The sequence below is a fragment of the Apium graveolens genome, chromosome 10 (genome assembly GCF_009905375.1).
Source record: "Apium graveolens cultivar Ventura chromosome 10, ASM990537v1, whole genome shotgun sequence".
NCBI classification, from domain to species: domain Eukaryota; kingdom Viridiplantae; phylum Streptophyta; class Magnoliopsida; order Apiales; family Apiaceae; genus Apium; species Apium graveolens.
Window position 1 is genome coordinate 230,460,215 of NC_133656.1, and position 72,089 is coordinate 230,532,303.

Genomic DNA, 72,089 nt, shown 5'->3' on the forward strand with positions numbered 1-72,089 from the left:
GGACTTGTCCTGATTTTAAAAATATTCAAAATTTGATATGAGATCTCACGAGATTTGTTAAAACTATGACGGTATATTAAAACGACTAATTTTTCATTTTTCAATTTTTAAAAAACTGGCTTTTTAAAAATAATTCTTTCAAATAAGCAATATTCATTAACGAAGATAATATTATTTGATCAAAAACATCATACAAATATCATGAATTATTTTAGTATTTTGAATTGTTTAAATAAAGTTAAATATATAATATACTTTAACATTTGATTCAATCCATTTTACGATTATTATTTAAAGATTTTTTAAGAAAAATATTGAAAATAAAATCACATATGTATAAATAATTTATATGTGCACTACATATTAGTTTATTTCAAATTTGAAATTAGATTTTGACTATTGTTAAAAAATACTCGAAATTTGACTGCATCATCCGGCCGAAAATACATCATCACATTCTAAGTTTAGTAAATTTAAATTATAAGCTCGGCGAGAATATCTTACTTATAATGTTAAAAAATTTAATATTTTAAATTAATAAAAAATAATGTGTTTGAGTTTTTTTATAGGATAAAGTCTATTGATGATAGGTATAAAATTACTAACTTGACCGTTAATGCATTATTATTTTTGAGACTTGACCCAATTTTAGAAATATCCGGAATTTGATACGAGCTTTCACAAGATTTGTTAAAATTAAGATGTGTATTAAATCGATTTATTTTTTATTTTCACTTAAAAAACTAGCTTTTTAAAAATAATTTCTTTAGGATAAGAAACATTAATTGATGAATATAATATTATTTTTTTGAAGACATTGTACAAATATTTTAAATTTTTTTAATATTTTGAATTATTCAAATATTATATATATATGTGTATATATATATATACTATACTATACTGTAGCATTTGATTCAATGCATTTTATGCCATTTAAAGAAAAAAAATATATTGTTTAATAATTTGAAGAAATTAACCGGTTCAACTTATATTTATAAAACTTTGTCGAATTGAAAAATATTTTATTTTAGGAGAATAATATACAATGTTATTAAATTATTATATGAAGAAATATTAGAGTCGTACTGAAAGAAACTTAAAAACAGTTTAAATAACGATATAATTACAACTTTTCTTTCGAATTCTTCAAAAAAATCATGAATATCAATAATAAGTCTTTACAATATATAATTTATTTTTATGTTACAACCATGATTGATATTCGGTTACGTAAAAATAGATATGGATTATTTGTCAGTGATAATGTGAATACCGTATATGAATTATTGCAATTAATTTATTACATATTTTTAATATCGAATAATTAAAAATGCATGTTATTTAAGTAATCAATTGTCTCACTAGATATTAATAATGATTATACATGTACATAAATATGATATTTAGCATATAAATAAATGAAACCATCGTAATTTACTAAAAATGTAACATACGATAATTTACATACTGACACATGCACATATAACTTAATTTTACTCTGTTAACAGTATTGTAAATAAAAAATTAACATTTTTCCATGCATGCATGCATTATATTTCAAAAACTAACATTTTTTATTAAAATAAACTTTTATATTAATAGTAATGTGAATTTTATATTATTGTATATTATGATTGCAAGTCATTCTGAATCAGTTATGTATTTTATTTTTTTTAATCGTAGGTAACAGTTATGTATTTTTTATTTTATTAAATTGAGTAAGTTAATTGTAAGTTAGTAGTAAACTCAGTAATAAAATAGCTCAGTACATATAGTTTATTTAAAATAAAATATAAATTTTTGGTCAACTCTGTATTCAACATATATATTAATTTTTAGCTTTTTGTTTGTAAACATACTCATGACATTCTACAGATTAAGTTTAGTCGTTTCGTTTTAAGCGTACACTGACTAATCTGCCTATATTCATTCATTAAATACAAATTATACGACACAGAAAAAAATATAGATAATTTACTTAATGAGCTATATTAGAAACGATAACAATACACATTGATAAACAATCAACTTGTATTTGATATACGTTAGACATTGTACAATATTTACGAATAAGAAAACTACTATGAACATTATAATTGCATGATGTATAAAAAATTTTTAGAAAATGACCCGTGCGAGGCACGGGTTATTATGCTAGTTTGGTAAATAATCCTTAACGATACATAAAGCAATAGCAGTTGATGATTTTTATTGTAGCTAAGGTTGTAACTTGTGGTGATTATTTAGGCTAAGGCAGGAGATTTATACTGTTTTGGTATTAGTTGAGTTCAATAAATTTAATATTTAGCAGGTGTATCTAGTTTAGTTGTAGCCTAGATCGGTGAGTTGGTATTATGGGGCAATGTTGTTGTTTCTCTAATCAAAATAAGTTAGTAGTTTGTAACGTTTTGATTGAAATTAGTATATTTTGTGAAAATATTGTTATCTTCAATTTTCAGTGAATTTTGTATGCATATAAAAGTGGACAAATACTTGAGCATTTTATTATATAATTTTGGTGTATGTGTGAATTTAGAGAGTATTTTTTTTGTCAAAATTTAAAGAGTAATGTTGCCTGTACTATTTTATAGATTTTATTAAAAAGAGTTTTTTATTACTAGTCAATATATTAGCAAAGAAACTGAGAAGCTGTTTTTTATCGGCAAGCGTGTAAATTGACATAGGTTTAGTGTTAAAAAAGGCAAATTACTTTAGAGAAATTATTAACTATATTAGGTTAAGGTAACGTCGTACAATAATATATATGGTTACACATGAAACAAAGTTTATGAATAATTGAACTATTATAGCAGTTTTAAAGCCTCAGCACAAGTTTTACTTGAAATTCTTCTTCATTTTTCCTTTGATATGAAATGCATAATAGGTGAACTTATTACAAATCGTAAGTAGATAATATTAACATATCTTCCACTTAAAAAAGTATATTTTCTAACTGAAGGTCATGCATGATGTCACCATAAATTTAGAAAATAAGACTTCAATGATTAAGAAGATAATACCCAATGACGCAGTCATCTCCATTAGAAAGCTTCCTCACACCCCAACAATCTGATAAACATCTTTAAAACTAATTAAGTTTTTGACGAGTCTACACAATAAAATATTAAATTATAAGAAAAAAATGTCTTAAAGATAACATTAATAGCAAAAAGAGACTTATCTGATTCACGAGAGTAAAGCTTCACAAGAGTAAAGAAGATATCCATTAACATGCCTCTATGGTTGTGTTTCCAACTCAAAAGTCACATAAAGTGACACAAAAATGTCATCAACAACATATAACACCAACATAAATGGTCAAAACACCATCACATATGGCACCCCTCGTAGAGGTACAAAAGTCACTATTTGTGACACATATACAATTTTTTTTGAATGTTAACATATCTTTGTGTGAAGAGAATCTCTTAAACTGATATTCTGTCGCATTTTTTTAACGAGCCTATTATAATCCGCATAATAAAATTTTTTATGATATCCATCTTCTCCATGCGTGAACAATATTTTTTTTACTATTAATAACTATTTCTCGCTTGCCACACGTCTACTCATTATCATCCACAACCACTTCATTAGATGGGGTCATTGATGCTCATGTCCACATGTTCACCTAGACTCTTTCATCACTATCTCGAGTTCCACTATTTCTTATTTTTTGAAGCGATCATGGACCGTTATTAATTAGCGCATCACCAGTGCATTTGTACTATCTACCATCCTCGATAAGTTTTATAAAATTATACGATCTTGTTAGGCTTGTTAAGCAGACCTAACTCCACATTAGTATAATATTGTCCTCTTTGGGCCGAGTTCGTACGAGTTTATTTTTGTATCGCTCCTAAAAGACCTCATATTAATGGAGTTATCCAGTTGCTTATATTCAAGCAATCTAACCTCACACAAACGATGTGAGAAAAATCCTAACAATCCCCCCCTTCACACATCGGGCTCAACACTTGTCGGATGTGGGACAAATCCTAACAATCTTCCCCTTTACACATCAGGCTCAAATCCTAACAGGTTTATCACATTTGGGTCTTGAAGTTTAATTTTGCACACACAATTACGAACTTTAATGTCTATATCATAAATATATATTTGACATTTTGTTTATTCAACTTTTATTGATTTTAAGCTACCATGTCTATATATGTTCATACATTGTTGTATATAGAATTTGGTTCACTACCAATATTAATGGAGTTATCTATATTCACAATTATAGAAGTGAAAAAGCATAAAATTATATATTTTTAAACACGGTTTGAACTCGGGTCCTTTCTCCGGGTTGTTTAAAAACATTTAAATAGGATGAGGTTGCTTACTTTGAAAAAATAGGCACCCATTTTGTGACATTTTTGTTGTGCTCTTTCTTCCTCATTATTACCTTGCAGTATTGACTTATTGTTGTTGGTGGAACATGTGAGTTAGATTCCGGAGGAGACAAAAACTGATTTCATAGGTGTAATTTGGTACACAAGTGGGGATTTCACCGCCGTACATTTCTTTGCTGCAATACGTGACATCCATTGGAGTTTATCACTGACTTTTATTAGGGTTATGTGTGGCATCCATTGAAGCACTACTACATTCCTTGTAATCAACTTAAATAGTCATGGAATGGACTTAAATATTAGCAATCACTAAATTTTAATATCTTCTGTAACATTCAAATACTTAAATCTAAGTTAAACTGTATGAATGATGCAAGTGATATGACTCATAAAATGTTTTATTTGTGGTGATAATAATATTATATATTTTTTTGAGAAAAAATTTTGATACTTGATTTCGAATTTCGTATAAGATATAAGATTTCTGTTTCGAACTATATAAGAATAAGATTCAAGAATTTTTAGAATAGCAGTCTCTACATTTTCGAACCCATTCGTAATTTACATTATAGTTCCAGAACTAGTCTTAGATACCCTTATTAGTAGCACAAGTGTGCAACTTTAGATACCTATTAAGGGCGCATAATTATTGAACTTTAGATGCCGACCACTGGCAAAGTGTATAAAGAATAAGAATAAGAATAAGATGTTGGCTACTGGAAAAGTGTGGCCGTAGATCAAATTTGTGGTATTTAAAAGAATTATCATTTCGTTCTGTTTTACTATGTTCTACTCTGTTTTAAATTTTGATCTGTTCTGCTTTAAATTTTAAATTTTAAAATATAAAACTTTTGGTAGGATTTAGTTTAGAAAATGTTTTACAAAGTTATTATTGTTTTAGGAAAAGTCATTTTATTAAAATACCTATTATTTTTATGTTAAAAAGTTGGTCAATTTGTACTTACTGAGTTTTGTAGCTCACCCCTTTTAAAATTTCAGATTCGAAATATTTGGAGCACATTAAAAATAAGGAATGAGAACATTGTGGAGATCTGTGCTGATTAGTTTCCTGCTATTTGATTAGAATAAAGACTTTCATGCCATAAGAATAAATTTGATATCCGTTTCGACAATTATTATCGAATTTGTGGAGTTGTGTCTCCGTTTTATGGTTTTTGGATTTAATAAAGTTTGACCGCTGTTTTGCATTCGTGATATATTTGAATTATCGAATAAGAATCTATTTTATTTAAGTTTTTATATTTAGATTTAATATTATGAAAAGTCGGGCTGTTACAGTTGGTATCAAGAGCAGGCTGTCTTTAGAAGTGTATTATGTATGGGACTAGTACATTCCCTAAGATGCGTTCTGTTGTAAAAGACATGCATGTACTTTAAAAAGACTAAGACAACTTGTCAACCCTAAGTAAGTTGTATTGTTATCTAAATTTGTATTCTGTACTTGTAACACTTAAAGTCTGTAAAAAATGCAAAGGAGCAGACTAGAGTCTTTTTCCTAAAACAGTATCAAGCCTAATGATTCTATCTGGAAGAAGATCAAGAAGATCATGCCTCATAAGAATTTTGAAGAAGCTTGGAGTTGAATAAATCTGTTTGGAGAAAAATATTCTAAGTCAAGATCTCTACTAGTCACAGATTTAATATTATAGAGAAGTCATTCGAGAACTCCATAATTGCTTATCGAGAAGTCATTCAAACTCCAGAGAGTACCGACGAATAAGCAATATCCACTCGACGGATGGGCTATATATATATCCACTCGATGGATGGATAACATCTACTCGACGGATGAGTAATATCTACTTGACGGATCAGCTATACATCTACTCGACGAATTAGCAATATCTACTCAACGGATAAGCAACAGCCACCAGGAGTAGATAAGTTAGGAAAGTTACTCGAGAACTCAAAAAGATATCGACAAGTCATTCTTTCACAAGAGAACTCATAGTTATCGACAAGTCTATATCCATTCGAGAACTTAGCGAAATCTACAAGTCAAGTGAAGTTATGAAGACTAGAGATCTCGATGAGCTGAAGACCTCTACAAGCCAAACTCATTATGGAGTACCAGACATCTCGATAAGCCTGTATACTTATCGAGATATCAAGTGTTCAAATGAATCAAACTGGAGATCTCGAAGTACAGTCTCAAAGTACAGAATTACAGATCAGTTTAATATCCAAGATAAATAATCAACAAATAATCCAACAGCTGGATTGACAAGTCTACAAAAAGCAGCTTGAAGAGTGTGCAAGATCAATGACAAAGATTAACTGACAGAGGAAGATTAAAGTAAATACGGGATGCTAAAGATATGCTAAGCCAGAAATGGAAGATTTGATTTTCTTTAAATAGAAATGACAAGTGACAGTTTAGAAAAGCTAATAGCATGTCTATTATCCACTGTGTAAACCAGCAGTTAACTGAGCTATAAAGTTAACACTGGTCCTCTAGTTAGAAGTAACAATTTAGATCAAAAAAATCTTGTAACACTCTCGAGAAGAAGCTGAGCTCTTTAACTTAGAAGAGCTTATAAGTTTTGTAGCAAAGCATCTTAATTTTTAATACAAAAATTAAGTGAGTTTTGAAGATCCGTGTTCTTTATTTTATGCAAACTTAATTTCTGCATGAACATTTTTCTATACAAGATTTGATTTACTTTGTTCAACCATTATCTTTCAAGAAAAGCCTAAAATCAGAAAACACATTCACCCCCCCCCCACTGTGTGTGATTCATTACCTAACAAGTGGTATAAGAGCAAAATCTAAAAGCAAACAGATTCAAGATCTTGGAAGAATAAATATACATAAAATCAGTAGCATCAAAATTCCTACCTTTGACAAAGCTAACTATATTCTTTGGAAAAAGAAAATGATGTTGTTCATCAGGATGGCAAATCCATTCTACATTCAGATCCTCAAGAATGGACCCTTTATTCCTATGGTAAGAGTTGAGGAATCTACAGATGGAGACATTGTCATACCAGCTCATTATGCTCCCAAAGATCCTGCTGAATATACAGATCCTGAAAATGAGAAAGTTTCCCTGGATAGCAGCTTGCAAATGATATTGATTGAGTCACTTGACAATGTGATGTACAACAATATTATCAACTGTGATACTTCCAAGCAGATATGGGAAAAGATTGAGATACTGTGTGAAGGAACTGAGGAGGTTAGATCAAATCAAAGAAGAATACTGATTTCACAATATGAGGGTTTCATGGCTAAGTCTAAGGAAAGCATTACTGATGTGTTTGAAAGATTCAACAAGCTGATAAATGACTTGCAGCTTCATGACAAATACTATGAAACTGAAGAAGTGAATCTAAAGTTCTTGCTTACTCTTCCTGATCATTTGGAACAGAAAATCTCAGCAATCAGGGAAGGAAGAGACTTGGCCAGAATAACTCTGGAAGTTCTTTATGGGATTCTTAAAACATATGAACTAGAGATGATTCAAAGGCAATCGCTGAAGTCTGGTCAAGGACATGTGGTGGATGGCTCAAGTGCTTTAATTGTTAATGAAAGCCACTCATTCAATAATGAACTAAGACACCAAACTTTAAATGCCTTATCAAGTGAGAAGAGAACAAATGATTCACAAGAGCAAGTCATCTTAGAGTTGGAAAAGGATGAGTTTTACACTCTTGAAGAACTGGATGAGCTAGATCAGTCTATGGCTTATCTAGCTAGAAAATTCTCTAATATTAGAGTAAAGAAGCCAAGGTACTTCATAAATAAAGGATAATCCTTCAACAAAGACAACAACTGGAAAGAGAAAGGGAAGTACAATTCTGACAGCAAGAGTGGTTACAAAACTGGATCTGTTAACAGATCTAATATAAGGTGCTTCAATTGTGATGAACTAGGCCACTTTGCTACAGAATGCAGGAAACTCAAAATGGAAAAGAAAGACAAAGCTTATCTTGAACTGGAAGCAAAGTATGAAACTCTTCTGAAAAAGCAACAGAGCAAAGCTTACATTACAGAGGGAAAGAGTTGGGATGACTCAGATAATGATGAAGATGAGGAAGTTGGAAACTATGCTCTAATGGCCTTGGAGCAAGGTGAATCATCCTCATCAAAAGGAAAAACACCAATTCTTACCACTATTGATTTAAATGTAAATCAATACAAGGAAACTGTTGAAAAGATGAGCACAGAAATGTTTCACATTCACACAAGCATGGTTGCTGCTAATGAAGAAGTTAGCAGATTAACAAAGATAAATAAGAAGCTTGAGAGTGAGAAGCAAGAAACTTAATTGTTGATGGTTGAGCTTGAAGCTTTAAAACAAGAAAATGCCTATCTAAAGAATAAGCTCAAGTGTGCAAATGAAATTGAAGTAGTGTTAAGGGAGAAACTAGAAAAGAATGAAGTAAAGATGAAATCTTTCAGAAATGCATCTGAACTGGTTGAACAGTATCATGAGAAGAATAAGCCATGTGCAAACATTGCTATTGGCCTCGACTATGAAGACATGAGTGACAAAAAGATGATTGTAGGTGATAAAGGGAAATCCAAGAAGACTGAGAATGCTCCAACCTTTTTGAAAGAGGTTAATGCACCTACATTCAAAGCATGTGTAGTCAACTTCAGTGAAGATGAATTGATAATCAAGCAAGAAATTGCTGATATAGATAAAGAAAAGAAAACTGAAGAATCAGTTCAGACTTTAAAAACTGAAGAGAAGCTCATGAACAAACACAGTCCCAAGACTCCTGTTCAAGAAACCAAAGCTGTAGATGCAAGAAAGAAAAAGAGAAATAAAAATGGAAAAATAGGGATAAACAAAAGCAATAATTTTGCCTATTTTGCAAATGCTACTAGAAAGAAGTGTGAAAAATGTGGCTCTTCAAATCATCTAACTCACCTTTGTAAAAAGGTTGTTAGCAAGTCAACTGAAGAAGCTTGCAAATACAATGAAGCTAATGCTAATGATCCTTATTCATTCTGTGACAAGTTTGACTACATTCCTTGCAACATGAAGGTAATGAAGAGTTGTCATAAACTGGGAGTAGATCTTAAAGAATCAAGAAATGAGTCTACATCATAAGGAAAACATGCACAACAATCACTGAATTCTGTTTCTTCTAAAATTACTCATTATACTTATCCTGAAAAAGTTCCCAAGAAGAAACTACCCAACACTGCTTGGGTTTCCAAACACACTTAAGACTCATTGTGTGCAGGGCAAGTGAAGAAAGTCATCTGGATTATAGACAGTAGATGTTCCAGGCATATGAATGGTGATAAAGCCCTGCTATCACAATTTGAGGAGAAAGTTGACCCATTTGTGACCTTTGAAGACAACAACAAAGGATTCAAAATGGGATATGACAAGAATGTTTTGAAAATGTTGTCTTTGATTAATGTAGCACTGGTAGCTGATCTTGAAGTGAGTCTTTTCATAATTAGCATATTATAGACAATGGTCTCAAGTCTTATTCTACAAGGAGAATGCACTGTTATCAGCAAGAAAACTAGTGAAGTTGCTCTTAAGGGAGCAAGAAAAGGAAGCTTGTTGTTGAAGATTTTGACTCAACAAATAAGAATGGTATTTGTTGCTTCTATACCAAGGTATCAGGAGAAAGAAACAAGCTTGCTCAAGTTGAAGTGTGTAAAGTTTGTCAGACTAAGGAAATGAAGAAACTACCCAACAAGAGAATCATAGCAAATGGAAGCTCATCTCATACACCTGAGTTTGATTGCACAACCTCAGGGGGAGAAAGAGGATCTTCAGATACTGCAAGGAAGCTCAACTTGGAATCATGACATTCCAAGGGAATCATTTATGAAGCTGTTGGTTTCACAGATAAAAATTCTGTCTTTGTAAGACCTGTATCCTGGTTTAGCATTAAAACTTCTTGCACCAACAGAAATACAACTAGATGACATTTTTACTAAACCTTTGGATGAAGAAACTTTCACTAGACTTGTAAGTGAAATTGGTTTGCTCAATTCTTCATCCTAAGGCAATAACTCAGCTAATGTTGTGCAGCAGATTAATCTCCAGTAAATCAAAATTAATTTGATTAAAATTGGAAATTAACTGAAATATGAATTATAAATATTTCATAAATCTCTGTATATTTATCTTTAAAATTCATTTAACTTGGAATTTTTCAAATTCTGAGTAAACTGCTTAGATGTTAATTTACATCCTTAATATATAAAATTAACTCAAGGCAGAATTACAATAACCAAAAGTATCTAGCAAACTGAGTTCTCGATAAGTTTAAATTGACTTCTCGACAAGTCATTTTAGGAATTCTCGAGTGAGTCCTCGATAAGTCAACTTACTGATTTCTCGAGTGACTTCTCGATAGGTTTAAAATGACTTATCGACAAGTCCTTGTAGAGTTCTCTAATAATGTTCATTCACAGAGTTCTCTACAAGTACAATTCTTGACTTATCAATAACTCAGAACTGAAATAATTTAAACTGATAAATTATTTTGGTAAATTACTTTTGGAATATTTATTCTAATTTTATTTTAAATTTATTCAAGTAAAAGTTAGAATTAATTCAGTCCACTTTTTGGACAAACTTGGTATTTATTTGACATTTTGACAAGTCAAAGTTGAGTTCTCTATAAGAGTAATTTAAAATGACTTCTCGACATGTACTTCACTTCTTTAAATGACTTCTCGATAGACAACTCTAAATGTTTTTTTGAGTTCTCGACAAGTCATCTTCTTTTACTATAAATACCAAGACTTCTCGATACATACATACTTACAGCTTTCGAGATCTAAAGTGACCTAGCTTTCAATCTATAACTGCTTTCTCTCTCATTTTTCACTCTTTCTGAGAAATCTTTCCTACCCATTAATTCTCATCAATCAACTATGGCTCAAAATGTTGATAGGGCATCTATCCCGAAGAAAGGAACTAATTATCTTGCTTTCACTAATGCAAACCAAGCTCCTGATAGTTTCAAGGGGTTTGTAAAACTGTTATCAGAATCCTATCTTGCAGGCGCCTTGACTGCAAATCCAGTACTATATCTAGATGTGCTGCATGATTTCTGGACTACAGCTGTTGTGAGGATTGATGTTAACAACAATTCTCTCTCTCTGGTGGTGACATGCACAATTGGAGGCCAAAAAATAGAATTCAATGATCAAGATATGAATAGAGCTTTGGGGCTGCCAACTGAGAATCTGGTGGAGGTGCCAACTCCTGATGAGCTGACTGAGTTTATGGACTTCATCAATTATAGTGCGAGAATCAACCTGTCACGCTTAAACAGAACCAATCTAAGGAAGGAGTGGTCATTCATCTTTGACTCTATAGTAAGGGCCTTTACTTGCAGAAAAACTGGATATGACAATATCTCAAGTGTTGTGCAAAAGCTGGTGTATTCAATTGCCCACAACAGACACCTGAATGTTGGTCTACTGATCCTGGAAGAACTTGCAACCAGGCTGATTATGCCCCTAATAGCTAGAGGTAAGGAAATATTCTTTCCTAGATTTATTATGTCCACTTTAAATAATAAAGTAGCTGGCATACATCTGTTGAATGGTATAGATAGTACTAAGATAGGCAATTGTAAGCAAGTGTCCAAGATAATATTTGGCTCACTTACTACAAAAAATAAGGTCAGTGTAAGCCTGAAAATCACTCCATTTATGTTGGAAAGATTTGGGACTTATCCTTATTCTATGCCTGACATGAGATCAAATGCACAATCTAGTATAGTTATGATTCCTGAACTTGTGGAAGTACAAACACAGGATCACCAACAGGGATCTTCCCAAGCTGCAACCATTCTTTCACAACCTTTAGAAGTTAGGAAACCAACTACCTCATCTTCTCAAAAAGGTGAGGTCAGTAAAAAGAAGAGAAAGGAGATAAACCTAGCAGTGTTAAATGAGAGTGGTGAGGAGAAAGCTGAAAGAGTACCACCTCTGGTCAAAACATCCAAAAGAAGTAAATAAACTGAGCTGACCACTCTATCTTCCTCTACATCATCTCAAAAGGGTGCAGTTGTAAAAACAATCAGGAGTGAGTCTGCACAGCCTGCACAAGGAGCAATTCAAGTGTCTGGTAGGAGAAACAAGGAAGGCACTCACTGTGAGAACACATCTCTTGAAGCTCCCTCATCTATTCAGGGGGAGCTGCCAACATTCACAGCTGAGCAATAATTTCTTCTATCTAATATTTCTTCTATTCCAATTCCACTTGACTTCATTTCTCAAGTGCATCAAAAATCAAGTGACTTAGCTCAAGAAGTTTTGCTCACCACCCAGACACTTCATTCAGATGGTGATAGGCTACATGCTGGGGTAAACCTTGATGACACCATCACAAATATGAGGGGTTCATCAGTATTTACTGAAGACCCCGTGGATATCTCTAATGCACCTTCATGTGCAAAACAGTCCTCACAGACTGAAAGGTTTGAGGGTAGAACTCATGAGGGGGAGCTATCTAAATCCTCTCCAATTCAATTGGAGGTTCTTTATGAAGGAACAACTCCCCTCACAATCCTAGCAGAAATTGCCTTTGCAGTTGAAGCTGGGAGTATAATTGTCCATGATCCTGTTATAGGGGAGGCAAGCTTAACACATTCAAGTGCCAGTGTGTTGCAAGTCACACAAGGGTTTGAGGCTGGTGCACATGGCAGTAACCCAGTCAAATCCCCTTCAATTCAATTAGAGGTTCCCACTACAAGTGGAGGACAACACACTGTCATAACCACAGAGAAATCTATGAGTCAAACTGTGATCTCAGTCACAGGAGTTTCTGATGAACCATCAAGATCTCAACCTCAACAACCTCATATACTTTCTCAGTGGCTACAAGCATCTGCCTCTCAACCAACTCCTGTAGATGATCTACTAATAGAGCAGATCTTTGGACTGACTAACATCTCACAACATCTTTTAACTTCCAACATGAGCAACCAAGATTATCAAGCCATCATGCTTGCTTACAATGAAGAAGTTGAGGAGCAAAAGGAGAAAATTGTCAATGATGCGGAGCCGGATGGGAATGCGGATGCATGGCTGTCTGAGGACTTTGCCTTGGAGATGAATCAAGTTTTGGCCAGATTCAGAGAAGAGTATGTTACTATTCAGGGCATCAATGCAAAAGACTTGAGTCCAGAAGCTGTCTATGATGCCATTACAGATGTATACAAAGCTCAGCTCAAAGCATTTCATCTGTTTGGTAAGGCTCTTGAAATCAAGCTCACTGGTCATGAAAACAGAATCACAAAACTGGTGAATGAGAAAATGGACATGATCATACCATCTCAAGAGCATATCTCTTCGAAATTCAAGCATTTTTCTGAGCAAATGGCTAGGATGGATCTTGCCTCTATTGAGAAGGAAGTCAAAAATCTCAAACTATCCTTCACAAATCTCCATACAGTGATCCAACAACAAATTACTCACTCAAATGAGACCAAGGTCTAGCTGGATCAACTTCACCAGAGCAGATATAAACCTTCGGCATTGCTGATGGAAGGGATCAAAGAGGCTGTAGGAGAACACTTTGGCACATCTAGCAACTCTTATCAGTCTGGATCCACCTCAACAAATCTGCAAATTTAGTCTCTACAGGATCAAGTCACAGCATTGCAAGACTCCAACTCCTCTCTCACTGCACAAGTTCAGGCTTTGACATCTCTTGTCAAGAGCCAACAAACAGACATCCAAACTCTGGTGGACTCCCATAAGCATCTTCAAATTCAAAATTCCATAGCCTTAGGAGCCATCATGGGTAAACTCAACATACCATGACCTTCTTTGCCTGAACAAGTAAGACCTGAAATCCCTACTCCCCTTCTCATGCCTGTCAACAAGACTAAGGGGGAGATAGAGGCTAGGTTGGCACACTCAAGGTCATATCAACAAGTCCAAAGTGATGAAGAGAGTTTAAATCGAAAAATTGATATTGGAATTGAGAGAATTTTTAAGGCATCTGAGGGTCCCAGTCAAAGCAGAGAATTTGATGAACTGCTTAAGGCACTCAGAGTTTCTCTCAATAACAATTTCTTCACCTACAAGAAAGCATTAGACAGGACAATAAATTCAATAAGAGTGATCTTGGATAAAGACAATTTTAAGGAAAGAAGAATAGTGGTCAACATTAATGACTCAGGGGTAGACAAATGTATGCAGGTGTCCTGTAACTATCTTATCTCTAGGAGGGCATCTGAATTAGATGTTTTGATAAGCAAAGTCAAAATTGTGATTCATGAAGATACTCTATTGCTAACAGAATTGAAGAATGCACAAGTAGCTGCTTTCCCAGAAGCTTATCTACAGCCTAGCAAGGGAGTGGCATACATTTGTTCTACTACCAAACATTTCAAACATTTTCAAGTTACTAAACAGTGTGTCATGGCAAACAAAAGGCTCATCACGACTCTTGAAACTAAGCTGAAAGTAAAAAGGAACAAGATTGTTGAAGATGATGAGATGATAAAATTGTTGAGAAGATATCTGGATAATGCAGAAGCAAACTTGCCCAAAACAAAAATCAACAAAGATGATTTGGATGATGATGAGCAGAAGAAAGATGATCAAAATTCTTCTGGCTTAAATTCAAGTCAGTCTACTAAGACATCTGGAAGCAGGGGTGAAGAAAAGAAGGACGATGACAAGAAAGATGAAGACATGAGGAGAAAATGGGAAAAGAAGAGCAGAAAACCTCATGATAACTCAAAAACTCAAACAACCCTAAATATCCAAACACAACCACCTCACACATCAGCTCAACTCACAACATCAACTGTCTCTAACATCAAATCTTCCCAAATGCCTAAGCCAAAATTTGTTTACAGACAAACTGCCAACTCCTTCCTAAAAATTCCAATCACCTCAAGCCTCACAAACTTCAAGAAAATAACAACCCTGCCTTTCGCCAAACCTTCACTAAAATTAAATCTCAAATATGTGGGAAGAAAGCCTAAGAAAGTCAAGTCTGTAAAGGAAGTGGAAGTCACTGAAAGGGCCATCTGTAATTGCTTCAAAGAATCTGACTTTCTACCTATAAATTGGTGCATCACAGATGAAGATCATTTCCTAAATTCAGCTGAGGAAATTGTCAAAGTATGGGTTGTATCACTGAGAGAAGTCAGAGTCTATTTTAAGGATGGTGCATTCACTCTTCTAAACAAAAACTTAATGGATTCTTTGACTCCTGCAGAAATTAAGAGAGTGCTAAGTTTGATAAAAGGCAAGGACACTATTACAAGGACTTGGAGATCATCTTTGGCTGAATGGTTGATTGAAAGGGAGGAAACAAAGAGAAGAAATAAGGCTGAAGCTGAAGAAAGAAGAAGGAAATATGATGAAGAAATAGATATGTTTATAAAAAGATCATAAGAGTTGAAAGCAAAAGGATTGAGCAGAATTTCTAAAGATGGTAGATTTCTAAACATTAAAGTTGGTGAGTTCTCAAGATTCAGATTAGAGTATCTGAACCAAGGGTACTCTAAGGTAGCAAGGCAAAAACTTGTAGAAGCTCTAAGTGGAACTCTCATCATAGAAGAACTTGAAATTCTTGATCACTTGAAGGATAAATTTAGAGAGGAAGCAGATGTAAAAATCGTCTTTACCTGATTCCTATAATCCTGGAACTTGGTGAATCTTATGTTGTTCAAGTTGTAATTTTATCAAGCATTATGTTTTAATATTATCTTCCATCAGTTTTAAAATTGGGGTTAGTCTTGTTAACATGCATGAATATGTGTGAAGCAATCTTCTCACAAATTGGAGGAGATTGTTGTAAAAGGCATTCATGTACTTTAACAAGACTAAGACAACTTGTCAACCCTAAGTAAGTTGTATTGTTATCTAAATTTGTATTCCGTACTTGTAACAATTAAAGTCTGTAAAAAATGCAAAAGAGCAGACTGGAGTCTTTTTCCTAAAACAGTATCAAGCCTAAGGATTCTATCTGGAAGAAGATCAAGAAGATCATGCCTCAGAAGAATTTTGAAGAAGCTTGGAGTTGAATAAATCTGTTTGGAGAAAAATGTTCTAAGTCAAGATCTCTACTAGTCACAGATTTAATGTTATAGAGAAGTCATTCGAGAACTCCAGAATGTCTTATAGAGAAGTCATTCAAACTCTAGAGAGTACCGACGGATAAGCAATATCCACTCGATGGATGAGCTATATATATATATATCCACTCGATGGATGGATAACATCTACTCGACGGATGAGTAATATCTACTTGACGGATCAGCTATACATCTACTCGACGGATTAGCAATATCTACTCAACGGATAAGCAACAGCCACCAGGAGTAGATAAGTTAGGAAAGTTACTCGAGAACTCAAAAAGATATCGACAAGTCATTCTTTCACAAGAGAACTCATAGTTATCGACAAGTCTATATCCATTCGAGAACTTAGCGAAATCTACAAGTCAAGTGAAGTTATGAAGACTAGAGATCTCGATGAGCTGAAGACCTCTACAAGCCAAACTCATTATGGAGTACCAGACATCTCGATAAGCCTGTATACTTATCGAGATATCAAGTGTTCAAATGAATCAAACTGGAGATCTCGAAGTACAGTCTCAAAGTACAGAATTACAGATCAGTTTAATATCCAAGATAAATAATCAACAAACAATCCAATTGCTGGATTGACAAGTCTACAAAAAGCAGCTTGAAGAGTGTGCAAGATCAATGGCAAAGATTAATTGACAGAGGAAGATTAAAGTAAACACGGGATGCTAAAGATATGTTAAGCCAGAAATGGAAGATTTGTTTTTCTATACATAGAAATGACAAGAGACAGTTTAGAAAAGCTAATAGCATGTCTATTATCCACTGTGTAAACCAGCAATTAACTGAGCTGACACAATACAATGTCTCACTCTTATAGGTGCTCCTTGTGTTCATTTGCTTTTAACATTGGTCCTCTAGTTAGAAGTAACAATTTATATAAAAAAAATCTTGTAACACTCTCGAGAAGAAGCTGAGCTCTTTAACTTAGAAGAGCTTAGAAATTTTGTAGCAAAGCATCTTAATTTTTAATACCAAAATTAAGTGAGTTTTGAAGATAGTGTGATTCATTACCTAACACATTCCTGTGGACCATAGTTTAAGTTTGACCTATAAGAGATTGGCAGACGTAGATGTATAGGTTTGTTGTGAATTTGGGGACTGAGTTCTTTTTAAGGAGGTTTATATGTAATATTCTATAATTTTTAGAGTTAGATTAAAAATAGGAATAATAGAGAAAAAATGATTAAAATTTGATTAACATTAGAATTTAAAATTGGTATACACTAATGGACCTAAAATCTGAATCAGATTTTAATATGGATAACTTATAGGTTAAGAAAAAGGGTTTTGTATAGTTATAAATACATTCTGTAAGTCTTCCTCATTTTTAATATTAAATTCATAGGGTAAAAAGCCATAAAAATCAGCAATCTTATAAAATTCGTATAAAATTCATCGTAAGTCGGAATTCGTTGATTCTGGACTTTACGGAAAGGTCTTTTCGTTCTTTTCAACTTTTGTGATTCGAGTTTTTCAAGAAAAAATTGTTTAGATGGTCAAAAAGAGTAAATTTAGGTCTTGTCAGAACTTGGGGTAAGTTTTCGATCGATCTTACTAGCGTTTTTTTAAAGTTGTGTGTCTAATCAAAACTTGGGCTAGGTGATGATATATTTGATAGTATTATGTGATATAAAATATGTATCAATGTTTATATGTGATGTCTAGACAATAATTAGAGATCTCTGATTTATTTCATGATTTGTGAAAATATCGAATAAGAACTGAGGATCGTACTCACCGGTTTGTAATGACAGTTTTCTGAAAATTTAGGGATGTTATCACAGGTTCGTAGTGGAATTAACATGGATTATTAGTTTTGAATTACTATTATTTATGTGGTATGTGTATTATGTGTATGGAATAATAACAAGAATATGTATAGAAAGTATTTATTTCGTATATCGTATTATATAGATCATCGTATTTTGTTATATGTGTCTTGCTGGGCCGTAAAGATCTTCAGATACAAATATCCTAAGACACAAAAAAATTGAAAAATTGTATTTTATAAAATTAAATTGTGAAAAACTATATTTTTGCAAAATTTTTTAAAAAAATGTATTTGTGAAAAACCCGGTGGGATATACCGAATTAGATTAGAATTAAAATTGCAATTCTTATTTTTTTTAAAGTAACATATTCGAATTGAAGTATAATTCGTAATTGTCTTAAAATAAAAATTATATATATGAACACACGTGCGGGATATACCGAATGAGATTAGAACTAAAATTGGATTGTTTAATTTTTTTTAAAGTAACGTATTCGAATTGAAGTATAATTCGGAATTGTCATAAACTAAAAACTATATATATAAACACATGCACGGGATATACCGAATCAGATTAGAACTAGAATTGTAATCCTTAATTTTTTTTTGAAAGTACGGTATTTGAATTGAAGTATAATTCAGAATTGTCCTAAAATAAAAACTATATTTATATACACATGCATGAGATGAAATAAATTGTATTTATTTTAAAAATTAATAAAAAGGGGGTATTAGTAAGTCATAGAAAATAAATATATTTATCTTATAATCCCTCTATATTAGTATTTTAGTTATTTTTTTAGTGATTAAATGGTATAGTTCATTTGTTGATAGACAGGGGGATTAAAAGCATGACTCTTACTTTTTAACTAGTAAACGAAGCCGCGTTTCGCGACGACGTTCAAACTTTTTATAAGTTTTGATATTAATTAATATTATAATTTAGATTAAAATTAATTTGAGTCGTACTCCCATCAAATATAATACTGATCAAAAATTGTATATTTCGAATATATTGTCTACTTTAAATATCATTGTCCAGTATAAAATTGCAAATCTAATTTTTTAAATTAGCCTAACACCTGCGCGATGCACGGATTATATTTAACATTACATAATATTTTTAAATTTAATTTGAAGTAAAAAATTTAAGTCATGAAACTAATTTATTTGAAATTATAATAATATTATTTGATAATACTTATTAATATACACATAGGTGTATAAGTCAGTGATACTACAATATTAAAAAATAATGTAATGATTAAAATATATAATTTTTATTGATGCTTAATATATTTAATTAAAAGATAAATTTTGGTTGAGATCAATAGTAAACGAGTTGTCATTAGTCTATTAATCGACCAAATCTAATTAACTATATTCGGATTTATGTTAGTTTAATATGTTTAAACCCGAATCAAATGTAAAATTTTATGAGTCAGTGACAAAAAGTTTATATTAGCTTGATACATATTATATAAGCCAAATCTGACTAATTATCCTTACGATTTTGTTTGATTTTGTTTTATCCTCGGGTGATTATTATTTTATTAAAAACCGAATGAATAACATGTATTGCTTTGTTTTAGTTTGATGACATTATATCGACTCAACGAATTTCCTTTCAAAATTTTATTTTCTTATAATCCGGTCCAATAATATAATATTTTTAGCTGGAATATTTATTATTTTATTTTAGCCCGATTCTTCAAATCCAACTGATTATATGTAATTTTTTTATTTTTTTATTTAAAATCAGATCAATAGTATAATTTTGTTTAGCCCGACCGGGTGAATTATATATATATATATATATATATATATATAACGAAAATTACTAGACATATTATAATCTGTTATGAATATTAATTCGTTTATGAGAGTGTTTTATTTTAAATATTATTATAATTACGGTGACCAAACCGACTATCAACCAAAATTTCATTGTTTCGTCTTTAATATAATAGTATAGATAGATAGATATGTGAATATGTTGTCTAGTTTTATAGGATGTTAATATGTTACATAATTTCTCACATCTCATCCTTGTTAAATAATACTCCCTCCGTCTTATTTTTTCGTCCATCAATTTAAATTCAAATTTTATTCAATCAAATTAAATAGAATGATAGCCGCCATAATGTAAAACTACAACAACAATTTTTACCTTTTATTTCTCTTTTACACACCTTTTATTCACCACTTATTTATCATATTAATCAAATTGGATAATTATTTTGGGACAGAGAAAAATGATAATAGTAGACAACAAAAATGAGAGGGGGAGTAATACATTTTTTTTTTATAAACTTAAACTATTCTACTTTGATTTTACATGTATTTTTAGATTTATAATGTGATAAAATAATATGAACTCCTTTTTTTTAATAAATAATGATACATATTTTTTAAAATTTAAAATCCTTTCATTTATAAATTAGGAAACATGTGAATTTTAATTGAATACATGAATTTTATGAAAATAGTGACCCGTGACTTGCACATGGATTTCAGTTCGTGCATGGTATTTGTAAGTTCCTACATTGTATTTGTAAGCTACCAACAATAATCTATTCACCCGGCTTCAGCTCTGCACAGATCAAGATCTTTCATATCTCATGGTTTTTGTAAAAAAATTATGATATGAATTAATATTAAAATTAAAAAAAATTGTTTGAGCCGCCCTCCCGTCAAACACAATACTAATATTGTAATATACTGCAATTTATAATAATAATAATAATAATAATAATAATAATAATAATAAGATTTGAATTAAAATAAGATTTAGTGAAATAACACCTCGTTATAAAAGAAGAAGAAACAAAAATGATTAGTGACACTTATATAATTAGTGAGATTAAAAAGTCTTATTAAAAAAATTAAATTACCCCTATTTTTAATTTTTATATAAAAGATATGATTCGTGGGAATCGAACTCGATATATTTCATTCGCTTATACAAACTCATACTACTACACCATAATGTCACACATGCTTTTTATCACACACATAATATGTAAGTGTGCTAACTGAATAATTTATTAAACTTTAAAGATAGTTACTTGAATCCGTAAAAAAGGATAGTTACTTGAAAATTTGTACAGTTAATTTTAAAGAATTAAATTTCGAATACAAAATTAGACATAATACATAAATGAATTATTATCTTATTTATTAATCTTTTTTTAGTTTGAAAATGTATCTCATATATTTTTAACATATTTTATTATTATAACAAGTAATTAAAATACTCGAAATTTGACTACATGACCCAGCCAAAAAAACATATTCACATTCTACGTTTAGTAAATTTAAATTACAAGTTTGGCGATAATATCTTACCAATAATGTGATTTTTTTAATATCTTATGTTAATATAAATTAAGGTGTTTGAGGTGTTAATAAGATCAAGTCAATTGCTTATTTATTTTTGGGACTTGTCCCGATTTTAAAAATATTCGAAATTTGATATGAGATCTCACGAGATTTTTTTGAAACTACGATGATATATTAAATCGATTTTTTTTTCATTTTTCACTTTAAAAAAACTAGCTTTTTAAAAAAAAATCTTCTATATAAATAATATTCATTGATCAAGACAATATTGTACAAATATTTTGAATTATTTTTATATTTTGAATAATTCAAATAAAAGTTATATCTATTCTATTTTATATCATTGGATTCAATGCATTTTATACTATATAATAGAAAAAAATATTGTTCAATAATCTGAATGAATAAACCAGTCCAACTGTATTTATAAAACTTTATCAAATTAAAAAATATTCAATTTTAGAAGAATAGTATACACTGTTATCAAATTATTATATGAAAAAATATTAGAGTAGTAATGAAATGAACTTAAAACGGTTTAAATAACGATATAATTATAATTTTTCCTTCGAATTCTTGAAAAAAATCATAAATATCAATAATAACTCTTTATAATATATAATTTATTTTTATGTTACAACCATGATTGATACTCAGTTGCGTAAAAACTAGATGTAGACTGTTTGGCAGTGATAATATGAATATCATATTTAAATTATTGCAATGTATTTATTACATAATTTTAATTTTTGAATAATTACAAATACATGTTATTTAAGTAATCATTTGTCTCACTAGATATTAATAGCGATTATAATGTACATAAATCAGATATTTAGCATATAAATAATTGAAACCATCGTAATTTACTAAGAAATGTAACATACGATAATTTACATGTTGATACACACACATAACTTAATGTTACTTTGGTAACCGTAGTGTAAATAAAAAAACTAACATTTTTCCATGCATACATACATTAAATTTCAAAAACTAACATTTTTCATTAAAATCAACTTTTATATTAATAATAGTGTAAATTTTACATTATTGTATATTATGATTGCAAGTCATCCTGACTTCAATTATGCATTTTTTTATCTTTTTAAATTGAATAAGTTAATTGTAAGTTAGTAGTGAACTCAGTAATAATATAGACCGGTACATAGTACATATAATTTATTTTAAAAAAATTCAAAATTTTTGGTTAACTATGTATTCAACATAAATGTTATTTTCTAACTTTTTATTTGTAAACATACTAATGGCATTCTACAGATTAAGTATAATCGTTTCGTTTTAAACATACACTAACTACCCTATATATATTCATTCATTAAATATAAATTATACAACACAAACAAGAATATAAATATATTTTTTGTTGAATGAATTATATTTGAAACGTTGTGTAATTTGATATTGTCTTTTATTAAAATAATACACATTGATTAAAAATCAATTTGTATTTCATATACGTTAGACATTGTACAACATTTATAAATAAGAAAATACTTAAAAATATTATAATTACATGATGCATAAAAAATTATAGAAAATGACCGGCACGGGTTATTATGCTAGTTTTTTTATAATAATGGAACGTTCATAAAATATATAAAAACATAATAAACACACGAGTCAATAGGGGTGAGCGCGGTGCAGGCGGTGCAGTTTTTTTCCTCAAACCGTAAATCAAACCGCACATGCGGTTTGCTTAAATTCCAAACCGCAATCGCACCACGTACCCTCGAAAATCGCATAAACCGCACCACGAAAATGCGGTGCGGTGTGGTGCGGTTCATTGCGGTTTATACTTTACAAGTTCAAAAAAATTAAATAAATACAAAATTTAAATTTAATCAAATTTCCGAAAATAGTTTTAGTCAATCAGAATGCAACATCTTAGTTTACTAGTATAAATACTTGGATTTTGGTTTTCCTAGTGAAGAAATACAAACAAGAGATTGTGTAGTCTTTTTTCTATTTGTCAGAAGATCGTGTGGTCCATTTGAATTCCTTAATGAATTTAACATATAATTCTAACTCAAGAAGATCGTGTGGTCCATTTGAATTCCTTAATGAATTTAACATATAATTCTAACTCAAGAAGATCGTGTGTTCCATTTGAATTCCTTAATGAATTTAACATATAATTCTAAGTCAATAAGTATGCTATGACCATCTGGTGAAATTCAGTTTAACTAAGAATATAAAATGGTTCTTTATGTTACCTGATAGGAATATAAGTGTGTATATATATATTTATAATATATTAAATATTACGGTGTGGTGCGGTTTGAACCGCATTTCAGAAATTTAAAACCACAACCCGCACCGCACCGCGCAGTTTATTAAAAATTCAAACCGCAACCGCACCATGAAAATTAAAAACCGCATTTTGCGGTGTGGTTTGGTGCGGTGCAGGTGGTTTTTGCAGTTTTCTGTTCACCCCTACGAGTCAACAATATAAAACCCTAGACTAGGTCGCAGAGTAAGAGAAGCCGAGCATGAAAAAAACAGAGGAGGAATTACGGTCTTGGTTAATTTGTTAGGATGGGATTTTGGTTTTGAAGCAAGCAAAACAGGTACCCTTATTTGATATATTTTAATATATGTGCGTTGATGTGATTTACTAAATTGTAGTCACGTTGATTAATTGTTTAAAACTAGCGTAATAACTCGTGCCTCGCACGGGTTATTTTCTAGAGTTTTTTTATACATGTAATTATAATATTTTTAATTATATTCTTATTTATAAATATTGTATAATATCTAACGTATTTATTTGTGTATCATTTTAATACAAGATATTACTAAATTACATAACGTTTCTAATATAATTCATTAAGAAAAATATATGTATTCTTGAGCTAAATTAATAAATATGTCATCGGTTGGAAAGTGATATAAAATTAATAATTTAATCATGACGGGGTAATGACAAGTCTGTTAGCTAAATTACAAGTTTTGCATCTTCTTGAGTTATATTAGCTATTAGAGTACAAAACCAGTATACGCATGTGAGACTATTATTTAATTTGATTTCTTGATTTTAATTAAAAAAAATGAACAATCAATATTTGGTTTCCAAACGGGAGCATGCATAGATAGCCAAAATTATTAATGAAATAATAGGCTACTCCCTCTGTCCCAACCATTTCTTTACACTTTCCTTTTTGGAATGTCTCATCTAATTCTTTACATTTCAAAACTTACCAAAAATAGTAAATGGATCCCACCATTTTCCCATTTTTTTTCCCTTTTCACACTATTTTTATTACACTATCACCATTTTATACATTAAAAATCAATGGGTCCTATTACTCCACTTACTTTTCTTTCTCTTTTTCACTATTTTATACATATTTCCTAACCTTCGTGTCCAAACCAAATGTAAACTATTGGCCGGGACGGAGGGAGTATTTATTGTCAATCTCTTTCTTTAATTTTATATTAATATTTTTTTTCAGTCTAGTTAATAACAGATGTTCAGCATAATAACCGGTTTGTACAACCCCGACAACCATATATACATTAGTTAGTGTTAGTTAATGTTAGTGTTGATTTAAATATTTAATAGAAGAATAGTGGCCGCATATTATACTAGCGATGCACCAATAATTTTATTATAAGGTATTGATAATGAACAAACTAAATTGTACATGAATCTATTAAGCGAATGAGCAAATATACTTAGGGTACGTTTGGTTCATCTGGGGGAAACAAAATGAAATTGAGAAAGGCAAATGAGGAGAAATGAAAGTAATGACCCAAAACTGTTGTACGTGTTTGGTCCAGGTCTCGAAACGGAATGAAAATTTATACGATTATATTTATTTTTTATTTTTTTAATATTAAGCAATCTCAATATAGTCAAATATATTTATATTACAATAATATAATATATTAGCATTATAATAAACCAACATATTTAATTATTTAATAGAACCATTAGTTTTTTTAATAAATTAACATATAAATTTATATCAAATTTATTTTTAAGTTATAAAAACTAAATTATAAATTATTTTAAAATTTTAAAATTAATTTTCCATATTGATCTATTTTTTGGGTCCATGATTTAAATTATAATTGAAATAAGAAAACCAAAAGTGGGAAAGGGAGTTCAAATACCTAGTGGGAGGTGGGGAATGGAGTTTGAGGAATTTGGGGTAAATTTACCACTAAAAAGGGGGAAAGTGAATGATTGTTTTTACTAAACAAACATTAACAAAGAGAATGAGTCTAATTTTTTCCCTTTCCCTTTGTTGAATACCTCGTACCAAACGCCCCCTTAGTTAAATAATATTCCCTCCGTCCTTTTCAATTGTTTAAATTTTTTAGAGAGTGTCTGACAAACATTTTAAGGTGCATATAAAGTATAGTTTTGTAATTTTTTTTATAATTTTATTTTTCTGAATAAAAATTAAAACATTCAACTTTTATTTTTGAAAAAGAAAATTGTAAAAATAAGTTACATAACTATACTTTTATACACATTAAAATGCGTGCCGAACACTTACTCAGAAATGTAAACAATTGGAAGAGACTGAGGGAATATATGTTAATAACTATATTTTATAATTTAGATGGCGATTGGTATTTAGCGGACCTTTGTGAATTTTCGTGAAAGCTTGAGTTGCTATTCGAGCTACGGATTCTGTCCCCTTTTTATTCAGCGGTACTCCTCTTGTCCATTATATTTATTTGTTTCGTTATGTTCTACTTTCTGGTTCATTCTGTTAATGTTTGTTTTGACCGTTGTAACTTTCGAAAATTGTTTTAAAATTAATTTTGAAAATTTTAGATATTTGTTATGCGGTTTTCAAAAATTATTTATGACACCCCCTGTTTTAAAAATCTGAATTAATTGTCTCAGGTGATTATAAAATTTTGCAAAAATATTTTTATTTAACCCTTAGAGCGATATAGGGTATGCCGAGTTAACCAGCTGTAGGGGTACTACAGTCATGTCATTGCGGCACCAGTGACATGACACTTTCGTGACAGTGTGATTGGTCACGACGTATCCTTCTGTTAGCTATTGGGAGGAGTTTTTGCGCATTTGATATTTGTTTAGGATACATGAGTGCACCTAGAGTTTGATTTGTGATTTGATTTATGGTGACGTTGTATATGCTGTACACGTTATCCATTCTGTTGCACGCATTAGGTACCATATGATTTGTGTATCTGTACCTGTTCTGATCTCAGTATGAATATCCTAACCACTCGTTGCTTCAAACTTACTTACTTTTTTTAAAATTTGCAGATTATTTATTTCTGATCTCTTGTTTTATAAACGGTATTCCAAATCCGTACTGCGCATTTGGCTCATACCGTATTCTTTTTCTGGCAGGTGTTTAGGGGGATTTGGGTCTGTGCGATGAAGAGTTACCCCATTTCATTGCTAAGAATTCAGACTTCATCAATCATCTAAATTTAATTATATATTTAGAGGTTTCAGCATTTATATTATAGGTTTAGACAGTTTGGAGATTTGGTATCATTTTGGAGATTTTTAGACTGTTTACTTATTGTTAATAAATATATTAGTGTTATGTTTATAGGTTTTTTGGATTATTAGTAATATCTCTTTATATTTTAAGAAAAGGTGTTACAAAGATGGTATCAAAGCTTAGGTTCTCTCTTGTAGAAAATTTATTTAGGTTGACCTGCGAGTTTGGGTAGAACTTAGAATGATATTATGTTTAAAATTTCATTAAGTAACTTTAGTTTGATACGTATTCAACTCATGTCTAAACTACTTTTGGTCATCTTTTACTTGTGAACTCCATTCGTATTTGTATTTGATATTGTGGATCCAATTTAGGCGTGGGACTTTTATGTTACTTGATTACATTTGACCTCTCTCTATCTTTTCTCTTTCATTGATTTTGAATATTAGATTTTTTTTAATCATAATCAAATTCTTTTAGTTGTCTTCGTTTTCTTACCGAAAATCTGGTTATCGGTTATACGTTCCTTCAGTATCAATATATTTAACAGTTTTAAGATAATCTACCATATAGTTAAGTTAAGCTAATTGGATTAGATAATTTTATGTTTTCGGGAGTGTCATTCTTTTTAGCAGGTTAAGCTTCTTTTTTATATTAAAAAAAATATGTCATCAAATCCAATTTGTGTTTTATGTATTCGTTCTAAGGAGTAATATCATAGGTCATGCATATTTCATTTATATATATATATATATCAAGATGTATAAACTGTTTTAGTTTAAGAAGAATGAGTTGCAAGATGTATATAAATACATTCGGTATTGTATTGCCAGCACACAAAAAGATAATTAAAAGAAAAAAACCTGAGACTTGGGGAGTAGTATTATAATATTATGATGACTTGATATGTTATTTAGGGTTATAATTTTCATGACTTGTTATAAAAAAGAATTTATTGCATTTAGTAATATTAGCACTACTGTTATGATAATATTTTTTAAACCCAAAATATGTTTGGTGTTATTTATACTCAAAAGTTAAGCATTGATGTTCTATCGAGGTCAACCATGTGTTAAGCTTTAATGTATTTAAATAGCTAGATTTAGCACATCATATGTTTTTATTATTTTATAATATATATTTTGTTATAATTGATTGTAATTTTTAAGTCAATGGTAAAATAGTAAAGCTAGTCTTATGAGTAGAAATTTTGATAATGCATTTAATGTTTTTGTTCTTCAATTTGGCTATAAATACATGGCCTTGGTTAATGAAAATTGGCACCAAGCATCTTAAAAATATGCTATCTATCTCCCTCCGATTATCATTCTTTCCCTCCCAGATTTAGTAGCCCCTTCTAAAATTAAAGCTAGTATAATACAACACGTTATCAGCACGAAGCCCTGCCGAAACTGAGAAGGTATAATTTTAATTTAAATATACATATATATGAGTAGACGTGGTTACACCCTCTATATATAATTCAAATATATATAACCGGAGTAGACGTGGTTACACCCTCTACATATAATTCAAATATATATAACCAGAGTAGACGTGGTTACACCCTCTACTAATAATTTAAATATATATGGCCGGAGCACCGCCTATTAAAATTATTTTACGGTACCATCTAATTTTGGGTAATACCGAATTATAGTGGGAACCTTAATTTATAAATTGCATACTTATCGGATAATAATTTTTTTTGCCCCTAACTAACTTATGCAGGATTGTCCACTTTAATTTATTATTGGTCGGAGATAACCTGCATACGCAGACGTCCGTATGGCGGGTGAAAATCCATTTGTCATTTTATATATAGATTTGTTTATAATATCAATGATAATAATGATATATACATTGATTACTGCGTACTTGTTAACGCACCCGATTAACTAGAATTTATGTAATATTTACATTGATGAATTAAAAATTTAATAATTTTCATGTTAATTCAAATTTAGTATGACAAATATTACAAGCTTGTCGTTCGTTGCCTTGGACATTTCTGGCGATAATTATTTATCATGGGTACAAGATGTAAAGTTGCACTTGGGTTCAAAGAAATTAAGCGATACAATAAAGGCAGAAAATAAATCCACAGCCGAAGAAAACTTTACCTCTATAATTTTTCTCCGACACCACATGCATGAAGATTTAAAATCTGAGTACTTAGAAGTCGAGGATCCCTTTATTTTAAGGGAAAATCTAAAGGATAGGTTCGATCACCATAAACTAGTTTATCTACCTGCAGCTGAAAATGATTGGGCTAATTTAAGACTTCAGGATTTTAAGAGTGTCCGAGCATATAACTCTGCTTTGTTCAAAATAAGTTCCAGGCTTATTATGTGTGGTGAGAAAATTACGGAAAAAAGAAAAATCGATAAAACACTATCAACTTTTCACCCCAACAATATAACCTTAGCAGAGATATACAAGGAGCGAAAATTTACTAAGTTCGGGGATCTTCTATCAACTCTCCTCGTTGCTGAACAGAATCATGAATTGGTGATTAAGAATCATCAATCCCGTCCAACAGGATCTGCCCCATTACCTGAAGTAAATAATATGTCATTCCAGCAGAATGTACGTGGAAAAGGGTATAGAGGTGGACGGGGCCAAGGGCGGTACCGTGGACGAGGTCGGAGCCACGGGCATTTTCGTCCATATAACAACTCTGGTCACCGGAAGTGGCAATCTGAATCACAGAGTAAAAGAAAGGCACCACGAGGAGGAAAAACTGAAAATATTTGCTATAGGTGCGGTATGGATGGGCACTGGACACGTAATTGTCATGCCTCGGATCATCTTGTTAAGTTATACCAATTTTCACAAAAATCAAAAGAGAAAATGGTAGAAACAAATTTCGCCAACAATAACATAGATGATTTGCCGAGAATCACAACTGGAGGAATAAGCATTAATGGTCCGAATGAACCTAACGAAACTCCCATATGGGAGGCTGAAGATTAGTTTCATATAATTACTATAGTAGTGTGTATTGTGTGCTTTATTTTGTTTGAACTATGTACTGTGTTTTGTTCTTATCAAATAAATTATGTTTCTTATTTATATACAGAATGGATTCTGAAGATATATGCATTGCTGATTATGGTACAACTCATACGATTCTACAGAACCGAAAATATTTTACCCAAATAACCAAAACCGAAGCTCAAGTCGGAATGATTTCCGGCGTATCTAATATAATCGAAGGTTTTGGAAAAGCTAATTTTATCCTCCCTAATGGTACTCACATACACATTCCAAATGCATTATATTCTAGCAAGTCTACTAGAAATCTTCTTAGTTTTAAAGATATCCGACTCAATGATTTTCACATCGAAACTACCTCTGAGGCTGATAGAGAATATCTTCTTATTACTTCTGCTAATTCTACAAACAAGAAAATCTTAGAAAAGTTTCACTCACTTTCCTCAGGATTATATATGATGAAAATTAGAACTATTGAGTCACACAATGTCATTGCTTCCAAACTCATAGATCCAAAATCTTTTACACTTTGGCATGAAAGATTAGGCCATCCTGGCGTCTCTATGATGCGTCGTATTATAGAGAATTCTACTGGTCATCCTCTTAAAGATTTTAAAGTTCTTTCCAACAATGACCTTCCATGTTCAGCATGTTCTTTAGGAAAATTGATTACTCGACCATCCACTACTAAAGTTCAGCTTGAAAACCCAACTTTTCTAGAAAGGATCCAAGGCGACATATATGGATCTATACACCCATCATCTGGCCCATTTAGGTACTTCATGGTATTAATCGATGCCTCAACTAGATAGTCTCATGTCTATCTTCTCTCAACTCGTAATAATGCTTTTGCAAAATTACTTGCCCAAATAATCAAATTACGAGCTCAATTCCCAGATCATTGCATTAAGTCAATTCGTTTAGATAATGCCGGCGAATTCACATCTGCAACTTTTGTCGACTATTGCATGTCTGTAGGAATCTCAGTTGAACACCCAGTTCCTCATGTACATACACAAAATGGGTTAGTCGAGTCCTTTATCAAAAGACTCCAACTTATTGCAAGACCGCTGTTGTTGAAAGCAAAATTACCTACATCTATTTGGGGTCACGCGATACTTCATGCTGCTAATATTATTAGGATTAGACCAACTTCCTACAACCAACATTCTCCGCTACAACTGGTACTTGGTCAAGTTCCTAATATTTCTCACTTCAAAATTTTCGGAAGTGCTGTATATGTACCGATTGTTCCACCACAAAGATCGAAGATGGGAGCTCAAAGAAGAGTGGGTATCTACGTTGGTTTTGATTCCACATCTATAATTAGATATCTGGAGCCTCCAACCGGAGACTTATTTACCGCAAGATATGCAGATTGTCATTTTGACGAGTCTATGTTTCCTCCTTTAGGGGGAGATAAACATTCAAATAAAGTTAATCCTGACATAACATGAAATGCATCAGGATTATATTTTCTAGATCCACGTACCGGTCAATGCGAACTTGAAGTTAAAAGAATTATTCATATGTAAAATATCGCAAACCAAATGCCTGACGCATTTAACGATTCTAGAAATATAACTAAATCTCATATACCTGCAGTAAATACTCCATCTAGAATAGATATACCAATTCAAAAATCAGATACAAAATAATTGGTTACAGAATCAAAGCCACGCCTGAAGCGTGGTAGACCGGTCGGTGCAAAAGATGTTGCACCACGAAAAAGAAAAATAAAGAAAATTGTCCCTGAAGTGGCACATGCTCCAGAAGAAGCAAATACCCCTGAAGTGGTATTATCTCCTGAAGAGTTTCCAGTCCCTGAAGATACGGGGTTAAACAATCACGAAATTTCAATAAATTATGTGCATGATATGAAATTATGGGGTCGAAGTAAAGCCATAATTGATGATGTATTTGTGTATTCCGCAGCATTGGATGTAGACATAAATTCTGCACCTGAACCACAAAGTGTGGATGAATGTCGTTGAAGAAAAGACTGGCCAAAATGGAAAGACGCAATCCAAACAGAATTAAATTCATTACGTAAAAGAGAAGTATTTGGACCTGTTGTCCAAACACCAATCGGTGTGAACCCTGTTGGGAATAAATGGGTATTCATAAGAAAACGAAATGAAAAGAATGAAATTATGATATATAAAGCTCGACTTGTAGCACAGGGGTTTTCTCAAAGGCCTGGTATTGATTATCAAGAGACATACTCGCCAGTGATGGATGGAATTACTTTTCGTTTTATATTAGGTATGGCATCTAAAGAAAAATTGGAAACACGTCTTATGGACGTCGTTACTGCATACCTATATGGTTCACTTGATATTGAAATTTTTATGAAAATCCCAGAAGGGTTAAAAATGGATGAGTTCAAGAAACCTCGTCATATATACTCCATTAAACTTCAACGATCATTGTATGGGCTGAAACAATCTGGTCGTATGTGGTATAACAGACTAAGTCGTTATTTACAAAAGAATGGGTATATTAGTAACCAAATTTCTCCATGTGTTTTTATCAAAAAATCACAATCTGGTTTTGTGATTATTGCTGTATATGTGGATGATTTAAATCTTGTAGGAACAGCTACAGAGGTTAATAATGCTGTCATATACTTAAAAACAGAGTTTGAAATGAAAGATCTTGGAAGGACAAAATATTGTCTTGGGATACAAGTCGAGCACTTGTCAACAAGAATTTTCCTCCACCAATCCACATATACAGAAAAGGTTTTGAACAGATTTTACATGGATAAATCTCATCCATTAACTACTCCAATGGTGGTTAGATCTTTAGAGCATGATAAAGATCCATTTCGACCACGAGAAGACGATGAAAAGGTTCTTGGTCCTGAAATCCCATATCTAGGTGCAATTGGTGCACTTATGTATCTTGCAAATAATACAAGGTCAGATATTGCATTTTCTGTGAATTTATTGGCTAGATTTAGCTCTGCTCCGATGTACAGACATTGAAATGAGATCAAACATATATTTCATTATCTCCGTGGAACAACAGACTTTGGATTATTCTTCCCGAAATAATCAACATCTCAGTTGATTGGATATGCAGACGCTGGATATCTGTAAGATCCTCATTTTGGTAAATCACAAACTGGATATGTATTTACATATTGCGGTACAACCATTTCCTGGAAATCCACGAAGCAAACTACAGTGGCAACCTCAACAAATCACTCAGAACTCATTGCAATTCATGAAACCAGTAGAGAATGTGTTTGGTTGCGATCTATCATCAAGAATATTCAGGAATCATGTGGATTACCAGACATCACTAGAAGTCCTACCATTATGTTTGAGGATAACACTGCATGCATTGATCAACTCAAGGAAGGATATATCAAAGGAGACAGGACAAAACACATTTCACCAAAATTCTTCTACACTCATGAGCTTCAAAAGAATGGTGAAATTGATGTTCAACAAATTCGGTCATGTGATAACCTTGCTGATTTATTCACGAAATCATTACCAAATTCAACATTTGGGAAGTTACGACATAACATTGGAATGTGTCGACTCAAGAATTTGTTACAACAAAATTCAGAGAATGATTAGTTTTCCAGGGGAGATTGTACTTTTTTTCCTTCGTCAAAATTTTTATCCCACTGGATTTTTCTTTGAACAAGGTTTTAACGAGGCAATCTATGATCCATGTTAAATGACAATCAAAGGGGAATGTTATAATTGATTGTAATTTTTAAGTCAATGGTAAAATAGTAAAGCTAGTCTTAGGAGTAGAAATTTTGATAATGCATTTAATGTTTTTGTTCTTCAACTTGGCTATAAATACATGACCTTGGTTAATGAAAATTGGCGCCAAGCATCTTAAAAATATATTATCTATCTCCCTCCGATTATCATTCTTTCCCTCTCAGATTTAGTAGCCCCTTCTAAAATTAAAGCTAGTATAATACAACATATTTTTGATTTTGATTCGTTAAACTAGGTTTGTTTGATTCTGGTACACACGTGTAGTACTGTATGGTTCAAGAAATGAGGTCATAGTGTGCATACATGTATCTTACGTCATAATCAAATTAGTATTGTTGTAATAAGTTCATTATAATATTAATTAATATTGTACCAGTGTGTCACAACTCACAGTTAGTTATATAAGTTGAATATCATATTTATTAAATCAATTAATTATGTTATTTAGCATGAGTTGGTTTTGGATCATTAACATGGTGAATTTTATGTAGGTTATATTAATTTAATGTTATAAGGTAATCAAGTTAGGGTATTTACTCATGTTGTTAGAGATTGCTTATTTTAATAATATATTTTATAATAACTTTAATACCTTACAAATATAATTTTTTTTGAAAGTAATGTATTCGAAATGAAGTATAATTAGGAATGTTCTAGAATAAAAAACTATATATGTAATACGAATTAGATTAGAATTAAAATTGTAATTCTTAATTTATTTTTTTTTTGAAAAAACACATATTTGAATCAAGGTATAATTTGGAATGTACGGGTGCCGACCGAATCAGATTAGAACTAGAATTGAATTGCTGTATTTGAATCAAAGTATAATTTGGAATGTACGGGGTGCCGAATTGTTCAAAAATAAAGCCTATATATAAACACACGCACGTGAACATCCCATTGTGGTAAAGTGGTAAGAAGAATGAAGAGGTGCACAAAAAAAGATAAAAAGGAGAAGAAGAGCACTAGCAAAAGTATAAAGATGAAGCAGTGTTCAAAAAAATTGAAATCATGGGAAGATTTGGATTTGGATTTGGATTTGTTGGGAGAGATAAAAAAGAAGCTTTACTGGGGAGATGATGTTCGATTCGGTGGTGTTTGCAAGACTTGGCAAGCAGCTGAGCATGAAAAAAGAGCTGGTGATGTTTTACCTTGGTTGTTATTTCTTTCTCGAAACCCTAATGTTAATAAGGTCTCGTATGATTTGTATCAACCCAACAATCTTGATCCAGACCAACCACTTATTTCTGGAGGTATTCAACTCAATAAGTTTTTTGATTTATCTCGTATTCAACAATTAAGATCAACTATTTATCTTGATGGATATTTGCTTGTCTCTTGGTATTCTATTCATCGTACTTGCACACATTTTTTATTAGTCTCCATTTTAACTAATAAGGCCACTACACTCCCTCAGTTTAACCATCCCCCTTGTGCTCCTATCCAATCTGCTTTTAAAGTTTTCGAGGCTGTTTCCACCTGCCCTGCTTCCCCACATTGTGTGTTTTTAGCTCTCCATGTTTCCGATAATCATCGCCATTGGTCCATTGGGATTTTTCGCCACGGTGATACACAATGGACTGGTACTGATTTTCGTTTTGAAGAGTCTTTGGAGCCGTGCGAGGATAATGTTGTGTTCATTCAAGGGCGTTTCTATTTTCTCTGTTACGATCAACGACTTGCTTCCTATGACATTGCTTCCAAGGAATTAAAAGTTCACTCCTTTTTAACTCCTATTTATTATGCGGGCATTTACAGATTCTTCGACTTAGATGGGGAGCTCATGCTTATGTATTATGACATCAAAGTTCGCAAACATTTTCTTTCAAGCTATGATTGGTCACAAAAACTTTGGGTTCCTCTAAAAGACTTAGGTGATCGTTCTTTGTTCCTTGACAGTTATTCTGTTTATGTGGATACCATAAATTATTATCGAGTATCACCCAAAAAGATATATATCCTAAAAGATGACACCTGCTATGTTTATTCTTTTGAGAATGGTCAACTGTTGAAATCTTATTCATCCGGACTTAGAAACTGGGATGGTCTCGATTATACTTCAGAATGTTCCCTGTGGGTTGCACCTCCTGATTTTTTGCTGAAATAAGGTACCATCCAAGAGAAGATGACGACGGGAGGATACAATGGTCGTAGGCTAATTAAAGAAATTGTTCAATGAGAGATGCAAGTGATCCCGAGTTCGTCAAAGTATGTGTTCGTGATAGTTTACCGATTCATGTTTTATCGAAACACTGAAGGCCTTGTCTTTATTTTAAAGTGTACTTTGTACTATTGGTATGTCTCATGTAATTCAAAAAATCTGCAGTTAAATGCTACATGTGTTTTTGTGCCTTTGTTTTCCTAATAAATGAGCCACCTGTCCATCTCTATTCATAGTTTATAGGACTTGAGAAGTCTTCTCATTGCCTAGACGATAACAGGGTTTTAACTAGAAAAGTATACATTAGTAATAGTAACTGCTTAGCTTTGTTAATAGGGGGTTCATATATGCAAAGTTTAAAAATGCTTATGCTGTTCATCATTTTTAGTCATGGTCTTGAAATTATCCTTCATATTACTTTAGTAAGCATCTACCTCAGAGTTGTAGCTGTTAAAAATGCAGACTTTTAATATTTTTTACACAAGCTTTGTCTATCCTTGCTTGCAAGATGTGTACGTCCAAAACACATTAGGATACATTACTGCCTGTTATCAGTCTAAGCCTGTATTTCCCCATCGGCCATTACCTCTTAAGAAGCTAGATTCTGCGTGAATTTTGATATATGTTTGTGTGTGTGTGAAAAAGGCTAGGGTTGAGAGATGTTCCCTCGTTTTGGGTTCCAATCGTACAAGTACCTCTCTTCTACGGTTGAGAAACCCTAGCCGTTGTGATAGTTGCAGTATTCAATTACCCTAGCTCTATCCTCTCTTCTTTTTTGCTACATTTGTTCTAACTGTTAATCATATTAATCAGTTTTTTGCTCTAGTCTTGTTCCCAGCTTCCCTGCATCATTGAATAATCATTGTATTTAGATAATTAAAATTGATTGTATGAATGGATTGTTGTCTTCTTAGACACAGACTGTGTATATCAATTCTTTCTCCCTCAGTTCCATGTCCTAATCACTCTATATGCTGATACAGTGGCTCAAATTTGTCAGTTCACATGTATAATTCTTCTATTAAATGTTGGAAATAGATGTTGCAAGTTGCGACTAGAAAATTGTATTCTCCAACCAGTGGAACTTCCTATAGTAAAATTTAGGCTCTTCTGAAACCAACCATTGTTTAACAGATCCCAATTTTTTTTTTGGTGTCACTTTATAAATGTTTTGCTTGACAATTTCAGTGAAAAGGAGAGGCAGCAATCCGGCATATCTGACTCCTGTGGGTGCTTATGGATGCATTTGACTGATCTGCGAGAACCGGAAGGAAGTTCTCGCGATATGATGGTCCACCGTTTTTTGCCTAAGAAACTAGACTCCAAGATCTTTCTAATGGTATGTGATTCACTGCCCACAACTTTCTACATGAAAGCAGTTTATTCTGGGAAGCTATACATTCTGCTATATCCAGATTTTTGTTTATCGTGTCATGTTTGCTTCTTCCTTGATTGCTACGTATGCAACTACTCTTCATGCTATATTCTGGCATGAAGCAACAATTAAGCTTGCAAGGAGACTCTGAATTCAATCTTAAGTGCTCCTGGCCCTTCATAAGACTTTTATAGTACTTCCATATAGGTTTGCTCCATCTATGTAAGCGGTGAGGAGAACATGGGTTTAGATATCATGGATAGACAGCAGTGTACGCTTGGGACATATTCTCAGATAGCCAGGTGAGTTGTGACTGCATGACTAATTTATTTGCGAATAGTCTTGAAGATGTGACCCTATAAGGACAATCATTATGTCGATGCTTATTTCTACAGCCATTCAAAAATAATCGTTAAGCTTCCCATCTTTGATGAATTCCCTTGTAGCTTCAGGACAGTGAGTCATGTTGGGCTGATTGAGAGACTTAGACTACTTAAATTTAAACCAGTGGAGATAAACTGATCATGTCTCAGTTTCTTGAAGAGTTCACTACCCTCGGCCTCGGGCGTAGCAGCTTTTCATTTGTACATAAGTTGATATATTAAAGATGTTGTTTTCCTGGATGTCATAGAGTCCTCCAGCCTTTTTTGTAGGCAGTACCGCTACTCACCAGGCTCCTCCCCCCCCCCTTTTTCTTTTTACTGCTGCTGCTGCTAATTTTGTTGCAGTGCCTTCCATTTCTTTTTTCTATTTTTGTTCTTTCCTCCAGCACTAAACTCTCGGAGGCTCGCTGATTATTCATTTTGTCACTGTTGATCTTCATTTCACATGCTTGCTTCTGTGTAGAGCACTGCAATGCCATTTTTCTAAGCTCTCCTGGAATTGTTGGAATCTGTGGTCTGAATTGTTCTGAATTTAGTGAGTATGATCAACTAACAGAAGTCATCAAAAATTTAGTAATCAGGAGAGTGATCGGAGTGGACTGCGAGAAGACCTGGTGCTTTGCAGCGCTGGAGTGTCAACATCGCTATTGATTTGTTTAAGAATAAGCATTCATCAACGTATATAAGTTTTTTGTTTAAGAATAAGCATTCATCAACTTTTTTTCTTACAACTCCTATACATTTTTTGTTTAAGAATACGCATTCATCAACTTTCACTTGCACTGTAACAGCATTGACCGGAGACTGGGTTGAATCTGGTTATGTGGTTGTACACTTGAAATAACCAGTGACTTGTCTAACCGGCATACGATTAGCTAGATGTCTATTACAGTTTCTCGGCAACTTTACGTTATTTCATTTGCATAACAGAGTAGCTTTAATCCTCTGGTTTAATCTTTATAACTTGCCTTTTCAAATCTTCTATTTTGATACTAACTCATCAGTTTTTGGGTACGAATTCATCAAGGTGGATATCTGGATTAAGTCCTGGTTACTACTTACTAGCCTTGCGCAGATACGATTAATATATAATATGAGATAATAGATACTTCTCAGCATTACTTTTCCCTGACAGGAACTGGGTTGACTCTGTACAACATATGTCATGTGTTGTCCATCCCCCGCATGGAACTGTATGTTATATGTATTTGATGTATCTGTGGTTCTTTCTTTATTCTTTATTTTTTGCTAAATATTTGTGATTCACTTTATGGTTATTTAGGTAAACAAGAGATCCTATAAGTGGTTTTGCTACTGCTGGGAAGGGCTTTCCCGGAGATTTAACACCCAGGTTTGGAGATAGAAAGTTTTCATTTGCTTGTCATGTAAATTGCATTCCAATAGATGATGTGACATTTGTTTCTATTCTTCTAAATCTGTACGGAGTATATATATTTTCTGCATGTCATATGTTGTGTTGTATGAACCACTTTTTAGTTATTTAACTAATGGCGGTCATCAAGTCTTGAGATGTTCTTATTTTTTTCACATAAAATGTTCACCTGGTTATCTTTGTGTTTGTGCAAGTCAAGAAATTTCTTTCTATAGTTTCTGGTGACCTCTTAGCTTGACCACTTCCAGGGTATCAGTCCCAAAGTTTTTGTTGCTACAGATTTACTAATAAGGCCTACAGGAACCACATGATGTCCTTCTACATCCTCTAATTTTGTTGCTTCTCCAAAATATGTGGCTTGCTTGTTTGTTGTAGCAGGTAAGAAATAGCAGAATTTGAAAACTCTTGCTAGCATTATCTCGTAACAAGATAATGGTAAGACAAAGGGCTCATTTGTTTACAACCGAACCTAGCCGAATGAAATGCTATCCGACCCAATCATGTAACCAGCATGTTTGTTTACAATACAATATTTTTTCACTTGAATGGTTCATATTTCCCTGAATGGTTCCGGCTAAAAATTCTAGCCGGATGATTCATATCATGCCGAGCGTTTATTGTGTAGTGGACTCCACTGTACCGGCTTCGTCCCTCTTATGGTATACATGAACAAGAAGTTCAGTTTTTGGTATACATGTTCAAAAAATTTCAAAAATGGTACAGAACGCCTGTATTTTCGGGGATTCTCGGTTGACACCCAGAACAAGTGGCGTTTTGGGGTCATTCATAATTTTTTTTTCTGCGAGAAATAATGACTTGTGTTTGTTTTGTTTTGAACGGAATTAAATTAGACGAAGGGCTATTTTTGGACTTCCATATTAAATAAATGAAAAATGTTTTCAGTTAATTATTTTTTTGTTGGCTTGTAATGTAAACCTATTTTATGTTTGTATTTTTTAATTTAAATAAAAAAACCGAATAAATAAGACTTTTCTAGCTCCAAAAAGGGTGTCGTGCAATGTGAGATCAAAATTTTTAGGTGAGGGCATGTTTTGGGATGGGCGTATGTAAATAACCGTAATTTTTTTGGGTTCCAAATTTTTTTGTTGTGTTGTAATGTAAACCTATATTTTGGGCAATTTTTTTTTATTAAAAACTAATATCACTAACACTTTTGTAGCTTCGAAAATGGTGTACTGAGCGGCGAGTGCGTAATTGTCAAGCGAGGGCATGTTTGTGCGTAATTGGCAAAAAAATTGTTGGGTCCATTTTTCTATTGTTTGGTAGGTATGGAAAATATATTTGTAGTGTATATGTTACATTTTATATTTTAATTTGAAACTCGAGAAAGTGTGTCATGAGGGATAATGAATTTAAAAGTACGTTACAACGGAAAGTGGGATAATGAAAATGATAAATTAGGAAGTACATTGCAACTGAAAAAGGGACAATGAAAGAACTCTCAAATTCTTTAGTCATCCGCAAGATTAACTACGTAATTATCAAAATCTTGATCTTCAATCTCGTTAGCTTTCTCATCATTTTCTTCCTCATCCCCTTGAATGTGAGGAGAGGTATGCTTATTACCTCCCTCCCCATTTTTGTGGGTCGATGCGTGCATACTCGACCGAGTTTGACGCGGTGGCCACGGGTCGGGCCCGTGAGTGCTGTAACAGATGTTTGTAGCCATACCAGCATCATCGTGACCTTGAGAGAAATCCCCAAGTTTGACAATATACTTAGCATATTTCTTATCCCACTGATGTTCCTCTTCACGTATCTTTTCACTCCTACACCTTGCGATTACATCCTCAGCCTCCCTTTTCCTCATCTCAAGCTCGTCCTCCATGAAGTGGTAGTATCGACACATTTCTTTTAATTCATAATCATGTTCTTCCTTTGAAATGTTACCAGCGTTGAAATTCTTATTAATGTTATCTTCGTACCGGATCGATGATTTCATAAACTCGAAGTGCATTTCCCCGTACCCAATAAACTGTTCATTGTCACGGACGACGAATCCTTGTGCAACCCGTATATCTCGCATTCTTCGGACAAATTGCTTGACCTCACTGATTTTTGCTCTGTGAGATTCAGTAGGTGCCTGAGATTCGGTCCATTTATACCAATTAACTTTCCCGTTACGCATTTCCGAGCTTGCGTGTCCCTTGCCCTTGTCCATGACCTCAGTGTATGAATCTAAAAATGTGGAGAATGTTAAACTAGAGAGGGGCGAAATTGAGATGATGACTTATAGGTTCGCAGATATTTATAGGTCAAAAAATGAACTGGTAAAACTTTAAACTTTGAACTGGGGCAATAATGATGAAGGTGAATTTAATAGTTTGAGTTGTCAAATCATTTAAAATATTTGCACGTGACTAAAGTTCTGAATTATTACATGTGCATTACCTTTGAAAACACACAGTACTTGTTTCAACTTATGTTATTTTCGAGGAGATTCGCATATGGGGTGTTTAATGCAGTGATGGACAAGAAGATATTTGAGGGAAAAACTATTACAATAAGGCAAAGAAATTACATTATTTGCTAAAAATCAGCAAGGTTAACAACATATTCATCAGACTCTTCACCAGACTCTTCATCCTCAGCCTCCATCTGTAGGTGTTGCTGATGAGCCACAACGTACCTTGCTATTAAGTTATCGTCTTGTTCGATAAGGTTGATTTCCAAATGTCATATTTTTTGTAAATCTCATCCACCTGACGGATACGTTCCTCCTCCGTTTGGGACATATCGTTATAGGCCCTTTCAATCTTCATTTTATCAGCTTTTATTTTGTCCAATATTTTCTGATTAACCTTACCATACAATTTCTTCGCGGTTTTGGATTCTTTCTTTTTTCTTTCCACGTTCAACGGATTCAGCTAAACTTAGTTGACGCATACCTCTCTTAACATTTGTAGGCGTTGCATGCCCTTTGCCCTTATACATTTTATGTGTAATAAGATGCCTACAGTTTGAACATATGGTTTAAAGTTATGAAGTATGATGTAATTATAGTGAAAAATGAGCCTTATAGTGGTACAACGTAAAGGTTATTTTGCATTATTACAGTAAACTCAATGACAAATATAATATTAATATGTTATCCAACAACCACTGAAATCTTATCAGCACCAGCAACCAACAATTAATTTGCAAATATGTGATTTGAATTGTCATTGCTGTTTTCCATACTGTCTTTAATAAAGACTTTGAGTTGTCATATTTTCACATGCAATTATCTTCAATTATTTTGAAATGACTACTCGTTGTAGTGAAAGTAGGAAAAATGAAATGTCATTATGTAACAACTGTAGAGCGTGAATAAAGATTGAAAGCAAAATGAGATTGTCATTAATGGTCCATTGCGTGTCTGAATTACTTTTATCAGTGGGTTGTATAGTCTATTACTGTCATTCAAAGTAGATTTACAGTTGTTAGAACAAATGAAAATGCGAGTAGATAAGTATGGAGTTTAGTGTTTCATGTTGGCAATGTGTTGCAATCTCATTTTCCCGTTATCATTGATGTATCATTTTAGTTTTCCAATGGTTCCCTTGTAACATTATTTTCATTTGGATCAAGTTTTAAATTGTTTAAGTCTGAACCATTTGAAGCTAATTTAAAAGCATTTTGAATACTAATACCGGGAACGGAAGTGACTTGATCGTGTCATAATAAAATACAACAAGTCCGAAAGTGACCATAACTAATAAAGTAAAGTCTAAATTGCATACAAACTGAAAACATGGCATAATAAAGACGAGAAGGCTGGGAACATGAGCAACAATACTGATCAGCCACAGAACCTCCCGCCGGTGTGGCATAACCTCCCTTTCCCTTTTACTGCTCTACGGGGCTGCTGCCTCACATGCACAGGAGTATTAGCTTCCTCACCAGGTCATCCTGCTCATCACTGTCATCCCCCATATCTTCCTCCTGTATGTGATGGGGTGTATGCATCTGACGCCCCTGCTCGAAACTCTGTGCGGAGGTGTCATGTACCAACCAAGGGCCGAACCCCCTAGCCGGGGTCTGAAAAGAAAATCCCGAACCACTTGTCATGTACCAATCACGGGTGGAAAACTGTAGGTAGGCTGTGGAAAAGCCTGAAACACATGACCATAATCACTCTGAGTAGCATGACCCCAAGTGGATCGAGCAGCCCAAGCACTAGGAACAGCATAAGGGCTCTCAGAAGTGTGGCCCATAGTAGATGTGCCGAAATAAGGGCTCTGAGTACGGTGGCCAAAAGTAGATGTAGCAACAGCATGGCTCTGAGATATCTGCTGCCACGAGTAGCCCGCAGCATCATGGAGTTGGGAACTATGACCCCAAGTAGACATATGGGAGGATCCCTCTCCCTGAATGTAGTGGTCCCAGGTAGGCTCAGTATGTCCATGCCCCGCGGAACTTTGCTCCCAACCTGATGCAGACGAGGTGTATAGAGAAGAACCCTCACCAACTGATGGGCGAGGCCAAGGCTCCCAACCATCCAAAGGAGCTACCGAAACATGAAGAGAAGCGGTACGTGGCCTACGTGCATGAGCACCGCTAGTACGTGGGGTAGCAGGAGGTGGATGCGGGGGCCTCTGTGAAAGAGAAGTGAATCCTATGGCATCTAATGTGCCATGTAAGCCCTGAAGTGCCTCATCCACAGTAGCATCATCCCCAGCCATGCCCGAACCCCGAATCTGGTGGTAGGCAGCGAACAAGCCCTCAGCCTGCATTGACAACATGTAAAAGTGTGAACATAAACTCATATAAGGAAAAAACGGAGGTAGTTTACTTAAGAATATAAATCTTACAGCCACAGGTAGGTATCTCTGCGACCCCTGGAAGCCTTGTTGGCCCCTCCACATCCTAGGGTTGATCATGAAACGCCTTGTGACTCTATCGAACCACTGAGGATACTGAACTGCGCACATAGGTCTCCGAGTGCGCTTGTAAGCTGGTAGCTGAAGCACTGCACTGTGGCGTGAGTCCCACAACTCACGCACCCTATCGAACTACAAAGGTCATCCTCTCTGACCCCTATGAAAAGAATCATGGCCTCCGAGCGGAGAGTCGGTAGGGACCTGCTGCAAGTAGCCAAACTGTCTAGTGACCCTATCAGTGTAGCACCACTCCACCCATGTCAAGTAAAAAAGGGGAGAAGGTGCACTCATAAGTGATAGCTCAAGCGCAGGGATGTCTCGTGCCTCATCCGTGTAATCCTCGTAGGGCCTCCACCTGAAGGAATCCTCGGACATGGTATCTAGGTCATAGCGAATCCCGCGCAACGAATGTGTCTGCACAGTCGTAGCAATTAATGGGACCATCCACCTAGAGCAAAATTTATTGTGTTAAGGAAATGGTTGCAACATTTGTGAAAATCAAACAAAGGAGTCAGAATGTAGCATACCTCAGAGCACGGGGATGCTGCATCAAATAAACGTTTTGCTGCATCGGAGCTAAGGTTGTACAATGCTCATAGATCCAAACCTGTACGCATATAATATTAAGTATGAAGCATGAATCATGTATATAATAGTATGCATGAAGGTTGTAGTGTGGATATGTACATGTAATAAAGTCATGGACCCACAAAGCTCCGTCTTATATCCAATACTGGCGGAGCACAAGCTTCGGTAAAGATAAGCCAGACATGCACTGCCCCAGCTGTAAGTACTGATGTGTTCCATGTGCCGAACAAATGGGAGGAGGTTCAAAGGCATGTGGTAACCACTGTAATTCGGCACAGTAGAGCCAATGAGCAGAAGCAAGTGTGCACGTGTGTGGTACAGGAGCTCACGCTCGTAGTCATGACCAGCAGAAGAGTGTAAACGTGAACAATCACCAAATTGACGAACCAACCAACTGATCTTAATTTCACCCTTCTTTATGACATCCATATCTTGCTCTGGATCTAGGGCAACACCAAGAAGCTCATGGAGTAAAGATGCACCTACATCCCCTCCAATAGGTAACATTGGACGTCCGACACTGCGTAGGCCCAATATGTAGTAAACATCCTCCAATGTCACAGTGGCCTCGCCAAAACGGAGATGGAAAGTATGAGTCTCCGGGCGCCAGCGATCAAGAAAAGCGAATATGAGCCCAGCATCATGTCTCATACTCCCGGTTAGCAGAACACCCATGAAATCAGCTTCTCTTACGGCATCGTGGATACATTGTGGTAGGGGGTTCGCCTCAATACAATCCCAGTATGTTTTGAAATTCGAACGTAGCCGTAAATGATCATCATTACCCTACAAGTAAATGTCTAATTATGCATTTAAAATACGCATCAAGACTTCTGTAAATTATAACGGATATTGGGAAAAGAATGTGTACCGTGCCATCTCACACAAACTGTGAACGATGTCTGTTCTGTTGATTAAGTAAATCCCCTTCAATTGGTCCCGGGTTGATAAGTTGTCGTCCAGCCATTTAATCCTGTAAAAGAAAGGAACTTGCTATAAGGCATTGTAAAATCTAAAAAAAACGAGTAGCATTTCCGCTATATTATCACATTCCCAATCCAAAAAGCCAACCAACAAACTCAGTATAACAAGCCTGTCATCCAATGAATGTACAAACTAATTATTTTGGTGATAGCAATTAATATAAGCAAATAATTATTAATTACATTTAAGCATTTTATATATAACTGATTAACTACATTTTAGCAATTTATTAAATTTAATGGTAGGCATAAATATAAGCAAATAATTATTAATTATTTGTAAACAGGAATCTTAAATTACAACAATTTCTAAAAATTAACATAATTGTAAAGACTATAAGGCATAAAATTTCTAAAAATCTATCTAACCAATCATGCGTTTTTAATTAACAAACCATATGTAGGCATAATTATAATATAATTAAATTTCAAAATTTACGACCTATTTATAAGGCTTAATTTGGATTGCTATAAGATAGAATTTCAAAATTTACGAACTAATTCTAAGGCAGAATTTCGTTGCAATTATTGAAATAAACACAAAAATTGTTGCAATTATTGAAATAAACAGAACAAAATTCGGAGAAAGCACTGTAATAACAGAGGAGAGAGAGAGAGAGAGAGAGAGAGGAACCAAGAACGCCTGTTGCCGCTTCGGGATCCGGGCGGTGAACGCCTGTTGCTGCGGGAATCTCTTGTTTTTATGCTTTCTTTCCTGCTCCAAGAACGCCGGTTGGCCTGGCCTTCTTCCGCTTCCTTCTCCGGCGACTTTCTCTCTCTTCCGCCTTTTCTCTTTCTTTTTTCCTTCTTGTTTCTTATCCGCTCATATTTTTCTCTTCCTATTTTTCTTTAAATTGCCTAATAGAAAACATTCTTCTCCTAATACATTTCTGTTTATAGAAATATTGCTTTCTCAAATTACGTTTCTATTACTTTGTTCCAAAAATTATATTAAATTAGTTGGAACTAATATTATATTACTTTGTATTTATATTATTACTAAGTTAAAAAAATTATGTAATATTACTTAGTAAAATATTTTACTTAGTAATATATATTTTATTATTTTATTAATAATATAGTTATTAAAATCTATATTTCATTTAAAAAATATATTAAATTAGTTGGAACTAAGAAGGTAATATTCGAAGTATGAAAATGTGGTAGAGGGCTATTTTGAGCCTTAATATGAAATTGATAAAAATATAATCTGGTGTCAATTTTTCTCAAATTACGTTTCTATTACTTTGTTCCAAAAATAGTAATTAAATTAGTTGGAACTAATATTATATTACTTTGTATTTATATTATTACTAAGTTAAAAAAATTATTTAATATTACGTAGTAAAATATTTTACTTAGTAATATATATTTTAATTTTTTAATTAATAATATAGTTATTAAAATCTATATTTCATTTAAAAAATATATTAAATTAGTTGGAACTAATAAGGTAATACTCGAAGTGTGAAAATGTGGTAGAGGGCTATTTTGAGCCTTAATATGAAATTGATAAAAATATAATTTGGTGAAAATAAATACTTAACTTAAAACACAATTCCATCACATAACATAAGGTACATAATAAAACACAGTTGAAAAACTGTGCCTGGTTCGATACATAATAATAACACGATACAGGAATAGAAAGGATACGATGCAGAAATACAAATATTAGGAGCATAAAATATATGAACTGAATCATTCATCTGTATCATCGGAGTAATCATCATCCTCATTGAGGTTCCAGGTATGGAACTCGATGAACGCCTTCATTCTCTGCAATTCCATTTTTGACTCCTCAATTTCGTGCTGCAGCTCACAAATTTCTGCAGAGTGGGCTACATTCTCTCTGGTAATTTCTTCCCTATGGATTTCAATGAGAACTGCTGCATGGGGTTCAAGTGGCTCTTCGATCCTACGTTCGTAAATGTAAGCACGGTCGGGACATTTGATAAACCGTCTTCCCGCGTCAATACCCTTCCAGTAGTGCGCTACAATAGCTATTTTTCCGCAAAAATATAAATTCAAGTTTGGGAGTGAAGACATAATTACTTTACAGGAGTGTGACTTCATGAGTTTGTGACCTTGTATTTATAAGTGAATTGGTTAAGAAGACATAAGCTACTGTGAATGACAGTTCACGTAAAGTAATTATGACTTCATAAGTATATTTATAATTGCAGGATTCGTAAAATACATTTTTAAATTCCCATAAATAAACAAAATTAAATATATAAAAAGGGAGAAATTAACATAGCACATAATTCAAAGTCAATCATCGGACATATAATCGTCGGAAAGGTAGTTCTCATTTTGTAATAGTCTGTGTTGCTCATAATCTGTAAGCTCTCTCCCAATGTCGCAAACATAATCTCGCGCCAGTTCATACATGTACTGACGACTCCTACGCAACAACATTCAGTTATTTTCCTTTCTAATACTTGTCACGGCCCTAATAACTTTTTTCCTAAATCCTGCCCAATTTGGACTATCCCCCGCTTGAGAATATATGCCAATAGAATGTCGAGTTGGAACTCTTAGACCCATAGAAAGCAGGGCATCTCTCAACCGGTCAGATTCCACCAATCATAGATAACCCTAATGATATATATGCTGATGAAGACCTCGACAAGGGGGAACTGGGTGAGGGAATGTGTTACTGTGACAAAGCAACGCTCTTGGGAGCAGTGAGGTGTGCACATATTAACACTGATCGTACATATAAAACTACAAGGAGTAACAAAGAACAGCTCATTGTACAGTTCTGGGCTGAGGGGTATAACTGGAGGATGAGGGCTGCTTTCATGCATGATTCCGGGTACTTTCGGATTAATGTTAATAAAGAGGGACACAAATGCATGGTCGATCAGCCGTTACAAGATCACAAGAAGTTATCTGCAAGGATGATTGTGCATATTGTAAAACCACTTGTAAGTAAATCTTTAGCAAACGCCACTTATTAAGGCCAGATTTTTTTTGACATTTATTGTTTTACGTGAAACAGGTAATAGATACACCAGAAATTCCCATTAAAACCATTATCCCGCTGATCAACAACGAGCACAACCAAATAGTGGGATACAAGAAAGCGTGAAGAGGGAAGCAAATAGCAATTGAGGAAGTGTATGACAGTTGGGCTATAACATACCAAGCTCTACCCATGTTCCTGGTAGACATTATGAAGACAAATCCTGGAACCATTGCTGAGATCGATGATGTCCCTCATGCTAAGGAGCGGGGCACGTCCGTCTGCAAGCGGATTTTTTGGTCTTTAAAGGCAATGATGGATGGGTGGCAACATGCACGTCCTGTGATTTCAATAGATGGGATATTCTTGAAATGAAGATATAGGGGCAAGCTGCTTATTGCTATGGGTGTTGATTCGAACAACCACCCGTTCCCTCTCTGTTATGGCTTGGTTGATGAGGAGACGTACGAGAACTGGTCTTGGTTTTTGCAGCGTCTTCGAAGATATGTCTGTCGGCAACGGACCGATGTCTGCATCATTTCTGAATGTGCAGCCAGCATTATCTCCGCCCTACGAGACCCTCAAAACGGTTTTGCTGAGCCACTCGGCATCCATAGGTTCTGTCTCCTCCATGTAAGAAGTAACTTTTACAGTCATCACCCAGGTGGTGAACTAAAAAAAATAATGTGGAAAGCTGGAAGAACCACACAAGTCTCAAAGCACGATGTATATATGTCAAGGATTGGTGAAATTTCCCCCACTGCCCTACAATATCTTGCTACAATACTCGTGGAGAGGTGGACACTTTCCCACGATAGTGGTGTTCGCTACGGTCAAACAACCACAAACATGCTTGAGGGCTTCAACGGCAACATAAGGAGGGCTTGTTTTCTTCCTGTAACAGCAATGATGAAGTACCTCTTCTACAAGGTGGTCACAATTGTAGATAAACATCGAAACATAGTGGATGACGGTCTATAAGAGGGGCAACAGTTATCTGCACGTTCCGCCGCTATGTTAGCAAAAATTTGGAGGAAGGCAGCATGACATACGGTTATTACTTTCCATCGTCTCCACGGGATTATAAAAATACTAACACATCAGGACACAACTGCTAAGGGGACGGTAAAGGGAGGTAAAACCCAGGTTGTCAACCTCAATGACCATACGTGCACTTGTGGAAAATGGGCGACCCATCACATGTTGTGCTCCCATGCAATGGCAGGTTGTATAACACATGGATTGAGTTGAGAGCATTTCATCAAACATTTCCATAAGAACCAAATAATGCAGGACTTGTACATGCCAATAATTCATCTGTTGGAACCAACTGAATACTGGAACTACGACTTACCCGTACCTTGGCAGGGGTATGGAAAGTTAGTGCCGGAAGAGTCCTTGAAAAAACTAAAGAAAAAACGCGGGGATAAGGGACAATCGGTGCGGATCCGAACGGAGATTGATGGTCCGCGGTCTGGAAATAAATGTAGTTTATGTAACCAAGAAGGTCACACCAAGCGTAGTAAGAAATGCCCAGGGCGCCCACACTGAAACACGTGATCTTGTTGTCAAACATATGTACTACTACTATTACAAGCAGTCTACTTGTAATATGGTTCCGTTTCCTTATTTTCCATTTCATTATTTACTTGTTCTATCATAATATTTTGGTTTCCAATGCTCATTACACATTCATTTTATGTCTACATCTAACAGTTAACGTTTTTACATTTAACGTTATGACACCCTCTCTCGAATAAATAAAATTTATTATTTAATCATACAGACTCAAAAATTTTTTATATACCTACCAAACAATAGAAAAATGGACCTAAACAAATTTTCGGTTATTTAAATATGCCCGTGCACAAATTTGCCAACGCGTGACAATTACGCACTTGCCGCTAAAGACACCATTTTCGAAGCTACAAAAGTGTTGGTCATATAAATTTTTAATTCAAAATTAAATTTTTCCCAAAATATAGGTTTACATTACAACACAACAAAAAAATTTGGAACCCAAAAAATTTACGGTTATTTACATACGCCCTTGCCAAAACATGCCCTCGCCTAAAAATTTTGATCTCACATTGCACGACACCCTTTTTGGAGCTAGAAAAGTCTTATTTATACGGTTTTTTATTTAAATTAAAAAATACACACATAAAATAGGTTTACATTACAAGCCAATAAAAAAAAATTAACTGAAAAATATTTTCCATTTATTTAATATGGGAGTCCAAAAATAGCCCTTCATCTAATTAAATTCCGTTCAAAACAAAACAAACACAAGTCATTATTCCTCGCAGGAAAAAAAATTATAAATGACGCCACTTGTTCTGGGTGTCAACTGAGAATCCCCGAAAGTACAGGCGTTCTGTACCATTTTTGGAATTTTTTGAACATGTTACCAAAAACCTGAACTTCTCGTTCCTCTGTACCATAAAAGGGACGGAGCCCCACTGTACCTCTCTACCATATTGTCATACATCATTTATATATATCAATATAATACTGTGAAAATATTAGTTGCAAGCATTAATTTAATACTATATTATTTTTCTCAAAAACTTATATATTTATCAAATAAAAAATTAGAATAATTCTTGAGGCCACAAATTTATACCAAAATAAATTACAAATATCTCGTTGAGGACTGATTAGCTACCAATCAGTTAATAATAGTGTACCCCGCATTCAGATAAATTTCATCAATAAAAGTATCCAAAATTGTCAAGGCAATGACACATCATTTGAGACCAAATTTTGATATTGAACTTAGTACGCACCAGTCATCTATACTATACTATATTATAATAGACGAAAGATTAAAAGTTTGGTAGTTGGTCGGTCAGTACTTGCTGAAATTACTTAATTACCTTTATTTAATTTTTAAATTTAATTACCGTATCGATAAATTCCAATTCTAATTGATATTGAAGTCAACTTCCTCTATTGTTTTAATTATTTCAATTCTATTTTATATCGAACTCTATAGCATTATAATTTATATTAAATTTAATTCTTCTACCAATTTAAATTTTAATTCATATCGAGTTTTATATTATTCTAATTTAGTACTCTTGGCTAAATTAAATTTAAGCAGACTAAATATAATTTTTAAGATTTAGTTAATATATAATGTGACTCGGGTTAAGATAAAATAATAATACTATCAATCCCTCTAAAAAATTATACTAATGAACTTTGATAAATAAAATAATATATTTTACTTATACAGGATAAAAAAATACATTATACAATTGATTCGACTAACACAAAACTAAAATAAAAATACAATTAGACCAACAAAAATAAAATTATATATACTAATTATTCAATCTAAAACAAAATTATCTTATTGATCCATACTTTAAAAAAAATTTAAAAAATAAACTAAAAATAATTAGTTTGATTTGGTCGGTGTATTGGGCAATAAAATAATGTAAACCATTTATCTGAGATAAATCGAATTAATATTACACCAAGTATAATTCATATCTTATTGATATGAACTAAAAAACAAATTTTAATTAAAATATAAATATTATTATTTTTTAAAATACTTATAGAATTATCAATAACTATATCATTCAATCAGTAATATTGTCTTTTTCAAATATCTTTTATAGAGTTATAGTTAATCGATTAAGTAATCACCATGTTAAAATAATATATTTAAGGTCCCGACATCATGAAGACATTATATTTTGGGTTTTTTTCATAAATAACCAAGTTTTACAAATTTTTTGTAAAATTACCGTCATTTTTTAAAACAAATTACAAAAATACTATTTCAAAAAATATTTGCAAAAATACGGAGGTTGCATTTGCAACCATATCTGCAAGTGCTAGTAATCATATATGCAACCACAAATGCAAATTTGAAAAAATCTGTTGAAAATTATATTTAGTTGCAAAATAAGTTGTCCAGGTGGTTGCAAATGGCGAAAAATGAATGGCACAAAGCAACCATGAAATCAACTAAAAACAACCTCAAAATCAACTAAAAACAATCAAACTCACTCACCAAAAATTTCAATCTAACAATCAATTTCATCTTTTTTTCCATCCAAACACGCCCTTAAATTTTTCTTCAATTAACCATGGTGGTTCGCAAAGCCGCGAAGGTCTCGATCTCTCTGACTACGAATCCGATTCCGACTCTCAAACCGACGCTGCCGTCAGCAGCAAACCCCTAGAAAACATAGATACCCAAGTTACAGAAACTGAAAATCAAGGAATCACAAACCCTGGAAAAGAGGCGGAAAATGCTGTGAAGCTGTATTTACATGTGGGTGGGAATACAGCGCAGCGCAGCGCAACGCAGGGGAAGTGGATAGTTGCGGAAAAATTGACGTATTATATGATATTGAAAACTAATCGAAAAGAGGTGGAAGAGGTGGATGAATTGGGGGAAGGGGGGTTGGATGAGTTGTGTGAAGGGAGAGATGAACACCAGATTAAATCTCATATAATATCAACAAGGATTATGAAGTGAGAGAGAGATGGAGAGTGAGAGAGGGAGAACGAGAAAGATAGGGGAAGGAGAGAGAGGCAGTGAGAGGAGAGTGAGAGAGTGATAAGAGATGCAAATCCTTCCTCAATTAGTTAAAAGAATGAAATTGGATGATATTATGACAATACTAGGTAGCATAGATATCATTATGGGAGAAGTTGATCGTTAAAATGATAATAGATATAACAGAAGTACAAGCTATCAATTCTTTTTTTAGATTGGAATCCTTAAAAGAGGTATATGAGATCATATGGATGCTTGTCCCTATTTTTACTCCTGTGTTAGGAATCACAATAGGTGTACTAGTAATTGTTTGGAGAGTGAGAGAGGGCAGAGAAGTTAAAAAAATGAACGGGAAGATGAAGATGATATTTTTGCAATTTAATTGTTTGGATCTTTAAAAATATAATAAATTTGCAAGATTTAAAGTAAGGTAGTAGAGTTGCAAATAAATTTTCAAAAGTTGATATATTTGTCAAATTTTATATTTTTACCCTTAATAAAATAATAATTTCGTTATAATAATATTTCCCCTTACCAATGCTATCACTTTAAATAAGTTTAAATGTTCTAAAAATTTATCAACACATAGTTCTACTAATATAATTATCATGAAGTCATATCATTTAAAGTTTTAAATGAACAAAATTCAAAATTGAATTCAAAATATTTTTTTAAAAATATATATAATATTAAAAAAAACTGTGTAATACGTGCATCACACGGGTTTTAAGCTAGTAACATTAATATAATAATGCTTAAAACAAAAATACACGTTAATTATATCTTGTTAATTCTACATTTTAATTAGGACACTATGAGAATAATACAATTGCTAATTTGATGCAGTAAATGTATTTTATTAGATTATAAAATTTCAATATGTTATTTTAAGATGGTTCAGAAAAATTATTTATCAAACTATATTATTGGTTCATGTTTAGATATGTTAATCATTCAAAAATTGGAACAATTCAGATTTATTTATTCACTTTTAACAGATGACCCCCAAGACTAAAAGTAATTTGCCTGCAAGGGTTGTTTCAGTTGTTTAAAGAGGGGATAACTATCCTCTTAGTCACATGTTCGAATCTCACGGGAGGAGAATTTATAATTATGCCTATAATCTTGGTCACAAGTTCGAATCTCACGGGAGAGAATTTATGATTATGCCTCCTGAGCCAGAGTCTGTTGAATAAATGCGTTTTACCTTGGTTTACGTGGTTTGCAGGGTACCCGTACGATTTATCCGGTGTGCACCCGAAGGGTAGCGGCCGCGGGTTAGCTACGATAAAAGAAGGACTAAGAGTAATTCTACAAATCGTTCTACTATAAAAATTTAGTTTGGTTATTATTTTTAAATCTACATCAGTTTATGTTAGTCAACCAGGAATTAATATCGTAGAAGATTCAGGAGAGTAACTTGTAAATTTTCACGCAATTGCAAAGTTTCTTGTAAATCTTCATTCCAGCAGCACTTTGAAAGCTTAATTAAATGTAAGCAGAAAGAAGATACATAAAATATTTACGTGTTCATAATGCATGAGATAAAACATCCATCCATGTAAACCTGAACACACTTTTTCTGATTTTTGAGAGATGCTCAAATTAGGGATTATGTACGACAAACAATAATCCCAGAAAATAATTAAATAAATAGCTTGGGGACAAGAAGCAAAGCTCAGATGCAGAGGAGTTGCAAGATCTACACGGTGTATTCAACAAGAAACCGTGTTCCGGCATACATGGCTGAATATGCATTCCGTGACTGTATGTTAGATATTTTAGTGTAATTGGATTAACTAGTTGACCAATGTGATTGTAATATTTCATCAAATAAGTCGGGAGAGTGCGGAGTGCATGCTTGTTTGATTTTATTATGATTTTCGGTATTGGCGGGGGTTCGTGTTAATGTGAAAAGACATGTCTTTTAGACAAAACCGCATACCTCAAAGGATGTGTCTTAGGACATGTCTTTTGGACATGTATGGATGTGTCTTAGGACATGTCTTTTGGACATGTCTTTTGGACATGTATGGATGTGTCTTAGGACATGTCTTTTGGACATGTATGGACGTGTCTTAGGACACGTCTTTTGGACACCTATATAATACTTGCAACAGATTTGGTCATTGAGATAGAAAAAATAAAAGGTTGGTTGTTGAATTCACATAAAATACATCATTCTCTGTTCTTATATTCTGATTTTATCCGGTTGAAAAGTTTGGATAACCACCAAATTGTTTCAATCTGAAATTGTTTGTCAAGACTTCAGAATAATCCAAGTTATCCTCCATTTTTCTACAACAAAGATTGAAACAATTTTGTTTTCTGAAGATAGCGAACAACGAATCTGTAAAAGGCATTACTAGCAAGTTTGCAAAACTAGACAAGTTTGAGGGACATGACTTTAGAAGATGGCAAAAGAAGATGCATTTCTTGTTAACCACATTAAAAGTTGTGTACGTTTTGAGTACTCCAATGCAAGAAATGATTGAGGAGGAAACTGTAGAACAGACTAGAAGACGCTGCAAATGGGAGAATGATGACTACATCTGTCGGGGTCACATCTTGAACGGTATGTCTGATTCTCTTTTTGATATATACCAAAATGTTGAGTCTGCAAAAGAATTGTGGGATTCCCTTGAATCCAAGTACATGGCTGAAGATGCTTCTAGCAAAAAGTTTCTGGTTAGCAATTTTATTTACTATAAAATGGTTGATACTAGAACGGTAATGGAACAATATAATGAACTGTTAACGATTTTGGGACAGTTTGTTCAACACGACATGAAAATGGATGAATCCATTTCGGTTTCTAGTGTTATAGACAAACTGCCACCTTCGTGGAAAGATTTTAAACACACCCTGAAACATAATAAGGAAGAGATGACTTGGTTGAACTTGGAAGTCACTTCAGAATTGAAGAGGCTTTAAGGGCTCAAGAAATTGAGAATAAACCTAAGGGAAAGAATCAAGTCGGTAACTCTTCTGTAAATATGGTTGAAGATGGTGGATCTTCTTAGGATTCAAACAACGACAATGGTAAGAAGAGGAAGTTTAAAGAAAATAACAATACATGTTCCAACAAGAAACCAAAATTGGCATGTTGGAAGTGTAGCAAACCTGGTCATTTCAAGAAGGATTGTCGGGTTGGTAAAGGCAAGCATAACGCTGGTCCAAGTGGATCTAAGGATCTAGAAAAGCAACAAGGTCAGATTTTAGTACAAAATATTTTATGTGTAGCATGATAATGTTGCATGGTGGATTGATTCTGGAGCAACAAGTCATGTGTGTAAAGATCTTCGTTGGTTTGAAGATTTTCAACCAATCGAAGATGGATCTATGTTAAAGATGGGAAATGTTGCAACTGAACCAATAAAAGGACTAGGAAATGTAAAGCTTGTTTTTACTTATGGAAAATATGTATTATTAAATAATGTGTTGTATGTTCCTGGAATTCGAAAGAAATCTTGTCTGGTGTTGTATTGAATAATTGTGTTACAAACAAGTGTATGAAAGTGACAAGTATATCTTGTCAAAGCATGGTACTTTTGCTGGCTTTGGTTATTTATGTAATGGCATGTTTATGTTGAATGTTAATGTCTTATTTGATGATGAATCTGCTTGTATGGATTCTAATAGTGCTAGTAATAATTCGAATAAATCTAAATTGTGGCATGCTAGACTGGGACATGTACATTATAAAAGAATAAATGATATGTCTAAAATGAGTCTCATACCGGCTATTGATATAAACAATGAGAAATGTAAAACATGTATGTTAACTAAGATAACCAGAAAGCCTTTCAAGGACGTAAACAAAATATCTGAAGTGTTGGAACTGATACATAGCGATTTATGTGATTTTCATGCTACACCTTCGTTGGGAAATAAAAAATATGGCATTATATTTATTGACGATGCATCTAGATATTGCTATGTTTATTTGTTGAATACTAAGGATGAAACTTTTGATAAATTTAAAATCTATAAAGAAGAAGTAGAGCTACATAAAAGTACTATAATTAAAAATCTGCGTACTGATAGAGGAGGTGAGTATTATGATCCAGTATACTTTCAATCTACTGGTATAATACATCAAACCACTGCTCCTTATACACCACAATAAAATGGTGTGGCAGAAAGGAAGAATAGGACTTTGAAAGAGATGGTTAATTCCATGTTATCCTATTCGGGTTTGAATGAAGGTTTTTGGGGTGAGGCTATGTTAACAGCCTGTTATTTGTTAAATAGGATTCCTACTAAGAGGAATAAATTTACCCTTATGAACTTTGGTATAAAGAGCCACCAAAATTGAGTTTTCTGAGAGTTTGGGGATGTAGAGCAGTTGCAAGGCTCACTGAACCCAAAAGGAGAAACTTGGGTGAAAGAGGTTTAGATTGTATTTTTGTGGGGTATGCTGAGCATTTCATTGCATATAGGTTCTATGTATTAGAATCTAATGATTATGTATCTGTGAATACGATTATCGAGTCAAGAGATGCTGACTTTGATGAAAATAGATTTACATCTATATCTAGACCAAAAGACATGATTCAAAATTCTTTCAGTAGGAACCCGGTTCAAACTGAAGATGTTCATGGACCTTCGGAACCAAGGAGAAGTTTTAGAGCTAGAAAAAACAAATCATTTTGACCTGATTTTCAACTTTATTTGGTCGAAGGTTCAAGAGATGAGGTTGAGATTGAGTCTGAGTACCAATATTGTTTTATTATTGAGGAGGATCCAAAAGCATTTAATGAAGCAATGACATCAAGGGATGTTGCATTCTGGAAAGAAGCTATTTAGGATGAGATAGATTCTATCATGAATAATAACACATGGGAATTGAGTGATCTACCTCCTGGCTGTAAAGCATTAGGAAACAGATGGATCTTCAAAAGAAAAATGAAAGTGGACGGTACCATAGACAAATTTAAAGCCAGATTGGTTATACAAGGCTTTAGACAAAAAGAAGGTATTGATTACTTTGATACGTATGCTCCTGTTGCTAGGATTTCTACTATCGGGTTGTTGATAGCACTTGCATCTATACACAACCTTGTAATTCATCAGATGAATGTAAAAACTGCATTCTTGAATGGTGAATTAGATGAGGAGATTTATATGAAACAACCGGAAGGGTTTGTTATGCCCGGTATGCCTGGTAGTGAGCACAAGGTGTGTAAATTGAAGAAATCTTTGTATGGTCTTAAACAAGCACCAAAAGATTGGCATCAAAAATTTGATAGTGTGGTTTTGTCTAATGGTTTTCTTCTTAACCAAGCAGATAAATGTGTATATAGCAAGTTTGATGCTTCTAGTAAAGGAGTTATAATTTGCTTATACGTAGATGATATGTTGATTTTTGGTACTGACCAAAATCAAGTGGATAAAACCAATAAATTTTTGTCATCTAATTTTGACATGAAAGACTTGTCATCTATTCTTGGTATAAAGATCAAGCGTACGAAAAATAGTATTTCAATTTCTTAATCTCATTATATTGAGAATATTCTGAAAAGATTTAACTTTAATAATTGTTCTCCAGTTAGCACTCCTATTGATCCTAGTCTTAAGCTAGGACCTAGTAAAAGAGTTGTAGTATCTCAACTTGAATTCTCAAGAGCAATTGGTAGCCTCATGTATGCCATGATAAGCACTAGGCCAGATATAGCCTATGTTGTTGGTAAGCTTAGTAGGTTTACTAGCAAACCAAGTTCACATCATTGGCAAACTTTAAGCCGAGTGTTCAAGTACTTAAAAGGAACCATGGATTATGGTTTGACTTATACTGGATTTCCTTCGATTTTTGAAGGTCATTCAGATGCAAGTTGGATTTGTGATAAAGAAGATCATTCTTCCACGAGTGGTTGGGTATTCCTTCTTGGGGGAGGTGCTATTTCTTGGGCATAAAAAAACAGAGTTGCATTACTAACTCAACAATGGAATCTGAGTTTGTAGCATTATCAGCTGCTGGTAAAGAAGCTGAATGGCTAAGAAATCTGATTTATGAAATTCCATTGTGGCCTAAACCGATATTTCCCATATCTATCAGATGTGATAGTGAGTCTGTCTTGGCTAATGCTTATGGAGAAGTGTGCAAAGTCAAGTCTAGACACTTAGGTGTTAGACACAACATGATTCGAGAGCTTATCATGCATGGTGTTATATCAGTGGAGTTTATAAGAACTCAACATAATTTAGCCGATCATTTGACCAAAGGGTTGAGAAGAGATCTTGTGTACAAATCGGCTGTAGGGGTGGGATTAAAGTCCATCTAAAATTTCTCATGTTGAGATACCCAATTCCCATCTAATATGACATTAGATGTTGAATTCAATGCGGAAAGCTTAACATCTAGAGATTGGAACACATTAATAGTATCATCCCAAGGTATGTGTTCAGACCTGGAAGTTGAGGAGGTTGAAGTTTATCTTCTTAATAGTTCTTTTGAAAAATTGCATATGCAGGTGCAAGAATAAAAGAGCTACCTATGTGAGCATGAAGTTTAGCCGCTTCAAGAAGTTAGGACTTGACTTTATTATGCTTATGAAGGATTATGACACAAGGCTAGTAAAAGATAGTGTCAAGTGAGAACATTTGAGAATGTAAATTTATGTGTATATTATCTTCATGTATTCATTATGAATAACAGAGGTTGAATCAGTTGTGATACCTTGATATTCGAATATCTGGAATGTGTAATATACTAATATGAAATTCAATCGTCATGATATTTCATTTATGCATAAATTTGTTGTTTGTTGTGATTTTGTTTAGTTAATCATGGATTACGCTAAAATGGGGGGGGGGATTGTTAGATATTTTAGTGTAATTGGATTAACTAGTTGACCAATGTGATTGTAATATTTCATCAAACAAGTCGGGAGAGTGCGGAGTGCATGCTTGTTTGAGTTTATCATGATTTTCGGTATTGGCGGGGGTTCATGTTAATGTGAAAAGACATGTCTTTTAGACACAACCGCATACCTCAAATGATGTGTCTTAGGACATGTATTTTGGACATGTATGGATGTGTCTTAGGACATGTCTTTTGGACATGTATGGACGTGTCTTAGGACATGTCTTTTGGACACTTATATAATACTTGCAACAGATTTGGTCATTGAGATAGAAAAAATAAAAGGCTGGTTGTTGAATTCACACAAAATACATCATTCTCTGTTCTTATATTCTGATTTTATCCGGTTGAAAAGTTTGGATAACCACCAAATTATTTCAATCTGAAATTGTTTGTCAAGATTTCAGAATAATCCAAGTTATCCTTCATTTTTCTACAACACTGTACAGGTTTGGTAGTGTACCAACTCATTCGGAGACTTGTTCGAAATCTTGGACCTAAATATGGGATTGGGTCCTCGTTTAGAAGCTTTTGAGAAAGCTCCTAACTTTGGTTTAGGAGAGGTGCAACATTAACACTTCCCATCTCCTCTGACATATTCAGTTCAAGGTATGCATGGTCCAATGCAAGCTCCTCAAACCTCAGCCTCGATAGCAGTAAGCCAAGTGGAGATTATGATCTATCAGCCATATATATGAACAAGATCCTGCTCTCACCTTAGGGAAGCAAGATAATCTGATGGACATGAACAACCATGGCTAACCCCGGAGTTCTCTATTGCGGAAAACAGTGTTTTTATGCCAAGTGGTAATGCTGTCTCCCTGAACAGAGGTATTGTCATTAAGGAGCAGGATGAAGAGGGTCCAAAAGTGGGGATAGAGCAATGCATGGTCAAGGACAAGGGCAAGGGTATAGTGATGGATAATGGAGGTGTTAGCAGGTCAGGAGCTTGGTTTAAGCCTTCTGCAGGGGCTGGTCCGTCCCATGCAAAGGACCCAAATTTGTTTGTTAAATGGGACCCAAATTATTTGCTTATTGTTTTTAAGAACTTAGGAAATATGGATTGTTGCAGTGGTTCTGTCGTAGGATCTTTATGTCTTTGCAGTGGCTTCTGTTGTTCTACCGATGGTTTAGTAAGATGTTGTGCAAGTGTCGTTAGGCTTTATTAATATATTTATGGCTTATCAAAAAAAAGAATAGCAAAGCTGTAGTGAGTATCAAACCACCTACAAATGAGGACAACAATATAAAACCCATCCGAAATAGAATTGACACCGTCCAAATCCATATTTGCACCCTCTGTTATTCGGAGTCAATTTAGTAAGAGTCAGAAGAGAAACAATCCCTACTTGAAATGATAATTGAAATTATTAATCAAAATTTATTTAATATTATTTTTTAGATAAGTATTATTTTTTATAATATTTTTAACTTATTTTTTAATTTTTTACCAATAATATCATTTTTTGATCAATTAATCCGATTTTTTACTGATTAATCCAATTATCAACCGATTTTTGTAAAAAAATATTTTTGATCTGAATTTTATTTATCATTTGGTCAGCCTCGATTAATCCCAGTTAATCACCAATTTTTAGAACAAAAGTTATGATTATCGACGAACCGTAAGTATTGTCCTCGTAACAAATTCTATTTTCAATTTTTTTTGATTACCGCTTTTTCTCAACTTCATATTTTTATTAATTGATGCAAATTAAAACAAGCGATTAATCAACACTAATCGATGTTTAGTGGGCCAACAATTAAAAATCAGTTCATTCCACACAACATAATTTTGTTTAAGTAACTTTGTAGCCATCAACAGTCATCTAAAGTATGGTCGTTGAAAGGGTAATCCATTAAATGATAAAGTTTTTGTAACATTTTATATGAGATTTTTATATTTGTAATAATATTGTTATTCATTCAGAAATCATGTTGATTAAATGGATAATCTAGAATATGATGGTTAATTGTATATACGTGATGCCGTGTAATTCTGTTTAACTAAAGTGAGTTATCAACTGTTAAATGAAATAACAAAATCAACCCATCAACGGCTAAATAATCACTTTCAACGGTTTAAGGCATTTTGAGTATCAGTTGATAGTGACTTGACATGGGTCAAATCCTAATTATGACACGGCACATGAGTCGATTGGAATCTCAGCAAAGAAAATGGAAGTCAAGTCAAATTTTACATGTGATATTGGATTTCGAAAAAAAGATAAACATTTTAATTTTATGCATGATAAATTGGAAGGATATTTAAAATAAATATCAAGATCGAATCAAGTTTTATTCGTCAATACTCAGGGAAAAGAATGCAAAAGTAATTTTACTGGACCTAGAATAATGTGTTATGTTTTTTCTAGTAAAGATTGTAACTTGGTCGTATATAACCCAGTAGTAGCGTTGTTATGTCTTAAGAAATAGTTTTAAAAGTGTTCATTTTTAGAGAGAAAAATGAACGTGGTAGCAAATATTAAGGTCAAATCAAGTTTCATTTGTCAAGACTCACTGAATATAATGTAGAAGCAATTTTACCGGACCTAGAAGATTGTGCTATGTTTTATCTTGTAAAGATTTTAATTTGGTGATTTATAAACCAAGTAGTAGCACTGTTATCTCTCGAGAAATAGTTTTAAAAATGTTTATAATTAATCGCTTGCTATGACATTTAGAATAATAGTTGATAGTAACTTGACAGTGGTCAAATCCTGATTTTGACACAACATATAGGTTGATTGGAATCTCAACAAAGAAAATGGAAGTCAAGACAATTTTTGCATGTGACCTTGGATTTTGAAAAAAAAATCTATTTTGACAAATTGAAAGGATATTCAAAGCAAATATCAAGGTCGAATCAAGTCTCATTTATCAAGACTCACGAAAAAGATGTTGGGATTTTAATCTAAATTATATGTTTAAGTTATTATTTTATTTATTTGAATAAGTCAACATGTTTTATTTTATAAGTAGCAGTAGGATTAGTACGTGGATTAGTAGTGGAAGTAGTAGTCAGTTAGGTTTATTAGTGGAGAAATAATAGGAAGGGGTTGCTGGTTTTGTGCTACCACTTGTTATTTTAGTTCTATTTAAACTATCATCTGTAATCTTTTATTTAATGAGAAGAATATACAAATTTATTTTCTCCAGTGAACACCAAATATACATGTACATACATAAATTCTAGTTTTATATCTCTACACTTGGTATCAGAGCCGACTCTTAAAAACTTGATGCGTCAAGTTGCCGGAGGTGGGGACACGAAGGCTGGTGGTATTATCCCACAATGGCAAGAGGTCCGGAGGTGGGGACACGAAGTCAGCCGGTATTATCCCACAATGGCTAGAGAGACAAAGATCTTGACCTATGGATTGTCGGTTCGGCCTGACGAGGACGTTATGAGTTTAAGTGGGGGAGTTTGGGGGAGTTTGTAACACCTCAGTCCCACATCGAGAAGATTTGGGGCTTCTGTTTAGTTTATAAGGTGAAGTACTACTACTATGTGCACCAACAAATCATGATCTTTTGGGGGTCTGTGGTGGGCTTGTCGTAACCCAAGTTGGTTGCACTCGGGACAATATGCTTCAGCTTATTTCGGACTCGTAATCGGGACTTGACCCAATTCAAAAAAGGCTCGGGATTTGACCCGGGTTGTCACATATGGTATCCGAGCCTATGGTCCTGCATGGTGGCTATACTCTTGTTGAATATGAAAACCCATGTACTTATCGTTAGTTATGGGAGCGGTCCTTTTACTAGACACATAAGTGCATACGTCACTCATTCTTCCTCTAGATATGGTAATTTGAGTTATCAAAATAAGATTTGGTGTGCTTCAGGTATCTCAAGTTGTGATGCAGGTTCAAGCGGTTCTCTATTGGGGGTGCAGCTGTGCACACGAGTCAATTTCCAAGTTGTGCCAGATGGGCAAATAGAAGATATGGTGGACCTGATGAATCTTATGGGAATCAAGCTGCATATGTTGCAGTTGAAGATTGGCTTAGGAGTAAGTATAGGAGTAAGCAATTCCTCTGCTGGTAGAGAGCTAAAATCTTGTGGTGGCGAGGTGGCGGATTCATGGGAGATAAGTATCATGATGAACCATCTTTGTTATAGACAGAGGTAGCGTGCCAGACGGGAAAATAAGACATGCCAGACGGGCAAACAAAAGGCCAGACGGGTATGTTGAAGTGCCAAATGGGCAGAAAAGTTGAAAGCCACACGGGCTAAGTTAAAAGCCATACGGGCTGATAGTATTTGTTGAGGAAAATTTAGATTAAGGGGGAGATTGTTGGGATTTTAATTTAAATTATATGTTTAAGTTATTGTTTTATTTTTTTGAATAAGTCAACATGTTTTATTTATAAGTAGCAGTAGGATTAGTACGTGGATTAGTAGTGGAAATAGTAGTCAGTTAGGTTTATTGGTGGAGAAATAATAGGAAGGGGTTGTTGGTTTTGTGCTATCACTTGTTATTTTAGTTCTATTTAAACTATCACCTGTAATCTTTTATTTAATAAGAAGAATATACAAGTTTATTTTATCCGGTGAACACCAAATATACATGTACATACATAAATTCTAGTTTTATATCTCTACAAAAGAATGCAAAAATAATCTTACCGAACCGAGGAGACTATATTATATTTTGTCTAGTAAAGATTATAGTTTGATGATATATAAATCAAGTAATAACGGTGCTATCTCTTAAAAAAAATAGTTTTAAGAGTGTTCACTTTTCGGAAGAATCATCATATGAGAAACACTGTAAAACGCATTGTGAAATTACTCTTGTAATTTATATATATATTATTTCTTTAATATATATCTCATGTGATAGAACTCAAAAAATAAACCATTGCATTCAACCCACCTCCTCTGTGAATCACCCTAGCTAATTGTTAGAAAATAACACCAACATAATCTCATCGGGTATAAACAATTTTGGGTTTCATAAGTAATTCTGTTAGACCTCGAGCACATTACGATTACCTTAATAATTCGTTTGGTGGACGTCATTTCAAATAGCGTTTTTAAATAGAAAAAATTAAAAGAAATCAGTTATATCGGTTTTGTGACTTTGAATGTTCCTATACTATTTTTACTATTTTTTTCGTTTTATACCATAAAAAAATACGGAACCCACAATCCATGCATACATGTAGTATTTAAGGAGACGGACCGAGTATTTAACAAAGGATAAATGAAATGATTACTATACTCCATAAAAAAACCATATAACTGTTTTAAATGTGTGTGGCCCAAATCAGGGCCCAGAATAAAAGTGGACTACCCAAAATACAAACCGGGTCAAAAATGTAAACCCAGAGGTTTAAGGCTCCTCCAAAGCTTCCAAAAACCTTAACAATCTATACATACATAAATGTGTGTATAATCTTTTCACAGTAACATAAACTTGTCAAGTTCACACCATCTTTTCTATGATTCTACAATCTCTGCCATGTTAAACAAGCTTCACACATGTGGGTTTTTGCTAAAAGGTTAGTTTCTCATCGAAACTTCAATAAATTTAATCAATTTACACGATTTAAATACGTTTCTGCTGTGACCCATTTGAGTTCTGACTTATCTGACAACAATTGTGATGAGGCCCAATTGATTTCTGATGAAAAAATTGAAAAAAGTGTTGCTTTAGTTGATGAATTTTTTGATTTGGATGCTTCTAAAGTTACTTTGCATTTGGAAAGTTTGAGTGGAAGTCCTAGACTTGCGGTTTCGTATTTTTATGAACTTAAAGAACACGGGTTTCGACATGGGTATTGTACTTATTTGGCTATTGTTAGGATTTTGTGTTATAAGGGTATGGTTAGAATGTTGAGTACTGTTTTGTCTGAGGTTGTTGAGTTGTCGGGGAATGATGGTTTGGGGTTTGAGGTTTCGGAGTTGTTTGATGAGTTGACGGAGGAGTTTAAGGATGAGGGTCAAGATTTGTTGGTTGAATTGGTTGATGTGTTGGTTAAGGTGTATGTGAATCTTGGGAGGTTTGATGAGGCGATTGATACTATTTTTAGGACGAAGAGGCGGGGTTGTATGCCGAGTATTTTGTCGTGTAATTATCTTATGAATCGGTTGGTTGAATGTCGGAAGATGGATATGGTCGTGTCGTTGTATTTGCAGTTGAAGAGGCTAGGATTTACTCCTAATGTGTACACATATGGGATTGTGATCAAAGCGATGTGTCGAAAGGGGGAGATGGAAGATGCGACTTATGTGTTGTATGAGATGGATCAAGCTCAAGTAGAACCTGATGTTTTTATCTATACGTCTTATATAGATGGGCTTTGTTCGCATGGAACTTCAGTTTTGGGATATGATATGTTAAAGCTGTGGAGAAATGCTAAGGTTCCTTTTGATGTATTTGCATACTTAGCTGTGATTCGCGGGTTTGTTAGTGAGATGAAGTTGATAGAAGCTGAAAATGTCTTGTTTGATGTGGAAGAATCAGGGATTGCACTTAATGCCGACTGTTATAAGGCCATAATTCAGGGGTATTGTGAGGCTGGGGATTGTAGCAAGTCTTTGGCACTTCATTCTGAAATGTGTAAAAAGGGTATCAAGACTAATTGTGTTATCGTAGGTTCCATTCTTCAATGCTTGTGTAGAAAGGGCTTGAATTCCGAAGCGGTGGACCAATTCATGACTTTTAAGGATGGGGAAGTTTTTCTTGATGGAGTTGTTTATAATATTGCAATTGATGCTCTTGGCAAATTGGGGAAGCTGCAAGAAGCATTGGAGTTGTTTGAGGAGATGAAGAGTAAGAGGATGGTCCCAGATGTTGTCCACTACACTACTCTGATTAACCACTTCCTCTTACATGGTAAGTATTCCAAAGCTTTTGATTTTTTCAAGGAAATGAAGGAGGAGGGTTTAAACCCCGATATTATAGCTTTTAACGTGTTAGCTGGTGGGCTGTCGAGAAACGGACTCTCACATGAGGTACTTAATCTTCTTGATTATATGAGAGTTCAAGGTTTGGAACCAACCACTGTTACACACAATATGATAATTGAGGGTTTATGCATAGGTGGGAAAGTGAGGGAAGCTGAACTGTTTTTTGGTAGCTTAGAAGAGAAGGGCCTTGATACTTCTTCTGCTATGGTAAATGGGTACTGTGAAGCGAAGGAAACAAAAAGAGCATATGAGCTTTTCACGAGGTTGTCCAAGCAAGGGCTATTAGTCAAAAGAGAAGCCTCCCTACGACTTCTCAGTAGCCTTTGTACAGAATGTGAATTTGACGCTGCTTTTACGCTATTTGAGACTATATTGGCTTCAGATGAAGGACCTTGTAAGAGAATGTGCGGCAAACTAATAACTTCACTTTGTCATGCCGGATGTATGAAAGAAGCACGACGGGTGTTTGATACAATGATCAAAATTGGGTTGACCCCGGATGTCATTACCTACACGATCATGTTGAATGGTTATTGCAGAGTGAATCACTTGCACCAGGCCCGTGATCTTTTCGGAGATATGAAGAAAAGGGGAATCAAGCCTGACATTATAACTTACACAGTTATGATTCATGGGTATATTGAAGCAGATATGGAAAGGGCTAATATTTTATCTGGTGAAGGCAAAAACAAGTTGAGAAAAAAGGATGTTTTGTCCTTTTGGAGTGAATTAAAGGAGATTGGACTAAACCCTGATGTGAAAAGCTACACAGCTTTGGTGTGTTATTTTTGCCAGTCAAACAACCTTGAAGGTGCCATTGGCCTACTAGATGACATGATTAATACAGGTGTCGAGCCAGATATCATGACTTACACGGCTCTACTCAGTGGCTACTTTCGGCAGGGTGATATAGACGGGGCAATCAATCTTATTAATGCAATGGAAGCACAGGGGATAGAACCAGACACCCATATCATGTCAACTCTAAATCTAGGCCTTTCGAAGGCTAAGAAGTAAAGCCAATATGCAAAGTTAAGGGCTCCTCGATTCTTCATGGTGCAATGAATCTGTTGTAAGTCATAAAGTTTTCTACTTCTTGTATCTGGTTGGCTTTATTGTTGTTTTGTTGCATATTATTGAGTTTTTGATTAATTGGTCCTTGTGGCAGTTCTTGATAGTCAATGCTGAGTTGAGTTATGGTCCATAAGGCAAAGTGAAATTATCTTAAATAGAAAATAGCACCATATGCTTTATTATTTGATTGTCACAGGATTTCATTTTTCAAGAGAAGGAATGAATTTGCTGTATATTTTCATTTTTATAGATAGCTTGCAGGCGTTATGTAGAAGTCGGAGCTCTTATATTCATTTTACTAATTTGTCTAGTAGTGTGATTCTTTTGTATGCTTCTCCTTTTTGTCATTCTTGATGTTAAAAGTCTTCCTCATCTCCTCGGGCGTCTTCCCCCTTATCAAATCAGCTACTGTCTGTTAGCATGAGGATAATCACTTAATCTCTGTTATTTGCCTTCCAACTCGGGAACACAACAACAATATTTTCACTCTATTAGCTGGTTTTTCTAATTCTATTTGGTCATACCCAAGTGTAAATCTTGGATATTTGGCAAAAAATGTTGAAAGTTTACTTCACGTATTGTGTTGATGCTAACAGATTTTATTGGGGCACAGGAACAATCATGTCAAATACACCTCAGGGCTCACTCAGTGATGGTGCAGAAAATGCTAATATTAGCCCATAGCAGGCTAGACTACTAGCTGCTGCTGCGATAAATGAAACTCTTATGTGTCCCCAACTCCGGGTGCACTAGTCTGGTATTTTTTCTTCTCAGTTCTCACTTTCTTATATGTGTTTTGAACTGGGTTTAACATGTACTAGACATTTTTGCCTATAGTCTATGTCGAACTGAAGAGTAATGGATAGAATAGGGTAGTATACATTTTAAGTATGATTTACGCTAGGTGTACACTGTTAAATATAGTCATGCGAGTCTTTTACTCGCATATTTGTGTTAAAATTTTCATTTGAAGTGGTAATTGTATGTATTGTGAATTTAATTTATAAATTATGGTAGATGTGAGGTGACACTAAAACAGCTATATTTCATTCATTGTTTATCATATCAGGCCAGGGAGCTTGCTGTATTGTAGATATAGTATAGCAGCTTAGCAAAGAGATCTCCTGAAATGCCGCTGGTGGATTAGAGTATCACATGTCTACACTTGCAAATCATATGTGAATGCAGGCATGTTTGAATATACACATTATGTCAGAAGTTCCTCTTTTGCTTGTAATGAAATAGGTTCAGCTGACATGATTTGCTTTCTTCTTTTACATGTACCTCTTGTATCTCTCAGCAACTTTATAACCTACACGCAAGTGCACATATTGTCAGAAGTAAAAGTAATATTCGTTCCACATAGACTAAATTTTAGCTGTTAAGTACCGCACACTACTCTCTTTCTAATTCAAGTCAATATATAAGTTGGTTGTTAACTTATTATACACAAGAATGAAGACATAATAATCAGGTTACAGCAAAGAAAATTAAGAGAAGATAAAAACTCTAGAAATTGATCTTCTCCGATGGCTTCTCCTCTTGAATGCATCTTTGTTCTTATTCCCGATGTTTTTTCTCTTTGTTGTCTGTAACAGTTCCTCCTCTCAAGTCATGCAGTGTTTCCCTTTTGAAGTTTGACCGGTCGGTACTGCTTTTTGGTACGGGTCTCACTTAATTGTTTGTTTTTACGTAATTATCCTTATTTAGTTAATTTTTTATTGGACTTGGTTACTTTTTTAAAATCTTTTTAGAACATAAGTCCAAGCGTTTAATCTTTTCCTCCTAAAACACTTTTTTCTTCGCCATTACATATAACACTAATCTAATTCTAAGCACACCCCTTCACCTTTGTTCTTTACCTCCATGCTCCACGAACTGTGGCAATCGAACCTGTCGAATTGAGTTTTTCTGTGGAGCAAATCGAAATTAAGTTCATAAGAAATAGATTTCTAAGCACTCCAAACTAATCTGCCTTAAAATCAATATGTAAGTCTTCACAACTTATATAATTTGAAAAGTCAATGCGCTAATAATATTGTATTCACCTCAAGTTCTTTGCCAATTTTCTCTTGTTACAAACCCTCAGCTCGGAGCTTATCTCATGTGCTCTTGTATGTTTGGATCAAATTAATATGTTATGTGTGTTTTTAGTGAATAGCTGTGTGTTTAGTAATTAGATTAATAAGAATGACTTGATTATAGGTTGTAGTAGCTCTGCCTGCAACTGCTGCCAAGTGCCAAGCCTTTGAATAAAGGTTTGTGCTTTATTCTCTACTAGTTTTGTTAATTCCAACAAATCCTCACATCTGCACCCAGAAGCTTATTGCTTAACCAGTAATGTTGCCATGTTGATACAAAATACTAAATTCTAAAAATACCACGAGATTATTTTTTTACTATACAGTAATCAATTACACAGTCAAATAAGATCTGATATTACTATGTTAATGCATAAGTTAATCCTGAATCCTGGACTATGTTAGTAAAAGGACCATGTAACATTTCATCTTTAATTTAACAAAAAAGTTTCCTTAATAAAGTAGGATTCCTAAATAGAAAATTTGAGCTGTCTGATTTTGGAAATTTTCCGGGGCAGTTTAGAGAATACCAATAATATCTAGGACCGTACTTGAATTAGAGGTTTTCTCATAACCCGACATTTGGAATTTCCTTAATAAATAAAATAATGAACATTATGTAAATTGTCCTGAGAATCCGATTTTTGCTAGAATTGACTTGACTTCACATTATTCATTTTAAACTCCAGACCTTCTTTTATAAGAAATCTTTTTCTCCTAGAATAAAACATGAAAATTAACTAAAGAACAATCCATTTTCATGCAAAATTAACTAAAAATGTAGAAAAATTTTAATCATAAAGATCATACATCATTCACCGGCAAAGGGTATTACCCTTGATTTATCACTTGCTCTAGAAGTCCTTGAAATCTCTTCAATTCTTATATTTCTCACCCCCGTCCAACTTCACTCATTTTTTAAGGGTATCGATACTCTAAAATATATTTATACTTGAGAAAGCAAATACTCATGTTTGTAAAAGCTTGTGTTTATCACCTTCATAAAGTTTCTTGATAGGATATTTAGTTATCATATTTAATGTTTAGCTTCTTGTGTTCAGGTAGTGTCTGGGAGAGGGGAAAGTGAAGGAGTGCAAAAGAAGTGCTTTTGTAGCATAACTATCATGGAAGTCGCAACTGCTTCTGTTATCGGCATGTTTATTTAGGAGTGCAAAAGAAGAGCGTTTAACCAAATTTTGTTCGTGTTGATCAAATAAATATGAAGCATACTCTGACAAAATCAATATATTAATTTAAATTCAACTTTAGTAAACTTTAAGTTTGTACTGTATTATGCAGGATTGTAATGGTTGGGATGATGGTAAGAAATCAGCTTAAAAGTCTAGATGAAACTTGAAAACATTATTGGACACGTGAAAATGATAGAGAGAAAATTGTTGAAATTCACTAAAGATAATAATAAGAACAATGCAATGCAGAAAAACTAACAATTGTATTTACAAATCGGAATGCACTTGATGTTCTTTTGTTATTTTTTATAAAACTGAACGTTCACATACACTTATATAACGCTAAAGCCCACCCAAAATGGTGGTTAGAAAATAGCAAACTAACCTAGCTAGTTTATCTCCACCGCTCTATTCAAACTACGTCCTATAAAAACTCAAATAGTTACATGATCAGGTCACACTTTACATATAAAGTATTACACGTTTAAATTATTCTTAATATTAAACATAAACATAAACCCACCCCATCAGCTAAACAAAGTCCATTAGTTTAGATTAAAATCTCAACAGTCTCTCCCTTAATCTAAACTTATCTTCGGTGCCCATGTGGCATCTTGTTCATCAGCCCTTATGGCTTTCAACTGAGCCGTTTGGCTATCAACTTAGCCCGTATGACTCTCAACTTAGCCCGTATAGCTCTTTCAACACAGACCTGACAAGTTCCCCGGGGAATTCCTATCGATTTCCCGTATAGTTCTCCATCTGACAAGATCTTTGTTACCCATCTGGCAAGCTTCTTTATCAGCTTGTTTGGCTACACCCGTATGGGTTTTCTTCACAAGCCCGTATGGCTTTCAATCTTCACACCCTCTTCAACCTTTGAAGATATAAATCGATCCATCATCTGCAAATACACACACTTGCTGCAAGTTCACATCACAA

The 72,089-nt window shown here is 33.7% G+C and overlaps 3 protein-coding genes across 26 annotated transcripts; all 3 read left to right on the forward strand.

The window, feature by feature from the left end:
* The first annotated feature begins 28,976 nt into the window (after window positions 1-28,976).
* LOC141691966 (uncharacterized) lies at window positions 28,977-29,984 on the forward strand. Its single transcript, XM_074496714.1, has one exon. It carries the CDS (start codon window positions 28,977-28,979, stop codon window positions 29,982-29,984), a length of 1,008 nt encoding a protein of 335 aa, XP_074352815.1.
* A 4,582-nt stretch (window positions 29,985-34,566) lies between these two features.
* LOC141690331 (F-box protein At3g56470-like) lies at window positions 34,567-39,211 on the forward strand. Of its 20 annotated transcripts, XM_074495102.1 has the most exons (6): window positions 34,575-35,010; window positions 35,516-36,052; window positions 37,107-37,257; window positions 37,501-37,595; window positions 38,812-38,869; window positions 38,959-39,211. In XM_074495102.1, the coding sequence occupies exons 2-6, from the start codon at window positions 35,940-35,942 to the stop codon at window positions 39,037-39,039; spliced, it is 498 nt and encodes a 165-aa protein (XP_074351203.1). In that variant the 5' UTR covers window positions 34,575-35,010; window positions 35,516-35,939; the 3' UTR covers window positions 39,040-39,211. The 20 variants fall into 20 exon arrangements, 6 of the variants coding, with proteins under 6 accessions (XP_074351207.1, XP_074351205.1, XP_074351203.1 ...); XM_074495106.1 differs by lacking the exon at window positions 35,516-36,052 and having other exon boundaries at window positions 34,567-35,010; XM_074495101.1 differs by having other exon boundaries at window positions 34,580-36,052.
* Window positions 39,212-65,213: 26,002 nt separating this feature from the next.
* LOC141693432 (uncharacterized) lies at window positions 65,214-71,302 on the forward strand. 5 transcript variants are annotated; one of them, XM_074498531.1, is made up of 6 exons: window positions 65,214-67,874; window positions 68,490-68,633; window positions 68,946-69,256; window positions 69,475-69,537; window positions 70,082-70,134; window positions 71,019-71,302. In XM_074498531.1, the coding sequence occupies exon 1, from the start codon at window positions 65,372-65,374 to the stop codon at window positions 67,817-67,819; it is 2,448 nt and encodes an 815-aa protein (XP_074354632.1). In that variant the 5' UTR covers window positions 65,214-65,371; the 3' UTR covers window positions 67,820-67,874; window positions 68,490-68,633; window positions 68,946-69,256; window positions 69,475-69,537; window positions 70,082-70,134; window positions 71,019-71,302. The 5 variants fall into 5 exon arrangements, with proteins under 5 accessions (XP_074354632.1, XP_074354633.1, XP_074354634.1 ...); XM_074498532.1 differs by having other exon boundaries at window positions 68,946-69,064; XM_074498533.1 differs by lacking the exon at window positions 70,082-70,134.
* The last annotated feature ends 787 nt before the right edge of the window (window positions 71,303-72,089 follow it).

Bases quoted from the DNA above. Each gene is read 5' to 3' on its own strand.
- LOC141691966 (XM_074496714.1), top strand. From the start codon at position 28,977: ATGACAAATATTACAAGCTTGTCGTTCGTTGCCTTGGACATTTCTGGC.
- LOC141690331 (XM_074495102.1), top strand. From the start codon at position 35,940: ATGCAAGTGATCCCGAGTTCGTCAAAGTATGTGTTCGTGATAGTTTAC. The intron at 37,596-38,811 runs GTGAGTTGTGAC...TTTCCCTGACAG, and splicing joins ACATATTCTCAGATAGCCAG to GAACTGGGTTGACTCTGTAC. The intron at 38,870-38,958 runs GTATGTTATATG...ATGGTTATTTAG, and splicing joins TCCATCCCCCGCATGGAACT to GTAAACAAGAGATCCTATAA.
- LOC141693432 (XM_074498531.1), top strand. From the start codon at position 65,372: ATGTGGGTTTTTGCTAAAAGGTTAGTTTCTCATCGAAACTTCAATAAA.